The sequence below is a fragment of the Bidens hawaiensis genome, unplaced genomic scaffold (genome assembly GCF_021521415.1).
Source record: "Bidens hawaiensis isolate Kalapana, Puna unplaced genomic scaffold, B.hawaiensis_p1.1 tig00008726_1, whole genome shotgun sequence".
In the NCBI taxonomy this organism is placed as follows: domain Eukaryota; kingdom Viridiplantae; phylum Streptophyta; class Magnoliopsida; order Asterales; family Asteraceae; genus Bidens; species Bidens hawaiensis.
In genome coordinates this window covers 798,359-870,447 of record NW_027491630.1, presented here as the reverse complement: position 1 = coordinate 870,447, position 72,089 = coordinate 798,359, and positions in this window count along the sequence as shown.

Sequence of the window (72,089 nt, the reverse complement as noted above, 5' to 3'; positions counted from 1 at the left end):
GGGATCAAATGTCAGTCTTTGAGAACAACCAATGCGATTTATGAAAAGATCCGAACATGGAATCATAATGATTAAGGTGTTGTCACAAAGATTCATGTTCAGCGTTATTATGGCATAGAGAAACAGGTTGAAAGAAAGTATATGAGACTTAGCATGATTATCATTGAATCCGTGATACGAGTTAGGTTTAATTAGGCACAGAATTTTGATGGACATCACTTCTGGACCTGTGATATCTCCTATCTATTCTCAAGGCGTATTTGGATTTCCCCATATCACCCCAATTTGAATTCAACCCCCTAGCGCTTCATCAAAACTTTTACAAGAAATTCATCTTTACATGCCTTTCATTAAGTGTGTACAGGACTTATTTAAGTGACCCACCCTTGTATTATTAAGCTTTTGAATAGTAAAGGCAGCAACCTCATATTACACACATTTCTTTTGCAAATAAAGTACAGAAATAGACAGAATATTTTTAGTGATCAAGACACTAACGGGCTCTTGTATGACTGGGTAATCATTTTTCTGCCTATCATTCGGAGAGATATATGTGGAGACATGCACATTTCTTCAAAATGACTCTCCACAGTAAATCTAGCAGATTTAGTTTGTATCACTTCAACTTTTACGCATCATGGAAAGCTACCATGCCAATCAATGATTGTTCTAAAACCTTTTAAGCTTAATAACTTCACCCGTTAGGCACACAAAATCAATTTACCTATCATTTTCTAAAGGTTGAATCAATTTTCGATTTTAAAAACCAACTTTGAAGCTTCTTGAAAAGCTATAGACTGAATGATTATATCACTTCACAGAGAAAACAGAAAAACAGTTTAAATTCAATCGCCCTGGTCACTTCTTAGTTTGTAGGTAAATGGCCATCATGTATGTCCAGTTGGTTAACAGGACCAAACACATATAAATATGCATCCCTCAAACAAAGAGCTACCGACATAGTTTTCAGCGAAACAATTAAAATAAAACACATCACAATCACCCGAGACGCTTTCAGTTTTCAGGTGAATGGCTATCCTATTGAATCTACAAGTAGATCAGAGGACCAAACATATACAAGTATATGTCCTTCAAACTTGAGCAACTGACATATTTCTAAGTGAGAGTGAAAACAAGACACGGTTACCTGGGATTGATTATCCCATTTAACTCAATAAGGTTTTCAAATCGAGATTGGTCAATAGTTTTTGTAAAAAGATCGGCAAAATTTTCCAAAGAATCAAACTTTTCAAGCACGATTAATTTCTTCTCAGCACAATACCGTATAAAATGATAACGAATGTCAATATCTTTAGTTTTACTATGCTTTACGGGATAGGTAGTTACTTAGATACCAACAGTATTATCAATTCAAATAGGAGTACGAGTGAAATTCATACCATAATCTCGCATTTGTTGTTGTATCCACAAAACTTGAGAGCAGCAGTTTGATGCTGCCATATACTCTGCTTCATAAGTGGATATTTCTACTAAGGTCTGCTTTTTGTATTGCCACGACACCAATCACCATCCAAGAAACTGACAGCCATTGGTAGCAGACTTCCTATTCTGGTTATAGCCTCCATAGTTAGAATCGGTGTATGCCACTAGATCCACTTTACCTCCTTTTGGATACCAGAGACCCAAATTAGGTTTTCTTTTGAGATACCGAAGTATCCTCTTCACGCCTTTCATGTGTGACTCCTTTGGATTAGCCTAAAAACATGCACAAACATAAATTGCAAACATAATGTTAGGTCTAGAAGCAGTTAGATACATTAAAGAACCTATTATTGCACCATATTGAGCGGGATCCACATCTTCATCACTGTTAGAGTGAGCACCCAGTTTTTGGTTGACATAGATTGGTGTATCATACGAAGTACTTTCTTCCATCTTGAATCGTTTGAGCACGTTGTGAACATATTTAGTTTGATGAATAAACATTTTGTCCTTCTTCTAATCTACCTGTAAACCCAAAAAGAAAGTTAGTTCACCCATGGCGCTCATCTCAAACATTTTCTTCATGACCGCTTCAAATTCCTGACACGTAGAAATCTTTGATGCCTTATAGATAATATCATCCACATAGACCTGGACAAGAATAAAATCCGTCCCATTCCACTTCACAAACCGCATACTGTCAATCTTTCCTCTCATCAAGCCATTCTCCAGCAGGTAATCAGATAAGGTTGCATACCAAGCCCGTGGAGCTTGAGGTAGACCATATAATGCTTTCCTGAGTCTGTACACTTGATCTGGAAAATCTGGATCTGGGAAACCTGGTGGTTGTTCGACATATACCACTTCGTCAACCATACCATTTAGAAAAGCACTCTTAACATCCAGCTGAAACACCTACATTTCTTTGTGAGCGGCGAATGCCAAGAAAAGGCGAATTGCCTCCAACCTTGCCACAGGAGCAAACACCTCATTGTAGTCGATCCCTTCTTGCTGATTAAATCCCTTTACTACCAGTCTTGCCTTGTTCAGAACATTTACCCCTTTCTCATCTCTTTTGCACTTGAACACCCATTTAGTACCGATTGCATGCACATCTCGTAGCTTCTCAAGCAACTGTCATTCATCCATTTTGTTAAACTGAGCCAATTCTTTCTTCATGGCTTCTACCCAAAAGCTATCCTTCAACACCATTTGGTAGTTTTTCGGTTCTATTTTACTGATATATCAAGCATACAAAAATTCGCTCATAATACCAGTATCTTTGATGCTCACATAGACACACGTATTTTCTTCCAAACTACTTACGGTCTACACCCCATCAGAAGGGTTTCCAATTACATTTTCCAGAGGATGATTGTTGTGGATTCTTGTTGTTTGGACAGGAGCAACTACCAAGTTTTCACCCAGATTAGGAGTGAGATCATTTGAATTACGTTGGGTGTGAAACGGATTTATGAACTCTTCTTCAACTGAGACAGCGAGTCTTTCTTTAGCACGAGACAGGTTTGATCTTTTATCTTCGGTACTTGAGCTGTGTGTGACGGCCTCTTCTTCATCAAGTAACATCTGAGTGGCCATCCTTTCTTCCATATCTATAAATTCTTAAAAAACGGTAAATTAAAATACTTAAACAGTTTGTCATAATCAAAAACCTTATATGGTCCCATGCTAGGCTTTGGTGACTTGTAACTGGTAATGTCACCTCAACCTTGTTTCTCGATAAACTAAAGACTATTCTGTTGGGAGACCCAACCACGTAACCAACAAGAATACCTTAGTCATCTTTTCACCAAATTTTGAATTAGTTTTTAGTATTGAACATGGGGACCCAAAAGGTTCGAGAACTTTCAGATTAGGCTTTCGACCATGCATTTATTCATAACAAGTTTTGTTTAATCTTTTAACAATTAAAACACAATTAAGGATATAGCAGGCTGTAGCGACATCCTCAGCCTAGAACACCACGGGAAGCTTAGCATCTCCTAGCATGGTCCTGGCACCCTCAATTAACATCCTATTCTTCATTTCAACCACTCCGTTCTGTTGGGGTCTGTACGGTGCACTAAACTGATGCTCTATTCTTTTCTGCAGACAAAACATTTCCATTTGATAATTCTTGAAATCTGTGTCGTTAACTCTTCTGATGAATTTGACCTTTCCTCCAACAATATTCTCTACTTTAGTAATTAGATTAATCACCAAATGTACTCTTTAATCCTTCGCTTTAAGAAAATACACCCATGAGTATTTTGAGTTGTCGTCAGTTACTACTAAGCAGTAAGATGTCACACCCAAACTTTTGACATTTATTGGACCAAAGAGATCCATGTGAAGTATATCCAGGGGTGTGACTATCGAATTAATCAGCTTGGAGTGATGTGGCTTCTTGTGTTGTTTTCCTTTCTTGCAAGACAGACATTTATCTTCAAAGTTGAAATTCTTTTCTGGAACCCCCAGCACCAAACCGTTCTTGACAATGTAATTCATTTTATATAGATGAATATGTCCCATTCTCCGGTGCCATAATTTAGATTCAGATTCTGTTGCTTTAGACAAAAGACATGATTCTTCTGTTGCTATCTTGGTGGACCTCATGTCCATCACATATGTATTCTTCTCTCTTGGAGCTCTCATGACTATCCAACTTTCTAGGACCTTGAAGCCAGGATAAAGCACTAAGGCTTCGTCGCTTTTAAAGTGCACGGTGTACTCTTTGTCACAAATCTGAGAAACGCTCAAAAGTCTATGGTTCAATTCTTCCATAAAATTTACTTTTTCCAATCTGATTCTTTCGTTAGTAACCATAACAATGCCTGAAATTCTTCCTCCACTTTCTCCTGCAAAATTACTCTTCCTCCTTGTACATCCTTCCAATCAAGTAACAATTTCTTGTTACCTGCCATGTGTCGGGAACAACCACTCTTAACAACCCTCCTGTTGTTCATAGTCCTTTCATACTATTCCTGCACATCTAAAGAAAAGAATTAAAAGCGGGGGACCCAAGACCTCTTGGTCTTTGGTTGTCCAAACCTGTTAACTAACATCCAACTAAAATTCCTTTGAGGAAACTTTCCATTTGGGCCGACATGAATATTTCTAGAGAAACGGTTATGAGACCAACCAAACATCCTTGAGTTTCTAGCATTTAAAGATTCGTAAGACTCAAAGTTACGTGATCTATGGTTAACTAGGAAAAAACGAGGTTGGTTTCTTTGAAATCTAGGATTTATCCGAGGTTTGGTGTTAGTATAATTGACATTGGTTCGAACACCAGTTTTAGGTTTCGTTTTGTTCTCAGTGTTGTTTGGCCTCATACTCATAGATTTCTTTCTTTTCATGGGACAAATACTGACGACATTTCCTTTGTTATGACATCTAAAGAAACTCTTATTCAAATTACTTGTAGGCATCTGAACATCTTTTTCAGGAGACACCTCAGAAGATGGCGTTGGTTTACTATCATTGAGTTTCACATAGGGGTTACGAATGGGTTTAAAGATGATTTATTTTCACTAAAAGTGACGTTCTCCCCTCTTTTAGTAACACAACTTCATCATTCATTTTACCAGTGCTGACAGGTTTACTGGTCTGGGACTCTTGATCAAAGATTGTGGAATTTGTCTGAATAGGTTCGTTAAAATCCTTATCAACCTCTTCAAGATTGATAGGGTTAATGTCGGTATTACTTAACTGAGCCATAGCGGGTGATGTGACAAATTTTATAGTACCCGGAACAGTTTGATCAGTCTGAACATAGACAGGTGGCAAATTACAAGGATTATAGGTATAGTTATTATTAAAATGTGGAAGAACTTCAGAGAATCCAATTCCCTCTTTATTGTTTGGAGAACGTTGAACACTTAGGACATGATTTAGCATCATGGAGGAATTCCTAAACTGTTCAAGCTAGTTCTCTATTTACTTCCGCCACTTTTACTTGGCAATCAGCTATCTGTTTGTCATTTTCAGCTATAAGTTTGGTCTTCTGTTCCACTACCTCATAACTTAAATCAATGTAGGTTCCCAGCCGGATATACATAGGAGTATCTCGTAACACGAGGGTGTGGAATCCCCATGTATACGATACAAGTGTATAGACGATTAACACGTTGAATCTAAACAAACACACAAGTATATATGATAATACTTGTTATATTGCAATGCTTAATGACCAAGGTAACAAACACGTGACTCAGAGAATCACACAAACAGCCGTCAAGAGTTGTACAAAAAATATGAAGTTAAGAGTTTATATAACTCGACAACTTCGCCTAACATGCTAGGCGAAGTTGTCTTAACTTCGCTAACTTCAAGTTCGCTACAAAAAACGGCGAACATATAAAACAAGTTCAACACAAAATAACCAATCTAAATGATTACAGACACAAATAAACACGAGATACTGAACTACTGACATCATACACCAACAGACTCCCCCTTGGCAGTAGCTTCATATCTCTATCTTCTTTCTCGTGTCTTGTAATCCAAAAATCACGTACCCACCGTCTTCAAGCATGAATGCCCTGTATCACACAGACAGAGAACACCCTCTGGTACTTCTTTGCTTCTTCCTTCCACGCAGGAATATAGAAAATCTTCTTATCGTTAAGTACCTGCAAATCAGCTTGAGACAAATTAACCAAGTGCATGGGATCATACACTCTCAGAATCTCCTGTTCATCCTCATCTTCCATAACAGCTTCAGCAGTCTGGCAGTCGACATACCACCACTTGAGATCCTTCAACACATCTTTGGCCATCATCTTCATCGGAACCTCCTTCAAACACCGAATCGGCTTGTATTTCATCACCATCCAATGCTTACCATCAGCCCTCATGCCTCGTTCCTTGCCTTCGACCAACTTCCCATTCTGTGGCTTCAACAATTCAAATCTTTTCTCTTTCACGCTTTCTTTCCACACAATCTTTCCAACCCATCTCGCAAAGTTTTCATCACTTGGATTAATCAATCTTAAGTGTGCCAAATCTTTCACCTCACACTCAGGCAAGGTGTTGAGCGATCTCAAAGCCTTCTTAAAGTACTGAACCCCATCATATCGCTTTATCACAAACAATTTCAGCTGCTCATCATACAACCAACAGATAATACCTTTCTTTGATTCAGCATAGCCCTTGATATTATAACTTTTCTTGAACATTGTTGGTACCGCAAGCTTCTTTGTCTTGAAGAACCAGTGAGCACATCCTTCTTTCCATCTAGGTTGTTCATCCCACTCAGACTCATCCGACACACTTTCACCTTGACCCAGCTTTACCTCCTCAACACTTGGAATATCATGCTCTACACCATCATCAACTATCTCCCCTTCTTCCAACTCACTGTCAATCTCTATCTGTTCCCCAATCTTTTCAATCTCATCAGCCGTTAACACATCATCAACTAACTCATCATCGTCATTTCCCAACACATCCTCCTCGTCTACAACCACCACTGTGTCACCACCTGTACTGCTTGACGGACCAGCAGACTCCCCCCTGAGATGTGGAAGTTCAAAGATTTTGTTCAGTTCTTGGCAACTCACCACCTGCATCTTTTGATGCATTGGGATCATCGTCTCTGTATTGCCTTTTCTTTGTTCTCAATTCATCACCCTTGCAGCTCGTCTCCCCCTGAGATGCTAAGAACTGTTTAAGAGCATCAAAGAGTTTACCGTGTTCAATGAGAAGTGATGATTGTATCTGATTTTCTGCCACAAGTCGCTGAATAGCTTGCGTCTGAATGAGATTGATCCATGACTGTTCAGCAACTACCCGCTCAAGAGCCGCAATCCATTCAGAGTCGGACAGAGTAGCATCAAGGTCAAACCGCATATGAGAAATATTTTGAGCATACGGCGGTGGAATTCCCAAACTAGCTGGAATATCAGAGGTAGGCTGAAGAGTAGCCGTGGGTGGTATGGAGACAGGTAATCCAGCAGTTGCAACCAACGTCGACTCAAAAAATCTAGCGACAGCCTCTGATGGAGTAAAAGTAGGAGGCGGCAAAGAAACTATTTCCGGTGCTGTAAACTGAAACGTGTTTGGAGTAATACCAAATGATGACGACGTGGTCACCAAAGGAACACTTGAGCTTATCGGCAGTGTGACAGTTGAAGCAGCAGGTAACATAGTCATACCGGATAACGATGGAGGGGAAAACGAACAACCCTCGAACTTTCACCTACTCTAGAACTTTCACCAACCCTTTCCTTCTTTGATCTTCGTACCAGACGATATAGATCCTCCTCATAATCTGATTCACTATCATCTGAGTCTTTCTTTCGCTTGCCATGAATTCTTTCTTGTCTGGAAAGTATTTGCTATGCTTCAACTATATCGTCAGTGGAGGAATCAGAGTCAGTTCTCTCAGAATCCGCCACAGATGTAGCGACCATGGAAATATTCACACCAGACACCTCAGCTACTGAGGCTTGAACTTCAGCAGCTGGATCAAGCCTTTCCATATCAAAGAAACCTTGCCCTCTAAAGGCAGCTTGAAGATCAAACCTGTTCTTCTGGAGCTGCAACAGGATCAGCAGGCGGTGCTTGCTGCACCACAGGTGGTTGACCGACAGGAGTTGGTGGTTGAACCACAAGAGGTGGTTGAGGGACATCGACCTGTTGCGGTGCTGGATCAAGAAATTCATCACCTAGAGGAGCAACATATGCAGGATTCACTAAGTACGCAAATAATGTTGTGTGCATAGGACGTAACTCTTCCCTGCTACGTGCACTCTAAGAACGACACTGAGCAAAAATTCTTTTTGAAACACTCTCTACATAAGAAATCGGACGTCGTTGTGGCAAATTGGGAGCTGCATGATTGGGGATCATCTGTAAGAATCTCGGTTATGATGCGTACTATCAAAAACAGAAAGATATCATTAAACAATGTAAACTAGCTGGTTATGGAATCACGGTGGCTTTTTCAACTAGTTCGGGACCTCCCAAAAGAGTGGAACTTTGTGGGTACATTCATTAACCAAATTTATAATATGTCTTATACAACTCGTAGAATGCTTCAACTTGAAAAGCACTGACAAGTGACTCGACAACAACAAAACCAAACTATTTTGACGAAGAATTTGAGTTAGATGATTAGGAGTTTGAACACAAGTCAGATGGTTTTCAAATCATTAAACAATATGGACTAAACGATGATAAATTTTGGACTATTTTTTCTTTGAATTATTTGAAGTAATATGTAAATGTATGAATTTTAAATACTTGATTTGTGATTCTTAAGTTTACTTGTTTGAATTTTGAACTAGTTATAAGTATTATATTCATACCGATGTGTGTGTTTGTGTGGTATATTGGCTTTAAATAATCCCAATTATGCCTTACTGCCAATAATGGTACCAACTTCCCACTTGACTGGTGGCGTTCTCAACTAAAGGAGTATTTGTTTCAGATGGTCTGCGACTAATGAATGATTAACTCCATTAGTATGTTCCTTACGTGCAACGCCTAGTTGTCAATAAAGATCTTTGGTGGCATAAAAATGGGCCGCAACCCTTCTTTTCAAACTTGTTTTACATTAAAATATTTACATACATATTAAATTATCAGACTCACAACTTGTCAACCACCTAGAACCAAGACTCTGTCCACCATTATGAAACTATCACCCCTCCTTAATCAATTATCAACAATCGTCACAACTCCACCATCAATTATCGTTAACCATCTTCGGCACCCCCTCTCCAGCCACCACATGCGCTATCATCATAAACTTTTTGTTGATACATGGTTATTCATCTCAGTCTTCATTTCACAAGATTTGGTCATATGTAATATTATAGGAACTTTCTTTGTAATTATGTAATGTTCATTTGCTAGGGTCTGTCTAGTGAATGGAGTTTTGGTTTATTAGTCCATACGATAAGTTTTGTTTAGAGTATGGGGTAGATTATAAGAGGTCATTCGCTAAGGTTGTTTAGTGAATGGCATAGCAAAAGGGTCCCATTCGCTAAGCATGTTTTGAGAATGTGATGGGGTCTATATGTATCTTGTAATATATGTTCTAATTAACAATCCAATTATTATTGATCTTCAATGTAGTTTCTATGCCTAAATTCACTCTCGAAACACATAGTTACACACAATAAATCCTAATAGATCCTAATCAACTATAATCATAAGACTAGATCCATATATGTTATTATGATAATGAATCATACTCTCTCAAGTGGTATCATATCCGTAGTACTGTCTAATTAGTTGATTTATTGAATCAATTAGGAGAATTAAGGTGTTTCGTAATTTGGTGTTCGGACTTGTACAAACTAATATTTGGTCAATTGGTTCAAATTAATAGCTTAGTTGGATGAATTATTGATTCAGTATCATACGTATAGATGTTAATTGGACTCAGTCAAATTCAGTTGAGTATAATTGAACTGATTTGATAGTATCTGGATTGAATGAGACATGGATGGAAGTAATAGTGGTTTGAACGTTGTGTTTTGACTTTCTTTAAATCAAAATTGGATTGAATTTGATAGAGTTGGTATATTTTAGTAAGGCTTTGTGTTTGGATTGGTAACTAGTATAAATTGTAAGGATTGATTGTGGATTGGAAAAGTAATGTATGGTTTGAGTTATAGGTTTATGGATGAAGTTTTGATTTTATTCTCTAACTTCTTGATTCATTCACTGATTTCTTAAGTTTCATTCGCTAATTTCTTGATTCATTCGCCGGGAAATGTGAAAACTCATGATGGCCCATGGGCATTCAAATTTCGATTTCAAATTTCGCATCATGCGATTTTATTTCTTTACTTTTTCTTAAAGATTTATATTGATTAATTATGATGTTATTTTGGTTATTAATATGAATTTGATATTTACGTCCCATGTCACGTAAATTATTCACTTTTCGCAGCATGTCTTCTTTTTTTCCTCGACGTCGCCCTCGAAATTCAACCCGGAAAATGACAATTTAGATTATAACGCTATTGGCCGCCATGAGCCCGACCATGATAAACCAAAATTCATCAAAACCCACACTAACCATGACAGTAAGTTCAAAGCTATGCCTGAACCAATCAAAACCCAACACAACCCTTGGACACTAAAACTTACCCCAATAAAAAACATTGCACCGGAACATATCCTTTGTGTACCATGTGTAAATCCCACCACTCTATTATGGTAGTGTCAGCCAACACCTCCGTCCATGAACCTTTACATACTCAAAACCACCCATTTATTCCCACGACCTATTACCAAAACATTAATCCCAACCATATGCTCGTGCTTCAAGCGTGCCACCATTGTAGTGACCCAAACTTGGACGATGTAATTACTCATAAACACAGTTCTAAACATCATAGTGAATTAGAAATTTTCGCGGAATATAAAAAACATCAAACATTCATTATAAAATATTAAAATCTTGTCTTTAAGCTTTCAAAATATCTTAACATAAATCATCATTACTTTTCTTAACATAAATCATCATTATCATAGAGCAATGTTATAATAAGTACATTTGTTGGTGCATGTTTTGTAACAGATGATCTTTTGTGTTTGTTAGAATTGAGAGCAACGGTCAAAGGGGAGTCTGTTGGTGCATTTTGTGACCGTCGCTATGCAATTCTGATCAGCGGAAACGAAGTACGAAGTTAGAACAACTTCACCATAGGCGAAGTTATAACAACTTCGCCATAGGCGAAGTTGTAACAACTTCTGCCATAGGCGAAGTTAGAACAACTTCGCCATAGGAGAAGTTATAACAACTTCGCCTACTGGCCCAAGCCCAAGCCCGCGAAGTTGTTTCGATATATATATATGTGTCTTGTTTAGGTTTGATAATCCAGAAAATTAGAGTATTGTGTGTCCAGTTCAAGTAGCTAGAGAGAAACCGAGAGGGAGAGTCGTGTGGGACGGCCCGAGGTAGAGCTCACCTCGGGTCGGCCGTCATTTGTTTTCGTGTTTGGTATGTAATGTGTTTCGGTTATTATATAAATGATCTGCAGATGTGTTTATCCCATTCGTGTGTTTGTTCATGTATGTGTTTGTGTGTAATTGTGTTCTTCGTCTTCTACACCATTAAACGAGTCTAGGAGGATTCCGCACTCCTAGACATCGTGCGGATCTCGTATCGATCGGCGACGCCCCGCGGGAACCTACAACATTTTTCCTAAAAAGTGTAGGAAGTGTGTTTCTACCACTAAATCTAATAAAACACACCGCACAATAAACACACCGTACAATAAACACAATTTCCATATCCACCGTCAGACCAACATATCTAACACACCAGATAACTTCTTAAACTTCTTAGACACACTACACTACTTATTTTAACCCCACCCTATATATATATATATATATATGTGTGTGTGTGTTTGTGTGTATGCAAATATATATGGATATATATATGGGGGTGGGTTATAATAAAAATAAATAGTTATCTAGGAAGAGTAAGAATAAATTTAGGCCATTGGATCTATGATCTAGTGGTTGTTATTAGTAGTTTTCAAAATATCAAATAGTTTCTTAGGATCTAGGATTTAGGCTACATAGTTTCCTAACTTTAAATTTTATGTTCTTACTTTTCTTCCTACAAAACTATGTATTTTTATTTTAATCCTTTTCTATATATATATATATATGTATGTGTGTATATATATGGATTTTATGTATTTGTATTTGTATAATATTATAATAAATTAATTAACTCAGCTGTACCCCAGGGTCATTTTTCGCGCCATCGAAAAACCAGCTTTGACGAGCTCCAAATCCGAATAAAACAGTTTTTTTTAACTCAAATTAAAGCTTCCAATCTCGTTAGACCGTAACGGCAAGTCATAATAATCGATTAATGACCCGTAATAACATCTAACTAATACGATTTTACCACGGAACCGCCAGATTATAGTAAAAAACGCAATAACTATCATTTAACCTTAAACGCTTCAATTGATACTTTAGAAGGACCTAAACCATCATCTAAACTTGTCCCTATCATCAAATCAATCTAAAATAATACCTAAATCATGTATTTGTTCATCAGGATCCGATTCCAGCCAACCCTCCATTCACCATCATTTTGGAACATTACCAGGTAATTAATATATGTTTTTGAATCATTTTTAGCCCCTAATCAAAACCCATATCCTAATTTTATCGTACATGGAACTAATTTATAGAATTGAAACATAGGGTTTATAATGAAGAACATGATCATGTAGTATAATATATATTTTTAATTTCATCCATATAACAAGTAACATGCTAGAACAGTTGGTAAGTTTTCTTATGTCTGAGTGGGAAGACTCAGGTCCAAACCCCGGTCATGCCGATTTTTTGTTCTTTTACTTTAAAACCTTTTTAGTTCATTATATTAATCAAATAAATTATTAAATAAGATAATTTTAAATAAAAAAATTAACTTTTCTAAATTAAATAAAACCCATTATAAGTTAAATTTGTCTTTTTCATCAAAAACTAGTCCTACATATACATCAAATTTTGTGAAAACCCGATTAATATTATATGATTGTTTTATTTTGTTAATCACTATAATACACTAACTTTAACGTTTTTTATTTAAATTTGACCGATAAAAATCAGTGTTCCGTAAATATTATAATTCTCATTTTACTTGTAAAATAATAATATTAAAACAATAATAAAATCATTAAAATTTTATAAAGCTTAAAAATAATATTATAATAAAAAATACCATAAAATAATAAAATATGTATTAACATGTTGCATACAGTTTACAACTAAATTATTTGATTTTTATAATCTCGTTAGTTAGTTAGTCTTTAATTGTTGTATTTTTAATTATAGTTCGTGAGGTTCGATGGTTTCAATTTCTTTAGTGCGCTTTTGGTTATCATTTCAAGTTTAGCTTCAATTTCAAGGTGAGTTCTCACAACCCCTTTTATCGGTTTTACAGTTTAGGCTTAGCATATGTATCCTAACAAATCAATTATTTAGTTGCTCATTTACAAAACTACAATTTATATGATGGACTTGTGTGTTTACTTGATTACTTTCCCAAAACTTACTTGCACGTTGTGTAGGTTCCCAGCCGGATCTACACAGGAGTATCTCGTAACACGAGGGTGCGGAATCCCCATGTAATACGATACGAGCGTAAGATATGAAATACGTTAAAACCAAAACACAAACACTCGTTACAATACTAATAAGCACGTTGTATTGCAACACTTCAACACGTGATCTCTAATCACAAATACACGTTCTGGAAAAAAAACTCTCCAAAAACCAAGCCGAAGTGAGGATATATACTCCTCGACAACTTCGCCTAACATGTTAGGCGAAGTTGTCCTAACTTCGCTTGTCCACAAGTTCGCCTACATCCCAGGCGAACTTGTGTGACACAATATCTAACACCAAATCAAACAATCTAACTCGATTACAGACACATACAAAACACTAGATACTGAACTACTGACATCATGCACCAACAGACTCCCCCTTGGCAGTAGCTTCATATCTCAATCTTCATTCACGTGTCTTGTAATCCCAAAAATCTCGTGTCACCAGTCTTCTAGCATGAACGCCCTCTCTGACACAAACAGACACCACTCTCTGATATTTCTTGGCTTCATCTTTCCATGCAGGAATATAGAATATCTTTTTCTCGTTTAGCACCTGCAAGTCAGCTTGAGATAATTTTACCAAGTGCATGGGATCATACACTCTCAGAATTTCTTGTTCATCTTCATCTTCCATAACCGCTTCAGCTGTTTGGCTATCGACGTACCACCACTTTAGATTATTTAAAACATCCTTGGGCATTGTCTTCATCAGCACTTCTTTCAAACACCGAATCGGCTTATATTTCATTACCATCCAAGGTTTGCCATCAGCTCTCACTCCTCTTTTCTTATCTTCAACTAGCTTCCCTTTCTGCGGCTTTAACAACTCAAACTTTTTCTCTTTGATACTTTTTTTCCACACAATCTTCCCAATAATTCTGGCCATATTATCATCACTTCTATTAATCAACCCCAACTTAGCCAAATCCTTCACCTCACACTCAGGCAAGGTATTCAAAGATCTCAACATCCTCTTAAAGTACTGAATCCCATCAAAACGTTTAATCACAAATAACCACAACTGCTCATCATACAACCAGCATATAATACCCTTCTTTGATTCAGCATACCCTTTGATATTGTAACTCTTCTTGAACATGGTTGGAACCGCTGGCTTCTTTGTCTTCACAAACCACTGAGCGTAGCCTTCTTTCCATCTCGGCTGCTCTTCCCATTCAGACTCATCACTTTCCATATCTTGACCCACATTTGCCTTATCAACGTCTGGGATATCATGTTCTACGCTGTCATCTACAATCTCTCCCTCTTCAATCTCACTATCAGTCACAATATGTTCGCCTATCTTTTCAGTCTCCTCAATAGGTAACACATCGTCATCACCCACAACATCATCATCCACCATTTCCTCATCATCCACTACCACAACATCTTCACCCCCCTAATCCTCCTGCCACACCAGTTGACTCCCCTGAGATGTGGAAGTCCCAAGAGTTTGTTCAGTTCTTGGCAACTCACCACCTGCACCTTCCGATGCGTTGGGATCATCGTCTCTATCATGTCTCTTCTTTGTTCTCAACTCATCGCCCTTGCAGCTTGTCTCCCCCTGAGATGCTAAGAACTACTTTAAAGCATCAAAAAGTTTACCGTGCTCAACCAGGAGGGACGATTGGATCTGATTTTCTGCTACAAGGCGCTGGATAGCCTGAGACTGGATCAGATTGATTCTAGACTGTTCAGCCACTACCCATTCAAGTGCAGCTATCCGTTCAGAGTCAGAAAAGGTAGCATCAAAATCGAAACGCATATGAGAAACGTCTTGAGCATACGGTGGAGGTATTCCCAGACTAGCAGGAGTATCAGAAGCAGGCTGAAAAGTAACCGCGGGTGGTATTGTGACAGATAACCCCGCAGTAGCAACTAATGTCGACCCAACAAATCTTGCCACAACCTCCGATGGAGTAAGAGTAGGAGGTGGCAAAGAAACTATCTCAGGAGTCGAAAACTGAAACGTGGTAGGTGGAGTGCCAAATGATGATGATGTAGTTATCACGGGAGCACTTGAGATGATCGGTCCTGTCACAGTCATCGAAGCAGGAACCATAGTCATACCAGATAGCGCGGGTGGAGAGAAACGAACCACCCATGAGCTTTCACTAGCTCCCGAACCCTCACCAGTTCTGACCCTTTTCGATCGACGTAACAACTGGTCTAACTCCTCCTCAAAGTCAGATTCACTGTCATCCGAGTCTTTCTTTCTTTTTCCATGTATTCTTTCCTGTGTGACCAGAATCTGTCGTGCTTCAGCAACATCATCAGCGGGGGAGTCAGAGTCGGTTCTCTCAGAATCAGCTACAGACGTAGCTACCATCGATACATTTACATCAGACACCTCTGCTACTGAGACTTGAATCTCTGCAGCAGGATCAATTCGCTCCATATCAAAGAACCCTTGGCCACCAAAAGCAGCTTCAAAGATCTACCTGTTCCTCCGGTGCCACAACAGGATCAGCAGGCAATGCTTGCTGTACCACAGGTGGTGGTTGAGGAACATCAGCCTGTTGCGGTGCCGGGTCCCGAAATTCATCTCCACGAGGAGCAACATAAGTAGGGTTTATCAAGTAACCAAATAATGGAGTATGTCGTGGACGAAGCTCCGGTTTACTGCGAGCACTCGACGACCTGCATTGCGCAAAGATCCTCTTGCTTACACTCTCTACATATCGAATGGGACGGCGTTGAGGTAGCGTAGGGGCTACATGATTCAAGATCATCTGTAAGAATCTGGGATACATCAAAAATCTTTCACGAGCGACCGCGCGTCTCTGACGATCGATTTCATAAAACACCATCTGACTGAAGCTGTAGGGCTTGTTGTAAGTCAGTGCTGTCATTGCTGATTGCATCGTTGCACCCATACCGTTAGTACCAGCTTTACGACCCGATATACACACAATCATCACGTGCATTAGAAAACGCCATTGATCCAATGAAAATCCCTTTCGCCTCTGAGTGTCACCCAATGGACCCGAATAGCCCATTCGTAAAAATGCACCATCTCTGAATGGAGCCTGAAAGTCGGTTAGATAATTTGTAGATTCAGCCCCGAACTGCAAGGCAACCCTGATCTGATCTGTTGAGGACTGCACCACCTGATTGTTCACTGTGGCGCGCATAACCGGAGGCTCAACTCTACAGTCATATTCTACCGATCGCCAGAAATCTTCAATGTTCGGTAGAGAAATGGGTAGAGTTGTAGTAATAGCGTGGAAAATACGTGAGCGAACTAAGAAGGAGATGATCTCGCGATAATCATCGACACCACTAGCATCCGGATCCAACGTGATATACATGTTGTGACCTGGAAAGAACTGTCTGTTGTTGTCACCACCTTCGTCACCACCAGCACCACCAGCTCCTGCTACAGCAGCCATATCTGCACAACAAACGGTCTAAGTTAGAACATTGACAAAGCAGATCATAACTTCGCCTGTTACCATGAGCGAAGTTATGATAACTTCTTAAATGCAGGCGAAGTTAGACAAATGGCGAAGTTGAGTACAACTTCGCCTTAACCAACTTCGCCTGACAACAAATTAGAATGTTAAATAGTATTAAGCAGCAGGCGAAGTTAAACCTTAGGCGAAGTTGAGTATAACTTCGCCTAACCCTAACTTCGCCTGAGAATAACCAGACAACTTAATTAATTTAAAATTGATCAGGCGAAGTTATGCCTAAGGCGAAGTTGAGAACAACTTCGCCTAAAGATAACTTCGCCTGAATATGAAATGGCATATAAACAAAGGTCCGATGATGGTTTGATCGGAGTATTGGTGATTGATAACATAAAAGGATGTTACTATGGCGATCTAGACGATCAAATTAGTTACGAACATGATAGAAAGAGATCGGTTAGCGGGTGTTTAAGGGTTGCATGAACGAGGTCACAAATCGGACCAAAACGACATCTGATTAAGATCATTGACAAGAATTATAAGTCATATCGAGCCTACACACCTTTAACACGGATTGAAATCAACTAATAACAAGGTTCGATTCATGTTTTAAGTTCGCCGAGGGTTATAGGATGATAAGTTCGCTGGGTTTTGAAAAGTTGTAAAGTGGTTGACCATATATAGTGTTGAAAATACACAGACGAAGTTAAGGTTAACTACGCCTTACCCTTAACATCGCCCATTAACAACTTCGCCTCTGCACAACTTCGCGTAGTATTAAACTTACAAAACAGGCCCTTATACATTTGATCAAAACACAACTGTCTTTTAAATACCTCTGTTAAAGATTTAAACTTTATAATCAAAGAACCAAGTACCAAGCTTTGAGGCATAAAATGAAAGATGCAATGAAAATTTTAGAAATTAAGTAAACGGGATCAAATTTCAGTCTTGACGTGGACCAGCATGTTTTAGAAAAGATCCGAACAGGAATCATACTAATTAAATGGCTGTCACATAGATCCATGTTCAGCAGTATTATGACATAAAGAAACAGGTTGTAAGCAGGTATACAACTTAGTATGGTTTTCATCGTTTCTGTGATACGGATTAGGTTCAATTAAGCTCAAAATTTAGATGGACATCACATCAGAGATTGTGATGCCTCCTATCTATTCTCAAAGCGTATTTGGCTTTCCCCAAGTCACCTCGAGTTAACCTCGACCCGTAGTGTCTGATTAACCAGTAAATACATATCGATCTTTAGAGTCTTCTTCCCGTTCTCTTTCTTGCCTCTTGATTGATATTTGTAATAACATTAGCTTCAGAAGGCTTAACAACGTATATTTTTTTTACCAAATATTTTAATATAGCTTCAAATAATAGACGACTGCAAGTCCCGAATCTGGATCACTGCAGGTACTTGACACACCATCTTCTCGGTAATCAGAACACTCACGGGCTCGTGTATGCCTGGGTGATCACTTTTCTGCCTATCATTCGGAAAGATGTATATGTAGACATGCACAACACAGAATGATTCTCCACATTAAATCGAGAAGATTTAGTTTGTATCACTTCTACTTTTACGCACCATAAAAAGCTACCATAACATACAATGGCTGTTCTAGAGTCTTTTAGGCCTAATAACTTCACTAGTTAAGCACACAGAATTAATTTTGTCTATCACTTTCCAAGGTTGGATCAATTTTCTTTTAAACATTGTATTGAAACTTCTTACGAAGTTATAGACTTAAAAAATTATATCATCTCCCTTAAAAATTTTAAATTCTATCGCTCCAATCAAGTCAGAGTCTTCAGGTAAACGGCTATCTTGAAGATCCAATGGATCAGCTGGACCGACCACATACAAGTATGTGTCCTTCTAACTAAGTATGAACGACTATTTTTCAGCGAAAGAATAAAAAAACATCTTAAACTGCCCCGGTCACTTTCAGTCATCTGGTTAATGGCTATCCTCCTAATCTACTAGTAGAAGTAAGGACCAAACGTATCCGAAGGTATATCCTTCAAACTGAAGCAACCGACATAATTCTAAACGATAAAGATTTTTTTTTTTTGTTTTTTTTAAACGAAAAACCAGGTTACCCGGGATTGATCATCCCATTAAGTTCAACAAGATTTTGAAAACGGGATCGGTCAAACGCTTTAGTAAAAAGATGGGCGAAATTATCCAACGAATCAACCTTTTCAAGCACAATTAATTTCTTCTCAGCACAATCCCGTATAAAATGGTGACGAATGTCAATATGTTTCGTTTTGCTGTGTTTAACGGGATTGTTAGTTACTGAGATTGCAGCATTGTTATCAATGCAAATAGGAGTTTGAGTGAAATTCAGACCATAATCGCGCAATTGCTGTTGTATCCAAAGAACCTGGGAGCAGCAGTTTGATGCTGCCATGTACTCTGCTTCACATGTGGAAATGGCTACAGAGGTCTGCTTCTTGCACTGCCACGACACCAATCTTCTTCCCAGAAACTGACATCCACCGGTTGTTGACTTCCTGTTCTGATTGCAACCTCCATAGTCAAAATCTGTGTAAGCGACCAAATCCAGTTCTCCCCCTTTCGTGTACCACAATCCCAACTTAGGCTTGCCTTTGAGATAACGCAAGATCCTCTTCACTCCCTTCATGTGAGATTCCTTCGGGCTTGCCTGAAAACGAGCACAAAGACAAACTGCAAACATAATATCAGGTCTAGATGCAGTTAAATACATTAAGGAACCTATTATTGCCCGATATTGGGTGGGATCCACGTCTTCATCACTGCCAGAATCTGCACCCAGTTTGTGATTGGCGCAGACTGGAGTATCAAATGAAGTGCTGTCCTCCATCTTGAAGCGTTTGAGTACGTCATGGACATATTTTGTTTGATGAATGAACATCCCATCTATCTTCTGATCAACCTGCAGTCCCAAAAAGAAAGTTATTTCGCCCATGGCGCTCATTTCAAACCTCTTTTTCATGACTGCTTCAAATTCCTGACATATGGCGATTCTTGATGCTGCAAAAATGATGTCGTCCACATATACTTGAACTAGTTGAAGATCTCTACCTTTTCTCTTGACAAACAGTGTGCTATCGATCTTTCCTCTTTCGAACCCATTCTCAAGAAAATAATCGGACAGAGTTGCATAAGGCACGAGGTGCCTGATGTAGCCCATATAAGGCTTTACTCAGTTTGTACACATGATCAGGAAAATCGGGGTCAGGGAAACCTGGAGGTTGTTCAACGTACACCACCTCATCGACTTTTCCATTAAGAAAGGCACTCTTCACATCTAACTGGAATACTTTCATCTCTTTGTGTGCAGCAAATGCGAAAAATAGACGAATTGCTTCCAATCTTGCCACAGGAGCAAAGACTTCGTTGTAGTCGATTTTTTCTTGCTGATTAAACCCTTTTACTACTAACCTTGCCTTGTTCCGAATGATTATTCCCTTCTCATCTCTCTTACATTTAAAAACCCACTTTGTACCAATAGCATTTACATCATTTGGTTTGTCAACTAATTTCCAGACTTCCATCTTCTCGAACTGTGCTAACTCTTCTTTCATGGCTTTGACCCACGAGCTATCCTTTAGAGCCATTTGATAATTCTTTGGTTCAATCTGGCTGATGAAGCAGGTGTACAAGCATTCATTTATAATACCCGTTTCTTTAATGCTTGCGTAAACACATGTGTGTTCATCCAAACTTCTTATTTGAACACCGTCCGACAGGTTACCTATCACATTCTCCAATGGGTGATTTTTGTGAATTACGGTAATCTGAACCGGACAGACTTCCAGATTGTTTTCTAAATTCGAAGAGAGTTCTTCAATGGGTGATTGATGTTGAGAGTGAAATGGGTTGTAGAATTCTTCTTCAGTAGAGGCAACAGGAGTATTAACGGCACTTGACGTGGAAGGTTGACTTTCATCGCGTCGTGAACGTTGCACAATATTTTCCTCCTCATCATACAAAATCTGTGAAGCTATTTTCTCATCAACTTCTGCAAAATCCAAGTAAGGCATATTAAAAGATTTGAATAGTTTATCATAGTCTAAAGCTTCATCGGGTCCCGTGCTAGGCTTTGGTGACTTGTAACTCGTAATGTCAGTGTTACATATCACCTCAACCTTGCTGTTCGATAAATTAAAGACTCTTCTGTTGGGTGTCCCAACAACATATCCGACTAAAATACCTTCGTCGGATTTTTCACCAAATTTTGAATTTGTCTTTAATATCGTACATTGGGACCCGAAAGGTTCAAGACCATTCAGGTTTGGCTTTCTACCATGCATGAGTCATAACAAGTTTTATTTAATCTTTTAACAGTTAAAACACGATTAAGGATATAACAGGCAGTGGCAACAGCTTCAGCCCAGAACATCACGGGAAGTTTAGTATCTGCCAGCATGGTTCTGGCTCCTTCAATTAGCGTTCTATTCTTCCTCTCAGCTACCCCATTTTGTTGCGGAGTATATGGGGCGCTGTACTGATGGTCTATCCCTTTCTGTAAGCAGAACATCTCCATCTGGTGGTTCTTGAACTCTGTCCCATTATCACTCCTGATGTACTTAACCTTTCTCCCAACAATATTTTCAACCTTGGTAATCAAGTTAATTGCCAACTGAACCGTCTCATCTTTTGCCTTCAGAAAGTATACCCAAGAGTATCGAGAGTAATCATCGGTTACTACCAGGCAGTATGACGTTCCACCCAGACTTTTTACATTCACGGGACCAAAGAGATCCATGTGAAGTAGATCTAGGGTACTGACAATTGAGTTAACCTTCTTGGAGTGATGAGATTTTTTGTGTTGCTTTCCCTTCTTGCGCGATAAGCATTGATCTTCAAAGTTAAAATTCTTCAAGGGAACTCCAAGCACTAGCCCGTTTTTGACAATGCAATTCATTTTACGAAGATGTATATGTCCCATTCTTCTATGCCATAACTCGGAGTCGGACTCAGTTGCCTTTGACAGAAGACATGACTCTTCTGTTGTCATCTCAATGGACCTCATATCCATTACATACGTGTTCTTTTCTCTTGGAGCTTTCATCACCACCTATGCCTCGGTATCTTGAATCCCGGATAAAGAACGATTGCCTCATTTTTAGTAAAGTGTACCGTGTATTCTTTGTCACAAATCTGAGACACACTTAACAAGTTATGCTTCAACTCTTCAACGAAATTCACCTTCTCTAACTTCATTTTTCCATTTATCACAGTTCCCATACCAGTGATTCTACCTCCACTCTCTCCAGCGAAACTAACCCTTCCTCCTTGAACAAGTTTCCATTCATGTAACAAATTCTTGTTACCAGTCATGTGCCAGGAACAGCCACTGTCTACAACCCACAGATTGTTTATTGCCCTGTTCAACTGTTCCTGCACAGTTAAAGAAAAAGATTAAAATCTGGGGACCTAAGACCTACTGGTCTTGGGTCGATTAAATCTGTTAAACGGCATCCCGTACTTTGGTTGCCCAAAGTCAGTTTGAGGATGATTTCTGTAAGTTCTGAAAGGAAACCTTCTTGAGGATTGACTATGAGGCCATCTAAACCTTAGTGTATTAATAGAATTATAATTGTTAACTGGAAAAAACTGAGATCGATTTATTTGAAATCTTGGATTATTCCAATGTCTGAATTTTGGTGTGTTCACATTCTTACCAGTATCATAATTAATATTCGTTTTATTCTGAGTTTTCGAAGGTCTCATACCTCTAAATTTTCTCTGATTTAGAGGACAATCAGCAATAAGGTGTCCTACTTGATTGCATCTGAAACAACTTCTGTGTTCAACTTTTGTCTCAACAGTTGTTGCAGATGTCGAGGTTGCATTACTACCCGTTTGTCTAACATATGGTGGAACGAGCGGGTTTAGGGAAGAATTCTTTTCATTTGGATTATATTCCTCCCCACGTTTTAGTAACACTACCTCTTCATTTATCTCACCCGATTTGGATGTCTTGTCCGAATTTGATGAGACAGAGCTAGGAACAGAAATCTCAACATTCGAAATTGGCTTACTCGTTTCGCTTTTACTAACTTCAGGTTCTTTAATCGAAATTTTGACTGGAACTGTCTGACTAATCTCAACATCAGCAGATTTCTGATTACTAGGATTATAAGTATAGTTATTGTTATACGGTGGTGGAACTTCAGAAAATCCAATTCCCCCTTTGTTAACTGGGGAACGTTGAACACTTATGATGTGATCAAGCATTGCTGAGGAATTTCTAAATTGTTCAATTTTTCTGTTTAGGCTATCTGTTTATCTCTTTCAGCAATTAGTTTGGTTTTTTCTTCTAGCTCTTCATAACTAAGATCAATTACTTGAATTTTATCAGCTAGACTGGCTTTAAGACTTCTGATATATTTTTCACTAGCTTTTATTTTTACCGAGTAACTGTTTTCTCTAGTTTTAGTGTAGTGATGATCTTCATTTAACGTTTTAAATTGTGCGTCCAAACTAACAAACTGATCAGTTATTGTTTTCAATTGTTCAGACAGATTCTCACATTGCATACAATGAAGTTCAGAACTTACCTCAGAGAGCTGATCGTTCACTTCTGCCATATATGCTTGATTTTCTCCCGTCTCTCTCTCGCTCCCTCCAGTTTCGATGTTTACCAAATTAGCCTGTTCGAACACTTCCTCAACTTGCAGATTCCAGTTGTATCCACCATTCTGTCTAGATACCATAGCCCTATTCTCACTACCTCCCCCATTCTGTTGTGCAGGCCTGTTCTGACTACGTTCGACTCTCTCATTTGTACATTCCTTGGCAAAGTGACCATTTTGTTGACAGTTGTAACATCTAACCTTTGATTTGTCAAACCCTGGTATTTCTCCAACGAACTTTCTACGCGTTTTCTTCATGAATCTCTTAACCCTTCTTACTATCATAGCCATTTGCCACTGCAGATCCATCTCTTCTAGATCATCAGCATCGATCTGATCATAGTCTTCATCCAAAGTTGCAGGGTCGACTATTTTACCTTTGATGTAGTTCTCGTAAGATGCAATGAAGGATGCATAGAAAGAAAACTGTTGTTCAGCTGATTTAACACTCATGGGCATCTGTAAGTAGTTGTTGGTTGGAATATTTGACGAGAAATTTCCAGTTGTGGCTTGAGGTTTTGAAGAGTTACTTCCTCCAGCTACGAAACATACATCGCCATCCATGTTGAGAATCACATGACCATCTCGATTTAAGTTTGAGTTTGAGTCTCCCTTTGAGTAGTAGGCAGAGGATTTTGATTTTGAACTTGAGCTTGGAGTGACTTTCGCACCATACATTCCCGGATCCTGAACCTGATCAGTTGGTGTCTCCTTCCGAACCATGTTAAGTTCAAAATTTCGTAATTTATTGACTGATATTTCCAAATCAATGTTGGCAAACTATTTATCTTCTCTCATCAAAACGGTGTACATTTCCCATTTCGGTGGAAGAGCATCAAGAAGTTTCTCTACTATCTCTTCTTCTTTGTAGTCAATTGAGTAATTGCTAAGTTCGGTCATCAGGTGATAATATCTTGTGATGATATCATCAAGTGATTCATTTTTCAAATATTTGAACACCGAGAACTGGGTTTTTAGTAGCTTAGTCTTGGAAGCACGTATCCCAACATTACCTTCATATCGATTTTCTAGTGCTTCCCATAGCTCTCTAGCGGTTTTGTATTTCTTGAAGGTATGAAGAATCTCTTGTTGAAGAGCCATGGTTATTGCTGCATGAGCTTTACTCTCTGCCTCATACATTTTCTTTTCCTCTTCTTCCATTTTACTGTACTTCTTAATTTGATCATGACCTTCAAACAGGGATGTTGGTGGAATGAATCAGTCTTGTATGCACACCCACATCTTAGCATCTTGATATTTAACATACTGTTCAAACCGATCTTTCCAAGCAACGAAATCGGTACCCTTAAGCATTTTTGGAGCTTTAGTTGCTGAACCGGCTTCAACCTCCATTTTTACGAGTTCCGTAATGTTTATTGAAGTCATCGTTAAACGAAACACGACTCGAAATACGAAGAAAAAGTATTTAATTTAAAACAGTAATCAGATGGCGAAGTTGAGCTTAACTTCGCTTGAGCTTAACTTCGCTTGCTTCCTAACTTCGCTTGCTTCCTAACTTCGCCTGCTCTGTAACTTCGCTTGATCTATAACTTCGCTTGGTCTATAACTTCGCTTGGTCTATAACTTCGCTTGATCTATAACTTCGCTTGATCTATAGCTTCGCTTAACCTTATAACTTCGCTTAAACCCTACGAACAGTGACGGCAACTTCGCCTGAGGAACACAAGGTTTTTGCAGGTTTTAATTGGACGTATTGCGAGGTATGCGAAGGTGTAATGGGGTATATTTGATGGTGGGAGATGGGCAAGAAACAAAAACTAGGTATTTCAACATAAACTCGTTCCGCGAATAGTCGAACGGAACGATCTTTACACTCGTGTGATAATCCCGAACCACACAATCACTAGCAAATGCTCTGATACCAATTGTAGGTTCCCAGCCGGATCTACACATGAGTATCTCGTAACACGAGGGTGCGGAATCCCCACGTAATACGATACGAGCGTAAGATATGAAATACGTTAAAACCGAAACACAAACACACGTTACAATACTAATAAGCACGTTGTATTGCAACACTTCAACACGTGATCTCTAATCACAAATACACGTTCTGGAAAAAAAACTCTCCAAAAACCAAGCCGAAGTGAGGATATATACTCCTCGACAACTTCGCCTAACACAACTTCGCCTAACATGTTAGGCGAAGTTGTCCTAACTTTGCTTGTCCACAAGTTCGCCTAAATCCCAGGCGAACTTGTGTGACACAATATCTAACACCAAATCAAACAATCTAACTCGATTGCAGACACATACAAAACACTAGATACTGAACTACTGACATCATGCACCAACACATTGTATCCTCAATATGTATAATCATGCCCCCCCCCCACCTGCGCTCATGATCATTTTGTTATAAGTGGAAAAGAGACCCCCCGATCCGAGTATGTTGGTTGTTACCAACTGGAAAGGACCTTACTTGCTCGATTATCCAAGTATGTTGGTTGTCACCAACTAGAAAGGACCTTACTTGCACGATATTTACACTTGTTTAGTGTAATTGTATGGTTCTTACGTATGTATATCAAAATTTGTGTGAACTCACCAACTACAAATTAGTTGACCCTATTTTATATATATGCTACATGTACCGTTATTAGAGGATGATCCAGGAGAGGACCTTTGAACTTAGGGTATTTTAATAAATGGACAAGTTGTTAAATTGTTCTTGTTTTCTCTTATATTTCTTTATTTTCGAACTTGTGTATTTGATACTTCAATTAATTAATGATAATATTATCACTTAATAGTGTCACATGTATTTTGAGCAATCTGTGTGTCCCACTCAGGCGTTTCCACTTAAGTTGGGGTGTTACAAGTACCTCAAAAATTCTTGGAAAAACCAAATTAGAATGATACAAAGGCTATAGTGATTCAAGAGGGTGTGGATTGGCCAATGAAACTATTGTATTCTAGTCAATAGCAAGTAAACATGGCTATTATTAGTAAAGTTGATCAAGATGAGGCTGGTGATTTGAAGGAAAAGAGTGTGATGATTGAGGAGTCTGATACAAATTCGGAACATTCAAATGATGATCAGAAGGATATTTTTTCTTTTGACTTGAATGAACCAGAGTATAAAAATAAAATTGATGTGTTAACTGTTAGCAGCCATGAATTAAAAGTTGATTTATCTATCAAGTAAGAGTCAATAACTGCAATGTTTGAGGAAGTACTAAAAGGTAGATCTAAGATTCATGAGCTTTAGAATGAGATTTTCGAGCTAAAACATAAATTAATAATTTCAAACACTCATCATTTTTACTAGATCAAATAATATAAGTTAAGAGTAGTCATTCTTAATGTACTAAAAATGGTTTAGGCTTTGTTGAGATTCCTCCTCCATTTCATCATGATTATACTAAACAACCTAATACCGAGAATAAAAAAGAAGTGGATATTATATCTCCATTGACAGTAGATCCTCTGGTACAAGTTAGTAAAGTAAAATCTATGAAAGAGGAGAAAGCTAAAAAAGTGAAAAAAAAATTGAGAAATGCTTAGCTTCAAAACCCATTGAAAGAGTAATATGGTATTTACTCAAACTTATGATGGTTTCATCATTGAAGATGTGTGTGAACCAAGTGTGATTCACAAGAATGAAAACATTTTGCTTGAAAATCATATTCTTTGTAAGGCCCCGGTCCTGGTGCCCTACGGTGATGATGGATTTACTCATAAACATAGTTCTGAATATCAGAGTTAATTAAAACATTCGCGGAATAATAAAAATAGCCATATATTACATAGCATTCTAAATCTTGTCTAAACATCATTCAAATTTGTCCTTTAAAATAGAACATAATCATATAGGTCAACATAACATTCTTCTCAAGATGCCAGATGTCACACCCTCAAAATCCACTGACGGAGTTTTACCGTCAGAGGGTGTGAACTAACAAAATCGGAATCATTAGTTGTAATCAAACCATAAGTAAAGTTTTCAAACCACGAAAACATTTAAGTGTAAATAAGTGCGGAAGCGTAAAATCATAAACCAAGTGTTGCGTCACGCAGGACGACTTAAAACCCAATTAAATAACAGTTTAAAAACAAGTTTGCAAAAATGATAGAGTGCAAAGTAATGCATGATCCTATACCGCGCGCCCGCCTCGGCTACATGAGAATAACATACTAAAAGTGTCAATACGGGGTTGGTGAGTTCACATGTTTATATAAATAAAGCGTTTGCGTTTTGCGTTTTGCGTTTTCGTTACCAGATAATGTTAAATCAATTATATATCTATAGGTAGCTAGCCTATAAAACAAGTATTACTAAGTGTTTGACACCAAATCTGACTGTTTATCAATTGCCTTGCCAGCATGTCTATCCAGACCATGGAAAATGTGTTATCCAAGATTACACCCGCTCGACCTCCAGTTGAGTTTAGCGTTGGGTGGGGTTTGTCAAACCCAGTAGTACTACTCAACAGTGACTCGCTATTATCCAATACTAAACGGTTCGATGTTATGAAGGACTTTTGTGTTTTGTTTGCCACTTAGCCTTTTCAAGTGATATATAACTAAATAACAAAATCTAAAGCGTTTTGGAGTATGTATTCTCCCCCAAGTAAAAGCGTTTAAAAGAGTAAAAGGGGAACGTGAAACTCACTGTTTGCGAAGAATTCAAAAATAAGTCAACCAAGAGATGCGCGTCACAGAAAATCCTCAATAGCGTTCTAAAACAAGAATGAGATTTTCTAAGTGTTGGAACTATTATTGAGTCTCTAGACTCGGCACATAATACCTATGCATAAGATACGTTTCGTGTTTCGTTTGTGAATTGTGTGTGACTCAACAAACACAATGGTGATACGTTACATATGTGAACAATTACTTACGTGTCAAGTATTAATATTGTACATTACTAGCAATCATTCCCCACAAGGGCAATTTAGTCAAAAACATGGCAATTATCTACCAACAAGCACGTTTCATGTATTTTCATATAGTTCAGCAGCTAGTTCTATCAGGACAGATTTCTACTTGAAAGATTACTCTATTCAACAGATCATAACATATCAATTAATTCACCAAAAATCGTCACAAAAGCACACATGAGTTAGGTTTCCAGAACTGTTTTTATTGTATTTTTATTCCACATAGATTTCTCACAATGGTCAAAACATTACAGTAAACTCACAGCAGTCAGAATCATGCGCAAAAGAATGTTATTTGTTATTCCCGTTAAATGAAAAATCCAATTAATGCAAGAACAATTGGTTTAGGTTACAAACTCAATGTATTTTCTTCCAGAAGTGGAACCAACCCATTTGGTCTTGTAGTTTATGATATATCTTAGTCGCAAAACAACCTAACAGCAGGTCTCCCAAATCAGCCTTGCACAACAGTTTTGTAAAATAATAAAAACAAACTTTTATACGTCCAAAAATTACAAACTCGGACTTTTCAGAAATTAGACTCGACCTGGTATATCATAGAATCAACAATAGCATAAAACATAACAATAACATCAAGTTACAGTCGTCCAAACACAAATTCAATAATCTGTCCAGCACCAGTTTTCATCAAAACTCAATAAACAATTAACCTATGAACTAACAGTCATGCATGTAACCCTATATCATCAACAAACAACATATTTAACACTTAGGGTTTATGATTACAGGTTTAATCATACAATTAAATGATAGAATGGATTAGATATGGTGTTTATATTACTTAATTAGCTTATTAACTCTTCAATCAAGCTTGAAACCGACTTGTATACGTGTGTGTGTGTGTGTGTGCCTTATGGCTCGGTCGAAGAGAGTGGAGAGGGGAGGGGGGGCTGCCGCCAGGTGAGAGGGGATTAGGGTTTAGGTTATTAATATGTTGTTTATATATATAATTATGTTACACTTATCCCCCTTAAGCTTCTAATTAATCAATTTCTAGCATAACATAGACTTTTGCATCTTGAGTTAATGTTTTACATATGAATATCAAATAACACATAAACCTAACACATAATTCTCAAATACTTATTGTTTGGATGTTTGTCGTTTATTCACCAATGGTTTGCGTCAACTCGTTTGCGTTTCGGTGCAATCCCGAAAGACTACATGTGTAGTGATTGTCAAGCGTCATTTAAAACCCTAGTTTAAATGTAATGAGATGTGCGTTATAGATCAAATGATATTAAGTTTGAATTGACGGAGTTTGAATTAACGGAGTTAACCTGAAATTGACGAGTGTCACACCAGAATCTTCAGTCCAATGCCATGTGTCCTCTTTCAAGCGAGCTGCCTCAACCTATCTACCTGCGTGCATACTAAAATCCAGCTACGCTGAGCGATTTCTAGTTAATCAGACAACATACAATACCTTCACATACATACATACATACATACATACATACATACATACATACATACATACATACATACATACATACGTATCCGAAGATACATATTAAATACTTAGCCTGTTACCTTTCTTTCAATCCTACATACCTAGTTTCTTTCTTTCTTTCATACTCTCATACATTCATTCATACATTCCTCCATACATACATAACTATGTTTACCATCTCAGATATTAGAAAGGTCTGGTCCTTTCCTTCTGTATCTCATATATTATTAGGGTATGGTCCCTTTCTTCTCTATCTCCGATATTATTAGGGTCTAGTCCTTTCTATCTCAGATATTGTTAGCGTCTGGTCCTTCCTTTCCGTGCAACCATACATACGCTTCTTTACACATACATTCTATTAAATACTTTTACACATACTCGTAATCATTCATATATCATTCATGCATAGTATGTAGAACTCACCTTTCCTAAGATCGCTCACGTACCGACAAGCATTCATTCATAACTTCAATAATTATAATATAAGTTATATAAGGCATACACTTACCACCTACGGTAAGTGTAGTAACTAATCACATCGATTATGCTCACAACACCGAAAACATAACAAGGAAATGGGGCTAGAAACCCACCTGAACTCGGTTCCTCTCAGAGTTAATGGTAACTCCTTTCTTTAACTGGGCACGGCTAACTGTATAAGAATTACCGTGGCATTTAACTATCACTACCCATATCGTGTTTCTAGTTTAATTATAGCCCGCAATGAACGGGGGTCCTGGGGCAGCGCCCCTAGCAGCGGGGTTGTAGGGGAGGCAGCCCCTAGAGGGGCCCAAGGGGCAGAGCCCATGGCTGGGGTTAAGGTATCTTTCATCAATTGATAAAGTCCAAGGGCTTTAATGTTATTAAATCATTTTATTCTAAGTCTAGGACCTTTCTATCATTCTTTCAAAGTCAAATTTGTTATCCAGTTCTTTAATGAATGGGGGCACATTCGCTACTTCTTAACGAGTGTGCTTATTCATAGTGAATGGACTCAATTGTCACATCATAGCGAATGACCCTTCATAAAGAATTGGCCTTCATAACGAATGGACTCATTCTTTTAGTCCGGCAAACGAATGAACCCTATAATGAATGAGGTTCATTCGTCTCTCATTTAATGAATGCCTTTAACGAATGACCATAATGAATGAGGGCTCATTCGTTTGTTTTCCGTAATGAATTGCTTCTCGAATGAAGGTCATTCGTTACTCTTTCTTAACGAATTGGCATAGCAAATGAGCCTAACGAATGAGAGCTCATTCGTTAATTCTCCATAACGAATTGCTTAACAATTTTATCACACACGCCTAGGGTTAGGTCAGGGAATGTTAGAAACATTCTTTGACATTCCTTACCTCGTACGCCGCCTTTTCGGCGCCGCCATGCCGGAAAAACGTGTTTCTACACCGTTTTTCGTCTGATCGTTCCGGATCCGAGCTAAGGTGACACCTAAGCTCGTCTTTCAATCGGTTTATACCCGATTCCATATGGATCTACTGACTTTAACGGTTGAGGGTGTCGGTTAATCGCTTCATGACTAGATCTAACGGGTTTGGATCCATATACGGTCTAACTATCATTACCTCGGGTCGGGAACGGTTCTTCTCCTTGGTTTCGGTTAGAGAAAGGGAGAAATATGAGAGCTTAAGCCTATGGTCTTCTCCTTGTGTTTTGATGGTGTATGGAATGTGTAAAAAATGGATGTATTAATGACAAATTATGGTTTATATATTATGGGTCATAGGCTTAAGCCTATGGTCTTTCTTCCTTCCTTATTAGTCCAAGTCCATTACCCATATTTATTTAACCCAGCACAAGCCTAACTCATAATAACTAATATTATTATTTTATTATCCAAAACATGAAATAGCATGTTACAAGTCTTCCCTCCTTAAAGAGGTTTCGTCCCCGAAACCTAACTATTACTTAAACAATCCCGGGTAAAACTTGCGCATCTCTTCTTCAACTTCCCAAGTGGCATCTGATCCTTTGCGATGCTTCCACATCACTTTCGCCAAAGGGAGAACTTTATGACGAAGCTGCTTTTCCTTGCGATCAACGATCTCCGTTGGTTGTTCGATATAGTTTAACTATTCGTCAACCTCAATGTCTACTAATGACACATGCGACGTGTCATTAGCTAGGCGTTTCCTCAAGTGAGAAACATGAAAGGTAGAGTGAGTTCTTCTAATTCCACAGGTAACTCCAGCTTGTAGGACACATCGCCCACACGATCGATGATCTTAAAAAGTCCCATATATCTTGGATTTAACTTCCGTCTCTAACTAAAACGAATAATTACTTTCCAATGCAAGACCTTGAGCATCACATTGTCAGCAGCGTTAAACTCGATTGGTCGTCACCGTTTATCCGCATATGACTTTTGACGGTCCTGAGCAGCTTTCATTTTTTCCTTGATTTGATCGAACCTTGATGAAGTTTCTTGCACAACTTCTAGGCTTCCAATCTCCTTCTAACCAAGCTCTACCCAACATACAGGAGTTCTACAACGTCTACCATACAACATCTCAAACGGTGTCATACCAATACTCGAATGGTAGCTGTTGTTGTAAGAGAATTCTGCAAGGTGTAAATGATCATCCCAACTTCTTCCAAAATCCAAAACACATGCACGTAGCATATCTTCAAGGGTTTGAATAGTCCTTTTAGACTGCCCATCTGTTTGAGGATGATATGCCGTATCACCCAGATGGTATCATGATGTTTAGATGTACGCGGTAGCTTAGTTATGAAATTCATGGTGATATGTTCCCATTTCCATTCAGGTATCTCAAAAGGATGCATCTTCCCGTAAGGCTTCTGGTGTTCAGCTTTGACTTGCAAGAAAGTTAAGTTATTACTAACATAATCTACTACATCATTCTTCATACCTGGCCACCAGTAGTCTCTCTTAATATCTTGATGCATCTTGGTGGATCTCGGATGAATCGAGTATCTTGACCTATGAGCTTCATCTTCGATTCAACCTCTAAGATTTCCATGGCATGGAATCCACATCGGTTAAACCTAGTCTTCACACCATGAGTGTTTTCCATCAGCTCGCAATGCTGTCGGAAGGTTCTTTCCTTCTTCACTAGCCCTTCATTTACAAGCACTTCGGACTGTACTTTGATGATCTCTTCAAAGAGATCTGAGTTAATAATCAATTTATACGACTTCACTTTTGCAATGACTTCCTCATTCTTACGGCTTAGTGCGTCAGCAACCACATTAGCCTTACTAGGATAGTATTTGATATCACAATCGTAGTCCTTTATCAACTCTAACCATCCCCCTGTCTCATGTTTAGCTCTTTCTGCTCAAAGAAATATTTCAAACTCTTATGGTCGGTGTAAATAGTACACTTTGTACCATATAAGTAGTATCTCCGAATTTTGAGAGCATGCACTGCTGCTGCTAGCTCTAAGTCATATGTTGGATAGGTACTCTCATGAACCTTCAACTGCTTGGATGCATAAGCTATCACTTTTCCTCATTGCGTTAACACGTAACCTAACCCACGATGTGAGGCATCAGTACAAACTACCAAATCCTCATCACTGTCGGGTAGAGCAAGGATTGGAGCTTATGTGAGTCTTTTCATGAATTCCTCAAAACATTCCTACTGAAACTTACCCCAATTATATACTACAGACTTCCGGGTTATTCATCAGGTCCATAAATGTTGCGGGAGCATTTGTTAGACTGAATGACATCACGAGAAACTCGTAGTATCCATACTGCGTTCGGAATGATGTTTTAGGGATGTCTGCCTCTTCCACCTTCAGCTGATAATAGCCCAATCTAATGTCTATTCGTGAGAACCAACTCGAACCTCGTAGTTGGTCAAACAAATGATCAATCTGTGGCAATGGATATCTATTCTTCACCATAACCTTGTTCAACTTTCGGTAGCCTATACACATTCTCATACTTCCATCCTTCTTAACAAACAGCACCGGTGCGCCCCACGGGGAAACACTTGGCCTAATAAAATCCTTTTAGAGGAGTTCTTGTAGTTGGGACATCAATTCTTTCATCTCGGACAACGCTAGGCAGTAAGGTGCTTTCGCGACGGGTTGTGCTCCTAGTATTAAGTCTATCTGGAAATCTATCCCACGCTCCTGTGGAAACCCCAGAAGGTCCTCAAGGAACACTTATGGATAGTCCCGCATAATAGTAATATCTTTCATTTCTTTCATCTCGGCCGTAGCTTTGACAACATACACCATGTAAGCACCGCACCCTCGCCTTAACAATCATTCGACTTTTATCATAGAAATGACATTAAGTCTTGAACTTTCTTCATCACCATAAACCGTCACCGTACCACTATCCAAGTACCACCATCAATCTACTCTTACACACTATCTGAGCCACAAACTCAGATAGCCAATCCATTGCCAAAACCACATCGAACCCTCCTAAGGTCATAACATACAGGATAACAAGGAACTCATGTCCCTCTAATTCTATCTTACAGTCCTTAACCATTCTCATTATTCTAACAGAGTTTTCACTCGTGGTTTCTACTTAAATGTTTCAGGCACACGTAAACACTTCATTTTTGCTAACTTACTAAATTGTGTAGATACAAAGCTTCTATTTGCACCTGAATCGAACAATACGGAAGGAGAAATACCATTCACTAGAAACGTGCCTATCACAACATCAGGAATCTATCTTGCTTGTTCATGAGTTAACATGAAAGCCCGAGTCCTTAGCCTTGCTTGATCAGCATCTTCCTTTCCGCTTCCTCCAGCTTCGCCGTCAGTGCACTCCCTTGCCATATGAACAGTCTTACCGCACTTGTAACACGCAGGCTTTGCAGTGCAATCTGGAGCATAATGCCCCCACCTTCTCGCACTTGTAACAGGCATTCGACCCAAGCCTGCACTCTCCACCGTGAGCTTTACCACACTTGTGACAAACAACCTTACCCTTACCCTATTTGCATTCACCACCATGCATCTTACCACACGTCTTACCTGACATTTTTCCCACACTCTCTGCTTCTTATCCCTAGGGTTCCACAACTGAGTGCCAGGTCATTTAATAGGAACAACCCATTTCTTCTCCCTCTTCTCTTTTACCACCACTTCATCCACAGCCAGATCATCGTAAACCATCTCTACGAGTTCAACAGCAGAGTCGAAGGTAGCAGGTTTACTGGTCTTGACCTAGGTGCGGACGTTCTGTGGCAGTCATGTAGTACTTGATTCTATTGGCTTCGGTATCCATCATGTCAGACATAAATCTAGACATGCTGTTAAATTCGGTAGTATACTCGCGGTATGTCATGTTTCCTGCATTCAAGTTTAGAAACTTCATCTCAGCCTTTTTAACCTCAACATCTGCACAGAATCTTCTTATCACTAACCCCTTCAGGTCATCCCACCTCAAAGCCTTAGTCTCTACCTGAGTCTTTCTTTGCTCCACCGACTCCCACCAGTATATAGCTTAATCTCCGAATGATTGGATGGCATAACCCACTACTTGGTCAGGACGACACTAGCTAATTCTTATAATATTGTCCATGGTGGTTATCCAATGGAGAGTAGCGATTGCATCCCCAAAACCTGTCAACTTTGGTGGGTCACAACCTTTGAACGACTTGTAGTTACACCCACCTCGTCCACTCTTTCTCTTGTCAAATTTCCCAGATCAAACTTCAATCGAATCACCTTCCCCGTCATCATCTTTCTTACCGTAATCCCTTGTCCTCTCAGCGGTCCTCACATAGCTTCCAGCAGACCTTTCAGGTTGTAGGTTATTCACTGTAGCAGCTACCGCTTGATTAATGGCGGAGTGAACCACATGATCAAGTTGAAACCCCTCATTGTTGCTAGGATTCTGTCTAGCGGCAATTCCTTCCTCTCTGTTGTTAGTAACTGGATCTACAGAAGGTTTTCAGACAACACGTGGCCTACCACGACGTCCAGTACGACCTCCTTGACCAACGACCTTTCTAACTCTAGTCATTCTTATTTTATAAGGAAACACAAGCGTCATCACTCAAGGAACTATTTAGTACAAGGATAGTAAGGCTAACAGGTAATGACAGTGGCCAACTGTGATTAGCTTATCACGTTACTCTCTGTGTCCTATGCACTTCTCGTTATGAGACTATTTGTCTTGGATGGATTAATGACAACTATGGTTTATATTTTATTGGTCATGGGCTTATGCCCATGTCTTTCTTCCTTCCTTATTAGTCCATGTCCATAACCCACATTTATAATTACTAATATTATTATCTTATTAACCAAAACTGGAAATGGGATGTTACATTCTTTGACATCATCTTCTGTTGAACCTAAATTTACTTCGAAGAAGGTGGTCTCATATGCCGTGTTAGGAGCGTTTGTGAATCCAATTGATTGTGTAAGAAACTGGAAGTTTTACAAACTAAAGGGAGTCACTCAGCTTATTGTTGATGAAGTAGATCCTTTACCTTTGGTAAAACCAGAATGTGTTCATAAGGTTTTTGATTGTGCGAAACATTTGTCTAATGAGACTAGATTTTCGATTGGGGAGATCTAGAAAAAATAAGCCAAAACTCCGAAAGAAATCTCAACCATTTTTTTTCACCAAAATCATTTTGTTAAGTCATATGGGTTAGACATTTTCAAGAGTCTTTCTGAGTGTTCTAAATTAGATTTTTACAAACAAAAACAAGAAGAATATTTGGTTAAGTCTCAATTGAAGGTTGTTAGTTCTCAACCTGATGGTTCACATGATAGACCTAGTTCGCCACAAAAATTTGTGGAAAGGAAAACGTGTTTCTCGTGTGGTAAAAGGGATCACATTGCAAGTCTTTGTGAATCTAAGGCGATCAAGATTGAGAAACCTTTAAGCAAGGACAAAGTGCATGTGACTAAAGTATTTTTAGAAGGCGAGCAACACAAGAAAAAGTAGATGAGAAACAAAAGGTTGTTGACATTGTTAACCCTAAGATAACTGTTAGGGTTAATAAATAGTTGAATGATATCTATGTTCTTGACTATAAGATTAAAGGAAACTTTAACTTTTAGACAATTTCAAAAGTTACATCAACATGCTTTGAAAAAGAGAGTAAAAGATGATAAGGTTACTGTTGGAGATTTAACCACATGGAAACCCAAAGCGTATGAGTATCAAAAGGAAACTAAAGTTGAACCCAAGACTGAGGCTTGGGTTACCTCTTAAACTCATTCTTTACTTTTATGTGAAAAGTTCATCCACGACTATCCTGGGGTGGTTAGTTGATTGTAGATAGTGGGTGTTCTCGACATTTAACTGGCAATTTTATTCTCCTTACTAATGTAAAACAAATTCAAGGAGGTTATGTTGCATTTGCGGGTAACAATGGCGGAAATATAACCAAAGAGGGTCAAGTGTCCAATGGAAAGATCACACTCAAGAAACTTAACTTTTGTGATAAAATTGATAATAATCTGTTTAACGATTCAGAGATTTGTGACAAAACGTATACAAATTTATTCACAGGTAAAGAATGTGTGATCTTGAAACTGATTTTTATTATTCCTGAGGACATTGTTGTCATAAGATCGCCCCGATCGAATGATATCTATGTTCATGACATGGATTCCACAGCATCATCTTCATCAACAACTACTTGTTTCATATTAAAAGCTACATAGAAAGAAACTATCATATGGCACAGAAGATTGGGAACATTAACATAAGTAAGATGAAACATTTAATGGAAAATGAATTGGTTAATGGTACATCATTGAAACATTTTCATACGACCGATCACCATGTCTCGTTCAAGAAAGGCAAACAAAAGAAGAGATCTCATCCATTGAAGTAGGTCAACTCAATCAATACTCCACTAGAGCTTCTACACATGGATTTATTTGCTCCTATTAATCATGTGAGTATTGGAGAAGATTTGTATTTTTTGGTGGTCACTGAAGACTACTCGCGATTTTCATGGTTTTTATTCATGCACATGAAGGATTAGACATCCTTCTCGTACAACAACTGATCACTAAGATCGGCTCACTTTACAAACTGAAAGTGACACGAATTCGAAGTGATAATGGCATGGAATTCAATAATAGTATCGGGGAGTTCTTTTTCATTAAAAGATGAATTCATCATGAGTATAGTGCTCCTTACGTGCCACAACATAACGGTGTTGCTGAAAGGAAGAATCAAACCATCATTGAAGCAGCTAGAACCATGCTAGCAGATTCTAGACACCCTTTGCAATTTTGGAATAAATTTGTGACTACTACTTGCTACACGCTTAACCGGGTTCTCAAGGCTAAGAATTTCAAGAAGACAAGTTAAGAAATTCTCACCAATCGAAACCAAATATTCAATATCTAGAGTCGTTTGGATGTCCTTGCACAATGATTAAAAGAGATGGGGAAAAAATCGATGAGAAATCTACTGATGGGTACTTTCTTGGGCATGCTTCACCCAAGAAAGGGTTTTTAGTATCTCCTCCAGTTGTCTTGAAGAGTGGTACCACGTTGTTTGTCAAAGGTACACCACACCTTATTGGTAAGTGACTTGACTAGATGTTTGATTATGATGGTCTATTAGATTCTTTCATTCCATTAGTTGAGGTACAAAATGAAGACTTGGTTCGTTCTTATCTAGAAAATAAATTGTTGTATTCTGCAAGTTCTTCTACTTGTCAATCTACTTCTATACTTAAGTAGAAGTAGAGAAGACGATATTATTTTTGGCTCGACAAACTAAGACTTATGTAAGGAATTAGAGAAGACGATGCAAACAAAGTAAGTCGGCTTGTTTTCTCGCAGTGTAAGAGACAGACAACTGTCTATACTTCAACCGCTGAGGCATAATACGTGGTAGCCTCAAGTTGCTGTTCACAACGACTACGGTTTGAAGTTTCATACTACTCCAACTTTAATTGATAACTCTGCTGCTATAAGTATCACCAAAAATCCTGTGCAGCATTCGAAAACAAAACATATTGAGATTCTATATCACTTCATTCGAGACTGTTTTGAAAAGAAATTAACTAATATTGAAAAGGTGCACACGGATTTTCAACACGCTGATCTGCTTACCAAGGCATTTAACAAAACTCGCTTTAACTTTTTGCTTGGTCTAAACGGTCATAAAACACATGCTGAGGCCCTTAAACAAGGAAAATTATCCTTATTTTGTTTTTGTTTATTTTCTTTCATTTATTTCATGATTTGGGTTTTGGGGGTGAAAACTGAAAACTACAAAAATATTGTGAATTTTGTTTGTATAGAGAAAAACCAAAAACATTTAAAAATAATGAAAAATACAAAAATACTGTGAATTTTGTTTGAAAAATGAAAATGACAAAAAGATTGTGTTTTCTGTATGTGTAAAAAAATTCGAAAAGACAAAAAGATTGTGTTTGTATGTGTGTAAAGAGAAAATCCAAAAAGATTTTTGCGTACTTTCGCTGAAACTTATGTTAATTACTCATAATTGAAGGAGATATACTTGTATATGTTTAGTCCTGATATTTACTTGTAAATTTTCGGGATAGCCATTTACCTTATAATGGAAAGTAGTTGGGGCGATTGTTAGGAGTTTTTATTCTATCGCTGAAAATTATGTCGGTTAATTAAGTTTGTGGAACATGCTTGAATGTTTTGATCCTGTTATCTACTTATAGATTGATATGATAGTCATTAATCTATAGACTGAAAGTAACTTGGGCGATTGAATTTATTTATTTTTACATATTATTTAATTATTTTAAGTTAAGTGTTTTGAGAGTAAAACATGTTAAGGTATTCCATTTTACCACGTCGGGTAATGATCTTAAGGTATAAGGTCATCGAGATACGGGATTTCGTTTATTTATTGATTTATATTCTTTTATTTAATTTATTTATTTGATTTTAAATTAAATAAAAAATTGACAAAGATATTAACATTAATTCGTTATATATGGATAACGAATGGGGTCATTTCCATAACGAATTACTTCAATTCGTTACCACTCTAATTCGCTTCCGCCACTCTGTAACGAATGACCCAATTCACCATCCATTATTTAACAAATTAAGCACGAATTACTTCTAGTTAGTTATTACTTCGTATTAAGTATTAACAAATCACTCATTCTTTTGCCACGTGCTATGAATGAGATAGAGAATTGGCTAATTCGTTAATTCAAAATTAACAAATTAGTTGATTCGTTGTCTTGGGAAATGTGCCGATTCGTTGTATAAGGAACATTGAAGAACGAATCATCCTCATTCGTTCACTCACTTTTCATCTTCCTTAAACAAACCCTTGCAAAATTTTCCTAGAAAACTCGACCCTCATAATACCTGTTTTTGATCATCATCCTAGATTTGTAAGGTAATGAGGATCACAATGCAATGATTGTCGTCGATTTTTATGGTCATTTCATGGGTTTATTAATCAATTTTAAATGTCGGTTTAACTTATAAAACTAAAAATTTTTAAAATCCAAGTTATACACAGATTCTATCAATTATGATAGAATAGGTTAGCTATCGATGTGATTCCGAGATGATTTATACAAATTATTGATCTTTACATCGTATAACATGGGGTAAATGATCTAGACTGCATGTTTGACTGTTCAAGTTCATTTCAATTTTGACCGTGACTTCTGATTAGTCAAGATTGCAATTTATTGGTGATGATTCGTTATTTAGTAAGGAATTGAAACTCATTCGTGTTCAATTCGTCACTGATGACATAACGAATTACTTCGCATTCGTTTTGTAATTCGTCATTTCTTCAAAGGTAATAGGTTATGTCTAGTTCGTGTCACTCATTGATAATGGATTAAGAAGTTTTTTATAACGAAGTATCTAATTCGTTATAATGAATTAGTAAGATTAACGAATCATGCTTAGAATTATTTTGAAATTTCAAAAGTAATTTATATTATTTGTTTTTCATTTTTACTAAATATCGGGTTTATATATTTTCAGTTATGGCTGACGAGATTGTTCAGGATCCTCCTGTAGCTGATCAACAACCAATACAGCAACAACAAGTACCTGAACCTCCACTATTACCTTTTGATAAAAAGCATAACGTCCGTGATTTCGTGGGGGGAAACTTTGCTGATGCATATATATTTGGTGATTTGCTAACCTTCATACGACGTTCTAGTATACATTATGTTGTGACTTCTAAGCCGAGTATTCACTTTAGTGTTATTCGTCCTTTCTGGAACTCGGCACGTTACATTGAGTCCGAGAACCACATAGTAACTGAAGTCAAAGGGCAATCTATCATTATTACTCCTGGGGTGATCAGACAGGTGGTGAGATTTGTTGATACTATGGGCAACCCATGTGAATTCTATAAGGAGTTGATCCGGGGGTTATTCGCTCGTGTGTTCTATACGGGTGATCTTGACAAGTACTTATTACATGTTCTAGATCATTGCCTTGGTAGACGGAAGGGTGGAATTGACGAGTGGCGTATCATGCTCCAATCGACATTCGTGGCATTGATCTTAAACAAACCGTTCAATTTCTCGGAGTTAATCTTCTATCATCTCAAAGAAAATTTCCTCATCAGTAATCGACGTGGTAAATTTCTAATGTATCCATGATTTATTCAGTTGATCATTCAAGACCTGATTCCTAATTTGGCGATTGATCAAACTTTGGTGAATGATGTGCTGAAGATGGAACACATGAAAACCGATATTGTCAAACGGATGAAGTCGTAAAGGCAAGATCCTCATCCAAGGACCAAACGCTTGATTGGTAACTTATCTGATCCAGCATACGAATGTCCTTCTGATGATCGTTGGATCCATGATGACTCGGATTCCGAACGTGAAGAGGGACCGGATGGGAACGAAGGTGATAATGATGACAGTGACGATGGTGATGAAGGTGGAGATGGAAATCAACGATGTTTTGAAGTTGAGGCAGCGATTTCCCAAGCTGCTCTACAGAAGCGGAAATGGAAAAAGGTGGCTAGTGATGCACTTTATAAACGTCATTATTAACGTTAGTGCACGTTTTGGTGTCCATAGCAATCGAATAAGTTATAGATAGTCTAATATGTATATTTATTGTAAATGGCCATTAGCTATGGTTTATATAGCAAATGAGTCCATTCATTAGTTAAATAGGCTATTCGTTAAGTTATTACCATTCGTTATGAAGACATAACGAATGGTGTCTCATTCGTTACTAAAATATAACGAATGAGGCTAACTTAACGAATGGAGCTGATGACCTATAAATAGGCAGCTCATGTTCATAATTTAGTAAGAGAGAGAGATCCTAGCCTAATTTATCCTCTCCATAAGTTATTATATTCTATGTATAATGTATTCATCCTTATTTATCAATAAAGTATTATTTAACGTATCGATCTCGTGTTTCTCCTGTTGATGTATCTGGTTAGTGGCTAGATCTTGGATCGTATGACGTTTCAATAAAAGCATTAGTTTCCCATCCCCACACTTAAATATCTCATTGTCCTCAATGAGACGGGAAAACGAAAAAAATAAAGCAACATTCAAATATAAGTAAAGTGGTACAGACTCTCCTGGTAAATATGATGATATTGCATTGTTAGTCGTGTCCCATGCCCTCTAATTCGAACGAAAGCCTCACACTCTTGTGCTCCCTCTCAAGCTGTCGCTTACGAACGAAAGAGGCAATCAATAAGCAAATAGCCTCCCCACACTTGAAACAAACCATGTATCATCAATCATCCAATAACATCCAAAGTAACCTGAAAGCAAACAAATAAACAACCAGCACAAGAAAACAAGAAACCCCAAAAATAAAAATAAAATAAAAATAAAAACATACTACCTTGTTGCCTCCCGGGAAGCACTAAGTTTACAGAAGAGTCTTCGGCCGGACTCGCTCCCGAGATCTTAATCAGGAGACTTTTCTTTTATCCAACCCCGGCCCAACCCGTTTAGTTCCATCTGCCTAAAATATTTAATCAAATAACACACATTGAAACTAAAAAGCATTTTAAAATATTCAAACGGGTTGGACTACCAACACTTAAACTTACCTAGACCAAACCTAATACGTGACATATAATGAGGAAAATGGTTATTTTTACATTTTAGTGTTGTTCTATAATTCTTAATGAACCATTTTTGAACCCTCAAAACATGTTGATCCAAACATTTCCGCGCCCTATTCTGTAGCTTTGTCATATTCGTTGGTGATTCACTAACATTTATATGATGTGACGACACAACTACCATCATATCATGATCCTTCTCCGTTGCCATTTGTTTTTCCTTTTCTTCTTCTGGGATGTTTTGATCTCCATTGTTCGCTTCCCCATGATTAATGTTTCTAATTAGATAATATCGCCAACAAGGTCAAATTCTTCATGTTCTTCAAAAACTGGTAAACCCACTAACTCATCACCAAACTCATCCACTCAAGATGGTGCATGCTCCTCCTCCTCGTCATCTTCGATATGGTCAAGTGGCTCCACAACGGCATCTTCGCTCAGATCCGTGTAATCAGGTAGCTCCAACTCCATCTTTTCCATCACCCTCATCATCAGTATTCCAGAACTCATCATCCGTTTCATAGACGACTTTGCGCTCCTTTTAAGAAAAACTCTCAATTTGATATCTAGCACTTATCTCGTCTAACCTAGCTTCGAATTCCTCTATGATTTCCAATGTTTGAAGAAATTTAGGATTGCATGCTAGAGAGAAGAAACAAGAACTTGAATTTTATTTTGTCCTTACTTGTTCAATTTACGGAATCATGTACTTTGTTTGTTTGTAATTTGTTAAATTATTTGAAATTAAATAATAGATACTGGCATTATAAATACTAAATGATAGTACCTTGAGAGCTGTGAGCAATCAGCTCACGCCCCGACATTTCAGTCCTAGGTTGGGGTGTGACAAAGAATGCTTTGCTTAGTTCTTATTCTACTTTTCTACTTCTTTTGAAAGAGAATTCGCTCTTTAAATCTGAGGATTTAACAGAAATGGAATCTATGCAAAAGATAGCGGAAAGGGAATATGACATGAGGTATCAGAAATCAACAAAAGATAACCAAGATCCAACATTGTATGGAGGATCTTTACCATTAAGCAGAGCAACAACTCTAAACATTTGTCCTGGGTCAACCAACAATTCTGGAGGGTCAAGTATTCCATTTTCTTTTAATGGTAATGCTTCAGCTCAACCACCAAAGGTGAATTGGAGGAAGTTGAACAAAATTTTACTTTTCTATGTGCCTTTATGAGTTCATATGAGAACTTAGTGACTGGTAAAACTTCCATGAGTGTGCTTACCAAAGAAGACTATGATCATATTGATCCATATGATCAAGAGCTTATGGATTTGAAATGGAATATGGCTATGATTGTTCATAAGGTAAAGAAGTTTATGTAGAAAACGGGAAAAGATTTACCTACTCTGAACAAGAGGGTTGGTTTTGATAAGATTAAGGTGAGATTCTATAACTGTCAGGACTTTGATCACTTTGCCGAAGAGTGCGACAAGACAAAGAAATAATACAATTAACCCCATAATCAAGATAGAAGCTCATGAAAGAAATTTAATGATTCAAAAGAAAAAGCTTCTAGGGGTGATTCTTCTAAGCATGATGGTTCACAAGCATTGCTTGCGGATGATGGAAACAATTGGAATCAACGGCTATTGGGTAATGGTAATCAAGCTAATCTTATCGTATTTGAACCTGCTGAGAATTTTCAAGATGCTTGAGGTGAAGGATTGGTTACCGAGGGAGAATCAGAGACGGAATCGGATTCTGATATCTCATGCAGCATGTAACCAACTTCCTTCGCATGTATGGCCAAAATCGATGAGGTTAGTCCTAATCTTGTCTCTACAGTGTCTGAAATTTTATCAGTTGAATCGGTTAAATTAACTAAAATTGTATCATGTGATGTTTGTGAGGGATTTAAGTCAAAATATGACTTAATTCGTCCTCAAAACGAATCACTACTGAATGAACTTGCTACATTGAAACATAACTATAGACAATCATCATATTTACAAAAGAAATCAAAGGACAACATTGAAGGATTGTCTAATACTAACCATGATATGAAAGCAGAACTTTCAGGAAACCTGACCATTGTTGAAAACAATTTCAAGAGATTCTCAAATCGAGAACTAAGATAAATTGAACTTGAGAATGATATCCTTGAGTTAAATAACAAGTTGGGTAAATTTAGAAACTCATCTTTCCTTTTAAATAAAATAATTGATTTTCGGGAAAACAAAAGAAATCAAAGACTGGGTTAGAATTTGTAGAGATGCCTCCAACGTTTTTCAATAACTATTCAAACAAACAATTTCTGGAAAAGACGAAAACGTGGTTAAGACTTCTAAAACTAAATTAATCGGTAATGTGAAAAAACCGACACAAATTTCTCAAGAAAAACCAACTTATTCTTCTTCAGCTCAAGTATCTCATACACAAAGCCACAAAGTGTTTGCCAAGACTAATGAAGAAGTTGTGATCGAGGATGTATTTGAACCACAAATTATACACAAAGAAAAGAATATTCTACATTCGAATCACATTTTATGTGAGCCTCATGAATTTAAGGAAGCTGTGTATGGTTCAAATGCTTCTAAGAAAGACAATTCAAAAGTCAAACCCAAGAAATTAGAAAAACCATTAATTTCGGATGAGGATTTAATGTTGTTCATTAATCGCTCTTGTGGTATATTAAACACATGTCGTGTGTTTAACCTAAATGGGGTAAATATAGTTTTCGTAGAGAAAGACATTCCCCTACACTTGATCAAGCCTGAATTGATTGAGAATGTTTTTCAAAATGAGACTTCGAGTTTACATGATCTTGAGCAAGCTTTTGCAAGATCTAGATCGTTAAACAAGCCTTTAATTAAACCTAGTTTGAAACATCATTTAAACATTGTGAAACTTGTAAATTTTTCTAGTTCTACTGGAACTGACACTTTACAAAGTTTTTCTAATTGCTCAAACTTGAACTTTTATAAAAACAAAACGGCGGTGTCATTTGACGATGTAGATGATGTGAAAGTCTCAAGTGATTCTTATCAACTACCTGTTGCACAATTGTCAATTAAACCACAACGTGTGTTCATTTATATGAGAACATGTATCTTATGTGGCGAACGTGGGCACGTTGTACGAAATTATGGAACACAGAAATTGAAGAATGCTAACCATGTCACCAAGGAAAAACACAAAAAGGTTCCTATGGTTAAGGAGATTCTCAAAAGACCAATGTCTCATGTTGACCATACCCATATCATGTTTCATAATATGAATCCATGAAAGGTGGTTCATGTAAATGAAAATTCTATTAAATTAAACCATAAAATGTTTGTTCCTACACAACCGCTTTGCAAGAACATTGATACAAAGGTGAAAAAGTTCACAAATGCATGGATCACTAGTGACCTATTCACAAATGCATGGATCACAATTGGGTTCAATTGATATTAATTTGAAAGTTGAAAAGAAAGAGGTGCCCAAGACTGAGGTCTAGGCTGCCTTTTTGGTCTAATCATGTTTCTTGAATGTGCACAGTTTATCTAAGAATATTTTGGGTGAAAACTGGTTTATGGATAGTGGATGATCTCGTCACATCATCGGCAATATTCACATATTAACCAATGTGAATAATATTCAAAGGGGTTATGTAGCGTTTGCGGGTAATTCAGGAGGCTTGATAACAAAAGAAGGGGATGTGTCAAACGGTAGTATTACGTTTGATAAGGTTAATTATTATAACAAGGTGGATCACAATTGGTTGAGTATTCCATAAATTTTTTACAAACATTATATCACCATTTTTACCAACATGGAGTGCATAATACTCAAACCAGGATATGTAATTTTAGAAGACATGTTTGTTATTCGATCTCCTAGGTCGAATGATATTTATGTACTGAACATGAGTACAAAAGTATAGACTTCTACATAAGTTGAAACGTGTTTTCTCTTTAAGATAACTGAGAAAGACTCGATTTTGTGGCATAGGTGTATGGGTCACATTCATGTCAAATGATGAACCATCTGATGGCAAATGATTTAGTGGACGGGGTTTCAATAAAACATTTCAAGTTGATCGGTCACTGTGTTGCATGCAAGAATGGCAAACAGAAGAAGAAGTCGTACCAGACAAACTTATTTAATTCCAATGAAACTTCACTTTGCATGCAAGAATGGCAAGCATAAGAAGAAGTTGCACCCGGCGAAGTTATTTAATTCCAATGAAACTCCACTGGAACGATTTCATATGAATTTATTTGGTCCGGTGAATCGTGCGAGTATTACTGGAGACTGGTACTTTTAGTTGTAACTAATGACAATTCGAGGTACTCGTGGATGTTATTTATGAGTTGTAAAGATCACACTTTGGTTCTTGTACAAAACTTAATCACAAAGATCAAATCACTTTACAAACATAAAGTGAGACTCCTTCGGAGTAATAATGGTACGGAGTTCAAAAAAACTATATTGGACTTCTTCTGTATTTAAAGAGGAATCCATCGGGAATATAGTGCTCCATAAGTAACACAGCAAAACGGTGTTGCTGAACGAAAGAAGCGAACATTGATTGAAGCTTGTAGATTCAATGCTTCCTGTTCAATTTTGGAATAAGGCTGTGAACACTGCTTGCTACACGCTTAATTATGTTCTACCGGTTAAGAATATAGAAAAGAAGAGTTACAATCTTCTAAACAACCATAAGCCTAATTTAAAGTTCCATAAAAGTTTCGGTTGTCCCTGCACATGTTAAAACATGATGCGGGAAATTTCGAGGAGAAAGCCATTGAAGGTTACTTCTTAGGTTGTGCATCGCTGAAGAAACGTATTTTCAATTTCTCTTCGGGCTGTGTTGAAGAATGGTACCATGTAGACTGTCAAAGCTACACAATACCTCCTACTGGCAAGGGTCTTAATTGGATGTTCGATTATGAGAGTTTATTTAATTCTTTTACTCCCATAGTTGTTCTCTCGGATGAGGACTTGGTGCGACCTTTCTTTGAATATCAAATGTTTTCTACATCGAGGCATTCTAATTATATTGATGCAGTTAATGATGATCATCCTAGCACATCTGATGCAGTTTCTCTATCGTCAGATGATGGTGATTTCTTATATTCTTCTTCTGCTCCATTTTCGGATAATCCCAAGGTTGGGAAACATCTCATAATGTTGATGAGATTGTAACTTGAGATAATTTGACTAATTTAAGTGATCATGTTGTTGTACCTGAATATCTGACACTTCGGATTCTTCTTGGGTTGAGGCGATGCAAGAGGTAACAATTTATTCGACTGGGTTTATAGGATCTCATCGATAAACCTAATCGGGTTAAGAAGACTATCCCGACTAAATGGGTTTTTAAATGTACGAAGCATGACTGTGGGGTAATAGTAAGCGTGTTTTGTCGTGCAAGGGTTTCATCAGCAAGAAGTCGTAGATTACACCGAAGTGTATGCTCTTGTTGTTAGACTAGAAGCCATAAGTATATATTTAGCCTATGAAGCCTTCAAGAACATTAAAGTATATAAAATGGACCGTAAGTGTGTTTATTAACGAGGAACTTCATGAAGATGTGTTCGTGAAATTACCTCCTATTTTTGAAGATCATGATTATCCAAACCGTGCATACCGATTAAACAAGGCTCTTTATGGTCTACACCAAGCCCCAAGAGCATGGTACGGCACGCTTGCTGATCATCTTATGAATAATGGCTTCAAACGAGGGATTGTGGATTGTTCCTTTCTCTACAAGACTATCGGACAAGATTTGCTACTCGTCCAGATTTATGTCGATGACATTATATTTGGGTCCACAAATGACAAACTTTGTAAGGACTTCGAAAAGTCGATGCAATTTAAGTTCGAGATGTGCTCGATTGGGGCGATGAATTCTTTTCTAGGGTTGCAGCTTCAACAGTCTGACTCTGGAATTTTCTTTCATCCGACGGAGTATTGAACGACGTCTTTAGCTGATTCAAGATAAATTCCGGAAAAGTCCCTTCTACTCCACTTCCCCTGGGTGGGCCACCATTTGTTATTGGACGAATTGAAAGAAACTGTTGATCAGACCCTTTACCGAGCTATAATAGGTTCTTTAATGTACTTAACTACTTAGCGTCCTGATATTATGTTTGTTGTTTGTTGTTTGCTTGTGTGTCAGGTATCAAGCAAGTCCCCGAGTGACTCATCTAGAGGCGGTAAAACGTATCCTTCACTATCCAAGGGGTAATCCTGACATCAGGTTATGGTATCCAAATGATGATAGTTTTGATCTTACTGCCTTTTTCTGATTCGGATTATGGAGGATGCAAGATCAACTTCAATTCTACAACAGCGGGTTGTCAATTTCAAGGAAGTCGGCTTGTTTACTAGCAGTGCAAAAAGCAGACAACGGTGTCCACTTCAACCGCAGAAGCCGAATACATGGCAGCCTCGAGTTGTTGTTCATAGGTTTTTTAGATCCAGCAACACTTGCGGCATTACGGTTTGAAGTTTCTTACTACTCTCATTTACTGATGTTATTTGTATCACGAAGAACCCCCCACCACTCTAAAACAAAATATATTGATATTCGATATCATTTTACTCTCGACTGCTACGAAAATATTGATATAGAGAAGGCACACACGGATTATTAGAAGGCAGACCCTTTTACCAAAGCATTTGATAAATCGAGATTTCAATTTTACTTGTTTAAAACAGTTTAAAATCTCTTGTTGATATCCTTAAGCTCGGATAATCACTTTTGGTTTGTATAGTGTTTTTTTGTTTACTTTAATATATTGGTTTTTGGGGAAGAAAAGGGGAAAATACAAAACTATTGTTCTTTTTCTTTGTATAGATAATATCAAAAAATATTCAAGTATTTCAAAAGTACAAAAACATTAAAAAGTTATGCTCCTCAAAAATGAGTTTTGAAGCAAAAAGTGAACATGATTGTACATTGGTCATTTCATTATGAAATTTCAGTATAATAATAGGCTTAAAAGACTGAGTGCTTAACTGTATTGGTGCATTGGTAGGTCTTAAACAAACAATTAGGGTAAAGTATGTGATATAAACATAAATATTGCCAAATTGAAAGAGGTGATTGTCTCTTCTAAAGTCTTGGTAATGAAGGCTAAAATGTAATAGCCAATTGTACTCAAGACTTATGTCAGATTGATCACCAAAAACAAAAATTTTAAATAATAACATTTAAATAATGGTTAACACTTCAATGGTGTATGGTCTTATGGCCTCAAATCTTGTATTGACGGGATACATTAAGTTTCTGACTGTGAGTCTTTATGCGGCTTATCATCTGGGCATTCATAATCTGAATATTAAATTGCTTCAAGAGTGAACCCTAGGTCAATTAACTTGATCACTGTTGTACTTCGTACAAGCTCATTACTGACTCGATTAAACTCCGTTGTTAGTCATACATTGTTCCTAACTTGTGTGCGTCTTAATACCAATAAGAAACGCACCTCAAGGGATACAATGTCTGTAAGCCTTACAGATGAACTCGTGCAGACTCATTTACAGTAAAGGAAACTTGGTGTATTGCTTGATAACGGGGTATACCTTGTAGTGGGGATTATTTTCTTAGATTGATAAAATGTTATAAAATCATATATTTTGATCAGAATGCTTAATGGTTTAAGTCAAGTTGGGGTGACATGGTAAAATTCAAATTAATCCTGAACCGAGATTAGAGGTTGACAGTTTCTGATATTCTAAGAATCTTAAACATATAACAAAAAAAAATACTTGAAAAATTGTTAGCAGAATTAAGTGAACATCAATATCAATGACGTGACTTAACACCAGTCATTATTATTGCCAAACATTAAACCTGTTATGGAGGATTTTTTGATCAATATAATTCTCTGCTCAACTCACAAAAATATATACTTCTTTCGTAGTTTTAGTTTTTTATTTGTTTTAGTTTGGTTTTATTTTGAAAATATTAAAAATTCAAAAATATTGTGTTTCTTCTTTATTTTTGATTTCTGAGCTAAAGGGTGTCTTTGAAAATGAAAATACAAAAAGATTTGCCCACGTGTTTAAGTTAATTTTGTTTTAAGTTATGTGTTTTTCATGTAAAACATGTTAAGGTATTTGTTTTTACCTTTTGGATAAAACGTTTTAAGGTAAACATTTATCAAAACGCGGGTTTTTGATATATATTTAATACTTGTAATGTTAAAATGCACTTTCATTTTTACATTCTTATTTAATACCTTCCATTTGTAACATTGTTGTAATGAATGGAACACATTCGTTAACTTAATTGATAACAAATGATATCATTCGGTATGGTTGAGATAACGAATGAATAACGAACATATTGATGTTCGTTATGTTGATAAATTATGGGTTAATTCGTTAATTTTAGTTAACGAATGAATACACAAATGGATGGTCATTCATTAGTTTTGAACTAACGATTGGGCCTATTCGTGTACATGGGGTTGCATGCTAAACTATAGCATATATAAACTCAAATGTAGACGAATGGTCTTCATTCATCTTCCTCGATACTCACCAATAATTAACAAACCTCTGGCCAAATTTTCTGTAAATTTTAACCATCTCTAAACTGAGTTTTATCGATCAATTCATATTCCTAAGGTAAAGACGATCAAAATGATATAATTTTCGTCAAATTTGATTAACATTTAAGGGGTTAATTAGGGTTTTTAAACGAACCGACTATGTGTTAATCAAATGGACCAATTAAACATCTATGTTTGTCCTTTCATTTGATTAGAATAGTTTGGCGATGTTCTTATGAGCCTAATGATTTCAGTTGTACACTCATTTTTATTGTTTACAATCTTGATAATTTGAATGGCATGTTGACTGTTCATATGCGTTCAATTTGGACCTTGACTTTTGAGAGTAAAAATTTTGATATTTTACCGGGTATATTCGATATGAATAACGAACGGGGTTCAATTCGTGTCTGCAGTGGCTGAATGGACACATTCGTGAAGTTCTGATAACGAATAGGTATATTTGTGCTAAATTATAACGAATGATTCTTCATTCGTCTATTTTATGTAACGAAAGGGCTTATTCGTTAATCAGCCCTTCGTTAATAAGTCATTCGTTATTCAATAACAAATCATCTAATTTGTTATAACTAATTGACTCATTCGTCATAAAGAATGGATAACGAATAAGCCTTATAATTTTGAACAAAATGCATATTTCACAAAGTATTGGTGAAACATATATTTATGATGTTCGGTTTTACTAATGCTCGGGTTTGTGTCACACATATGGCAGACAAACTTATTGTTGATGCACCTGCACAGGAAAACCCAGTTTTACAAGACGATCCACAAGTTCAAGATACACTACAACTCACGTAAGATAAAAAGTATAACATATGTGGATTCCGACAAGATGATTTTGTGGGAATAGATATGTTTGGGGGATGTAATCGCTTTCTTACATCGCTATGTATCCACTATGCTTTCTCTTCTGATGTTCCGGTTCGTTTTAGCATTATTTGTCCGTTTTGGGATAGTGCTAAATACATTGATTCTGAGAGGCATACTTTGGCTGAAGTACCGAACAAGAAGATCTTAATAGAAGTTGATGTGATACGACGAGTCCTTCAGTTTGCTGATACTATTGATCATCCGTATGAGTTTGATAAGACGCTGATCTGGGGTTTATTTAAACAGTTACACTACAAAGGCGATCTTGAACGATCTTAGTATAAAAAGCATTCTTGTGAGAACAATACAACTATTTTCTTCATGTTATTATCCATTTCCTTAGTGGACGAAAAGGAGGCTTCGACGAGTGCAGGATTATGTTGCAGTCTGCCTTTTTCGCTCTTATTTTGAACAAGCCGTTTAACTTCTCGGAATTAATTTTCTATCATCTGAAGGAGAATTGCTTGGTTCGTCATCGCAAGAAAAAGTTCTTGATGTATCCTCATTTCTTGGAGCTGATTATTATTATTTATCTGATTCCTGATTTGGTCCTTGATCCGACGTTGGTGAATGGTGTGATGGTTTTGGATCACATATCGTAAGAAACGATGAAACGAATGAAGACGTATTGGAAATAAACTCTTAAGGAAAGGCCATGGTTCAAGAGATTGATAGGTCATTTGGCAAGACCTGATTATGTATGTTCATCTAATGATCGTTCGATTTACGATGATTCTGATTCGGAACGTGATGATCGACTAGGTGGGAACAATGATGGATCTAATGGTGGAAATGGTAGAGATGGTGGTGGTGGTGGTTGTAGGGTGGTTGTAGCATCGAGTTCTGATGGTGCGCAACGAAAATGTAAGGGTAAACCTCCAATGAAAGAAAAACCTAAGAAGATGAGGATTCATGTAACAACTCTGGTTATTCCTTTAATTCATTTAGGCCTAATACCCGACCTGTTTTTGTTCTCGGTAAATTAATGTGACACTCATCAATTTCAGGTTAAATATGTTAATCCGAACTCCGTTAATTCAAACTTAAGATCACACAAACTGTAGCGCATATCTCATTACATTTAAATTAGGGTTTAAATGACGCTTGACAATCACTACACAAGTAGTCTTTCGGAATTTCACCGAAACACACACGAGTCGACTCAAACCGTTGGTGAACAAACGATAAATATTATAAACAAGTACTCGGTATAATTACGTGTTACGTTTATATGTTTAAATTTTTGCTTGTATGTATAACATCATTTTATGGATGTAATTGACTAGTTATGCTAGAATTAAACTAAACTAGAAGTTTCGGGTGCAATGTGTAACTTGTAATATAATTAATTAATATATAAACAAAATAGTCACCAAACCCTAACCCTCCCTCTCCTCTCCCTCTCCCCTGCGATGGCAGCCCCTCCCTCCCCTTGGATCGGCCGAAACTCGCACAGACACACACATACAATACTTCTACAAACTTGTTTGAGGGTTAAGGCATTAACTAGGTAACTAAGCACTTCTTTAATCCATTCTATTGGCTTGGTTGCATGATTAAACATGATAATCATAAATCCTAAATGTCAAATATGTTGTTTATTGATATGCTAGGGTTGTATGCATGATTGTTAGTTCATATGTTAATTGTATGTTGAGTTTTGATGAAAACTGATGCTGGACAGAGTCTTGAATTCGTGTTTAAACGGCCGTAACTCAATGTTAATGTTGAATTTGGACGTGATTATTGATTCTATGATGTAGTAGATCGAGTCTAGTTTCTAAAAAGTCTTAGTTTGTAATTTTTGGACGTGTAAAAGTAGGTTTTTATTATTTTACAAATCTGTTGTGCAAGTCTGATTCGGGAAGCCTGCTGGTAGGCTATTTTGCGATTAAGATATCACATAAACGACAAGACCAATGGGGTTGATTCCACTTTGGAAGTTAATATTTTGAGTTAGAAATCTAACCCAATTGGTCTTGCATTAATTGGATTTGGCATGTAACGGTAATAACGAATAACATTCTGATGCGCATGATAATGACTGCTGTGTGTCTACTGTGATGTTTTAATCATTGTGAGAACACCGTATATGACAAAAATATAATAAAAATATTTTTAGAAATCTAACTCAAGTGTTCTTCTTTGATTATTTTTGGTGATTTATTGGACGTGTATTGTTTTATTAAATAGAGTAAAAATCTGACTGGATAAAATAGCTGTTGAATTACTTAAGTTAACATGAAAAGTGCATAGTTGATCGATCTTTGCTATGTGTATGACTTAATTGCCCTTGTGGGAGTTAGTTTACTAGTAAAGTACAATAGCAACACTTGACACGATATTTGTTCACACATGTAGCTTATCACCAACGTGTTTCTCGAGTCCCACTTATTTCACAAACGAAACACGAAACATATCTCATGCATAAGTTTTATGTGCTGAGTCTAGGGACTCACTCGTAGTATAAATACTTAGAAAATCTCATTTTTTTAGAGCACTAGTGAGGATTTTCTGTAACGCACACCTCTCTCGGTTTCTTTTTGTTATCTTTGCAAACAGTGAGTTTCACGGCCCCTTTTACTCTTTTTAAACGCTTTTATTAGGGGGAGATAACATACTCCACGCTTTAGATTTTGTTATTCTTTATATATCACTTGTAAGGCTAAGTGGCAAACTAACCAACTAAAGTCCTTCATAAAATCGAACCGGTTAATATTTGGATAATAGCGAGTCACATTTGAGTAGTACTACTGGGTTTGACAAACCCCACCCAACTCTAAAGTCGACTGTAGGTCGAGTGGGTGTAATCTTGGCTAACACATTACCATGGTCGTGGTTGACATGATGGCAAGGCAAATGATAAACAGTCAGCTTCGGTGTCGAACACTTAGTAACGCATGCTTGATAGTTAGCTACCTATTGATATATAATTCAGTTAACACAAATTGGTAACGCACACGGAAACACAAATGCTTTAATTTATTTGTATAAACTTGTGAACTCACCAACCTTTATGTTGACACTTTTAGTATGTTATTCTTAGGTAGCCGAGGCAGGCGCGCGGTATAGGACATGCATTCGCTAAACACCATTGCTTTAAAAACTTCTTTAATTTTTATCTTGTTAACTTGGGTTTTTAAGTCGTCCTGTGTGGCGCAACTTTTTGGTTTATAATTTACGCTTCCGCATTTCATTTAAGACTTGATGCCTTGCTGGTTTTGAAAACTCTAAATATGATGATTAATTATAACAAATGATTCCGATCCTGTTAGTTCACACCCTCTGACGGTAAAACTCCGTTAGTGGATTTTGAGGGTGTGACAGATTGGTCCCGAGGAAGAACCCGAACATAGAAGAACCGGAGGAGGATCCTGAGAGGTCCTGCGGTTTGTACCTTCAAGAATTACCTGGACTGCAAGCCCAATTCGTTTGACGGCACCGAGGGAGCCATAGGTTTCCTGCGCTGGGCCGAGAAGGCAGAATCAACTTTTGAGATGTATAACTGTCCACCTGCCAGCGGGGTCAAGTTTGCTGCTGGAACACTGCAAGATTCCGCCCTCACCTGGTGGAACTCTAATGTGCAGATTCTTGGGTTGGAATTGGCAAATGCTATGAACTGGGAGGAATTCACGAACATGATGCGAGAAGAGTATTGTCCTAGAGAGGAAATCTCGAAGCTGGAATCGGAATTTTGGGCGTTAAAGATGGTGGGTTCTGAGATTGAAGCCTACACCACCCGTTCCCACGAACTGGCGGTGATGTGTCCGCGAATGGTAGATCCACCAAGTAATAGAATCGAGATGTATATTGATGGTTCGGTACCCCAGATTCAGGGTATGGTGGCGCCTTCTAAACCTACCACTATTCAGCAAACGATCCTAATAGCCCACAAGCTGACGGATCAAGCAGTGGCACAAGGTGCGTTACTACCTAGAGGTTCCACATTTCCAAAACCCATGACAACTCAAGAAATGACAACAACAACAACTTTGGGAATGGAAAGAGGAAGTTTGACAACACCAGGTCCTCATCATCGAACGCTCCACAGCAACAACACCACCGTAGACCTGAAATCACTCGAAACTTCAATAATCAGGGTTCCAAGAACAACAACGGTGGCGGACATGGCTCGAGTGGATATGCTAGAAAGTACCCAAAATGCATCAAGTGCAACTATCACCATGCTGGCCCATGCAACTGTATCAAGTGTCTGCGATGCGTCAAGTTGGGTCATCAGGCCAACGACTGTAGGGGAGACCTAGCAGGTAAAGGTGCTCCTAAACAGCCTGAAACAACGAAAGGGTGCTTTGAGTGTGGTCAGGAGAGTCAATTCTGGAAGGATTGTCCAAAACTGAAGCAGAATGAGAGCAGTGGAGGCAATAACAATAACGGAAACGGTAGTAAAGGTAGAGCTTTTATCATTGGATCGGGAGAGGCCGCGCAATTCGAATGTGGTTACCGATAAGTTCCCTATGAACGACTGTTTTGCTTCTATTTTGTTTTACAATAGAGCTGATAGGAGTTTTGTATCGAAAGTCTTTAGTAAACTCTTAGACATAACTCCAACCCCGTTAGATGCTAAGTTTCCGATTGAATTAGCTGACGGTAAGTCTATAGAAACAACTCATGTACTAGCAGAATGTAAGTTGAAACTGTCGGGTCATACTTTCGATATCGACCTCATACCCTTTACGCTTGGTAGCTTCAATGTTGTTGTCGGCATGGACTGATAGAGCTGAGATTATATGCCATGACAAGATTGTTCATATCACTACTCCTTCCGGATAGATCATCTCGATACAGGGCGAGAAGAGCGGCATGACCACTAGCATCATCACCCTCATGAAGGCACAGAAATATTTACGAAAGGGTCATTCGGCGATCTTAGCTCAGGTGATTGAGAATCCCACAGAAGAGAAGCGGATCGAAGATATACCTATTGTGCTAGATTTTCCGGAAGTCTTCCCGAAAGATTTACCAAGACTCCCACCCAAACGACAAGTCGAGTTCCAAATCGATTTAGCCCCCGGTGCTGTACCATAGCAAGAGCCCCGTATCGGCTCGCACCGGCGGAGCTTCAGGAGTTGTCCACTCAACTACAAGACTTGTTGGATAAAGGTTTCATCCGACCCAGCTCATCACCATGAAGGGCCCCTGTCCTATTTGTTCGAAAGAAAGACGAAACTTTCCGCATGTGCATCGACTACCGGGAGCTGAACAAGGTGATGGTCAAGAACCGTTATCCCTTACCCCGAATTGATGATCTCTTTAACCAGCTTCAAGGATCGAGTTACTACTCTAAGATCGATCTAAGATCTGGTTACCATCAATTAATAGTGCGCGAAGAAGACATTTCAAAGACGGTATTCAGGACTCAGTATGATCATTATGATTTTTCGGTTATGCCTTTTGGCTTGACCAACGCACCAGCCCTATTCTTGGACCTCACGAACAGAGTATGCAAGGCGTACCTCGACAAGTTTGTTGTCGTTTTCATAGATGATATCCTCGTCTACTCCAAGAACAAGACCGACCATGAAGAACACATGAGGTTAATCCTTGAATTGCTAAAGGAACAATTGTACGCAAAACTTTCGAAATGCGAATATTGGCTTCGCGAGGTTCACTTCTTAGGACATGTGATCAATGAGAGTGGTATCCATGTCGATACAGGCAAGGTAGAGGCCATCAAAAACTGGGAAGCACCTAAGACTCCAACTGAGGTGCGACAATTCCTAGGACTGGCTGGCTACTACCGAGGTTTCATCGAGGGATTTTCAAAGATTGCTCAACCCCTCACCGCACTGACACACAAGGGTACTATGTACAATTAGGGTGACGCGCAGGAGTCCGCCTTCCAACTGTTGAAAATCAAACTCTGTAGCGCACCTATCCTAGCCCTTCCCGATGGAATGAAAAAATTTGAGGTGCATTGTGACGCATCGATACAGGGTCTCTGTTGCGTGTTAATGCACCTCGAGAAGGTTATAGCCTATGCTTCTCGACAACTACAGATCCACAAAAAGAACTATACGACCCATGACCTGGAACTCGGAGCTTTGGTGTTTGCTCTTAAGATATGAAGACATTACTTGTACGGTACCAGATTCACCAATTACACCGACCACAACAGTCTTCAACATATCTACAATCAAAAGGAGTTGAACATGCGACAACGTCATTGGATTGAGCTACTTAAGGATTATGACTTTGCCATCAAGTACCACCCTGGCAAGGCAAATGTAGCGGCCGATGCTCTCAGCAGAAAATAAACCGATAAGCCTAGACGAGTGCGAGCATTACAACTCACGATTCCTGCCAACTTACCTTATCAGATTTGTGATGCTCAACTCAAAGATTTGAAAGACGATAACCTCCCATCAGAACTCATGCGGGGCATGGACAAGCATCTTGAAACCAAATAGGACGGGGTCCGATATTTCGAAAACCGGATTTGGGTCCCTCGATACGGAGACTTGAGAAATCTGGTGATGGACGAAGCACACAAATCCCGATAATCCATTCACCCTAGCTCAAATAAAATGTACCATGGCCTAAAGGCACTTTACTGGTGGCCAAACATGAAAGCCGACATTGCCACCTACGTGAGCAAATGTTTGACTTGTTCTAGAGTCATAGTGGAGTATCAGAAACCATCCGGACTGTTACAGCAACCGGAACTCCCAACGTGGAAATAAGAACACATTTCCATGGACTTCATCACGGGATTACCCAAAACGCCGACGGGATGCGATACCATCTGGGGGATCGTTGATCGGCTGACTAAGTCTGCGCATTTCCTAGCTATCAAGGAATCGGACAAAATGGAAAGGCTGACTCGCATCTACATGAAAGAAGTAGTGTCCAGACATGGAGTGCCTGTCTCAATCATATCTGACCGAGATTCTCATTTCACTTCGCACTTTTGGAAGTCACTACCGAGCGCACTAATCCCCCGCCTAGATATGAGCACAGAATACCATCCTCAAATGGATGGCAAAGTGAACGCACCATTCAGACCTTGGAAGATATGTTGCGTGCATGCGTGTTGGATTTCGAAAAAAGTTGGGAACCCCACTTTCCCTTGGTAGAGTTTTCGTATAATAACAGCTACCAAGCAAGCATTAAAGCAGCGCCGTTTGAAGCGTTGTACGGACGAAAGTGTTGATCACCTCTTTGCTGGGAAGAAGTGGGTGATAGCCAAATCACAGGCCCAAAACTAGTGCTCGAAACCTTAGAAAAGATTGTCCAAATCCAAAGTCGCATGGAAGCAGCACGAGATCGTCAAAAGAGTTACGCCGACAAGCGCCGAAAACCTCTAGAATTCCAAGTGGATGACAAGGTTTTGCTGAAAGTTTCACCTTGGAAAGGTGTAGTTCGCTTTGGAAAGAGAAACAAACTCAACCTATGATACGTTGGCTCATACTGGATAACTGATCGTATTGGTCAGGTAGCGTACCGATTGGACTTACTAATGGAACTCAGTGGCGTACATAACGTTTTCCATGTATCCAGCTTGAAGAATTGTCTTTCTGACGAAACACAAACAATTCCTTTGGGCAAATTGCAAGTTTACGAACAGTTACGCTTCATCGAAGAACCAGTCGAAGTCTTTGTAGGTTCCCGGACGGATCTTACACGGGATATCGCTATCTATGCAGGTGCGGAATCCCTGCGTAGGTAGTTACGAGCGTAGAATACGTAAGACAATCACACGCGATACAAACGAACACGTTATGTTTTATACCCTGAAACACGTCTATTACAGACTCGATCTCTCGTCTATTGACTTACTGAAATACACGTTATAAACCAAAACTCTAACTTCCAACTCGTAACCCGTAGGTTACTTAAATACACGACAACTTCGCCTCAGGCGAAGTTGTCAGTAACTTCGCTCGTTGAACAAGTTCGCCTAGGCGAACTTGTCAACAACTTCGCTTGTTCAACAAGTTCGCCTAAGCGAACTTGTTGATAACATCGCTTACATACATAAACATTAACTTAAACATAATTACATTACAGACTCGATTACAAACGCTAGACTATGAACTACTGACATTTATGTACCAACAGACTCCCCCTTGGCAGTAGCTTCATATCTTGATCTTCAAAGCTTGAGTCTTGTAATCTTTCGTCTTCTCTCTTCACCTCTTCAAGCATGCACTCCCTGTCTAACACATACAGAAACCAACTGCTGGTACTTCTTAGCTTCCTCTTTCCAAGCAGGAATGTAGAAAATCTTCTTAGCGTGTAGTACCTGCAAGTCAGCTTGAGACAGATTGACCAAGTGCATAGGATCATACACTCTCATGATCTCTTGCTCATCTTCATCCTCCATGACCGCTTCAGCAGTTTCACAATCTACGTACCACCACTTCAAGTCTTTCAAGACGTTCTTGGGCATCACCTTCATCGGCACTTCTTTTAAATGACGGACTGGTTTATACTTCGTAACCATCCATGGTTTGCCGTCTGCCCGCATCCCTCTATCTTTGTCTTCTATTAATTTCCCTTTCTGAGGCTTCAGAAGTTCAAACCTTTTATCTTTAGTGGCCTCCTTCCAAACAATTTTCCCAATTACTCTCGCCATGTTATCATCGCTTCTGTTTATCAACCCCAGTCTTGCTAAGTCTTTCACCTCACACTCCGGTAAGGTATTCGGGGATCTTAACATCTTCTTGAAGTACTGAATGCCGTCGTACCGTTTGATCACAAATAACATCAACTCTTCATCGTACAACCAGCATATGATTCCCTTCTTTGATTCTGCAAATCCCTTTATATTATATGACTTCCTGAACATCGTTGGTACTGCTGGCTTCTTCGTCTTTACAAACCACTGAGCGCAGCCTTCCTTCCAGTTTGGCTGATCTTCCCACTCAGTGTTGTCAACTGCAGCATCTTCACATATAGTCGACTGTTCAACCACAGGGATCTCATGCTCTACATTTTCTTCCACAATATCTCCTTCTTCTATCACCTTCTCAACCACAATTTCTGCACCAATCTTTTCGATCTCATCGATTGGCAGAACATCATCTTCATTCATCAACTCATCATCTTCTAACATATCGTCTATCTCTTTCAGCGCATCAATCATATCATCAACATCTTCAACATCATCATCACCAACCGCAACCACATCAACACCAGCTGCAGACTCCCCCTCAGCTGTGGAAGCCCCAAGAGCTATAGAAGTTCTTGGCAACTCTCCACCTGCACCTTCCGGTGCATTGGGATCATCGTCTTGATCGTTTCGGCGCTTGGTCCTCAACTCATCTCCTCTACAGCTCATCTCCCCCTGAGATGCCAAGAACACCTTCAAGGCATCTATAATTTTCCCGTGCTCAGCCAGGAGGGATGCCTGCAGTTGATTTGCTTCCACTAGGCTTTGAATAGTCTTGGACTGCTCAGCTACAATTCGCTCTAGTGAAGCTATTCGTTCCGAGTCTAAACTGGGCGTGTCCGCAGGTGGTACCGTACCCGATAACCCTGCAATTGTGGTGACCGTCGACTCGACAAATCGTGCTACTACCACCGATGGAGTATGCGTTTGAGGTGGTAGAGACACAATTGCTGGAGTTGACGTCTGGACGGCCGTGATCGGTGGAATGCCAGCCGACGATGTAGCTACTACGGGAACAACCGTAGCGCTTGTACTCGATACCTGCACAGAGGTAGGAACAAAGGACATACCAGATAGGGCAGGTGGAGCAAAACGTACCAGCCGTGAAGTTTCTCCAGCTCCTACACCCATACCTGTCGTTTCCCTTCGTGAACGCTTTCTCACCAACTGCACAGCTTCTTCTTCATCATCTTCCTCGTCGTCGTCATCAACAATTCGCTTTTGTTTACCAACCGTTCTCTCATGCGTAACCATCATCCTTCTAGCCTCTTCCATCACATCATCAAAATCTGCCTGTGGACCCGAGACTTGAATATTATCTTGAGGATCAACTCGGTCCATATCAAACATTCCGTGGCCTCCCAACATAGCATCAAGGTCAATCTCTGCAGCTGACACAGCAGCAGATACAGCAGGCGCAGCTGATACAGCCGGGGGTGCTGCCGCCTGTTGTGGTCTTGGGTCTCTGAACTCGTCCCCTGCCGCAGGCACATACTCCGGGTTGATAAGGTACCCAAAGAGTGGAGTATGCCTGGGACGCAGCTCAGGCTTGCTTCGTGCGCTGGAAGTGCGACACTGTGCAAAGATACGTTTTGTCACACTTTCAACGTATCGAATAGGGCGTCGTTGAGGCAGCGTCGGAGCCACATGATTGAAAATCATCTGTAGGAATCGAGGATACATAGTAAACCGCTCACGCGCCACAGCCCTTCGTTGTCTATCGATCTCGTAAAAGATCATCTGGCTGAAAGAATATCTTTTATTATATGTCAATGCAGTCAAAGCAGACTGCATTGTCGCACCCATTCCATCAGTGCCTGCCTTCCGTCCTGACATACATACGATCATGACGTGCATAAGGAAGCGCCACTGATCTAAAAGAAATCCCTTCCTCCGTTGAGTGTCCCCTAAGAGACCAGAATACCCCATCCTGAGAAACGCCCCATCACGGAATGGCGCAACAAACTCCGTTGGGTCATCCCTCGTCTCTTCACCAAACTGCAACGCCACCCGTATTTGTTCAGAAGAAAACTGAACAGCTTGACCATTTACGGTGGCTCGCATAACCGGGGGCTCAACCCGGCAATCGTACTCTACCGTTTCCCAAAAGTCTTCAATATTTGGTAGGGAAATAGGCAGGGTAGTTGTTATCGCATGATATATCCTTGAGCGCAGGAGAAAAGTAATTATCTCCCTGTAGTCCTCCACGCCCTTTGCATCTGGGTCAAGTGTAATGAACTGGTTATGAGCCGGGAAGAACTATCTGTGATCATCACCGTCATCACCTGCACCTCCTGCACCTCCAACAGCAGCCATATATGCACTAAGCGAACCAAGTTAGATAAACGTTTAAGTTGTACACAAGTTCGTTTGATTACCAGCAGCGAAGTTGTAAACAAACCTGTATAGGCGAAGTCAAAGTTGAGGCGAAGTTGGGAACAACTTCGCTTCATCTTTAAGTTCGTCTAATTAGTTTTAAGTAAAATGGTCTGGGCGAAGTTAATGATAACTTCGCCTCTTCACAACATCGCCTCAGGCGAAGATAAGGGTTAGGCGAAATTAAGCCTTAGGCGAAGTTGCGGATAACTTCGCCTCAGGCGAAATTAATCGACAGGCGAAGTTGCGGATAACTTCGCCGAAACCCTAACTTCGCCTGAACTGAATCGGCGACTGTTAGGATTCTTACAGCCGGAATCCGATGAATCGTGCAAAGTTTGACGATCTAGGAGACTCTAACACATTTTATTACTGATGTTTAGATGAAAATATCGTCCATGAACACGTAACACAAGCTTGTAAAACTCGGTTTTGAAAGGTCACCGAACCGAGGTCACGAAACCGTTCAAAACGACCTATGAAAAGCACCACTGTCTTTGGATATACGGTTAATCGATAACACACACCTTGAATCAAAGAATGAAACTGAGAAAAAAGGATCGAAACGGAAACAAATCAAGTTCGCCGGAAACCTATATATCTTCGCCGGAAATTTCGTATAAGTTCGCCGGATTTCTGATGAACAGTTTCAACCCTTAAAATCCTTTATATAGAGGCTCTGATATACAGGCGAAGTTACGGATAACTTCGCCTAGGCGAAGTTATTCACAACTTCGCCCATTCAACAACATCGCCTAAAATTTCCAAATTTAACCCTTAAGATTTTAAAAGTTGTCCTTTAATAAATAAACGACATGATCAATTCTAAGTAACCAGTTAAGAAATCAAAAAGCTATCTAAGTACAAAAATGTAAAAAATATAAAGTATAAGGGATCAAATTTCAGTCTCGGTAGGGACTGCTATGTTTTAGAAAAGATCCGAACAGGAATCATACTAACTACGTGACTGTCACTTAGATCCGTGTTTAGCTGTATTATGACATATAGAGACAGGTTGTAAGCAGGTATAAACTTAAAGTGGTTTTCATCGTTTCTATGATACGAGTTAGGTTCAATTAATCCTTAAAATTTAAGTGGGCAACAACTCAGAAATATTGATGCCTCCTATCTATCCTCAAAGCGTATTTGGCTTTCCCCAAGTCACCCCGAATTGACTTCGACCCATAGTGTCTGATTAACTTGTATGTACTCTTCTTCTGGTTCCCGTTCTTCTTCTTACTCTAAGATAGAGAAGTCTTGTTTTTATGATCACTAATATGTTACATTAACTTCAAATTTTTTTTTTTTTTTTTTTTTTTCAAACGATCATACTTATAGACTTCGGAGTAATAAACAACTGCAAGTCCCGAATCTGGATCACTGCAGTATCTTGAAACGCTTTCTTCACGGGAATCAGAACACACATGGGCTCGTGTATGACTGGGTAATCGCTTTTCTGCCTATCATTCGAAAAGATATATATGAAGACACGCAAAACTCTTAAGGAGTTTCCACGTAAAATCAAGTAAAATTAGCTTGTATCACATCTACTTTTACGCACCATAGAAAGTTACCATGACATACAATGATTGTCCTAAAGCCTTTTAAGCCTAATAACTTCACTAGTTAAGCACACAAAGTTAGTATATATATCATTTTCCATGGTTGGATCAATTTTCCGTATAACATAGCAAAGGTACTTCATACGAAGTAACAGACTTGAAAAGTAATTTCATTTCCCTCAAAAAAATTTGACTTCAATCGCCCCGATCACGTCAAAGTCTTCAGGTAAACGGCAATCCTGAAGATCCAATGGATCAACTGGACCGACCACATACAAGTATGTGTCCTTCTAACTAAGTATGACCGACTAATTTTCAGCGACAGAAAGAAAACACATCATAACCGCCCCGGTCACTTTCAGTCGTCTGGTTAATGGCGACCCTTATTCTCTACAAGTAGAAATGAGGACCAAAACATATCCGAGGATATGTCCATCAAACTGAGGTAACCGACTAATTTTAAGCAATAGTGAGGTTTTTTTTTTTTTTTTTTTTTTTTTTAACACAATAAAAACATGGTTACTCGGGATTGATCATCCCGTTCAGCACAATTAGGTTTTGAAATCTGGATTTATCAAACGCTTTTGTAAATAAATCAGCGAAATTTTCTAGCGTATCGACCTTTTCGACCTTAATCAGTTTCTTCTCAGCACAATCCCGTATGAAATGATGACGAGTGTCAATATGTTTAGTTTTACTATGTTTCACGGGATTGTTAATTACTGAGATGGCAGCAGTGTTATCAATTAAAATAGGAGTGAGTAAGAAATTCAGACCATAGTCGCGCAATTGTTGCTGAATCCACAAAACCTGAGAGCAGCAGTTGGATGCTGCCATATATTCAGCTTCGCACGTTGAGATTGCGACTGATGTCTGTTTCTTGCACTGCCAAGAAACTAATCTTCCACCGAGAAACTGACATCCTCCTGTTGTCGACTTCCGACTCTGATTGCACCCTCCATAATCAGAATCTGTATAAGCAACCAGTTCCACGTCTCCTCCCTTCGGGTACCACAACCCTAGCTTCGGCTTGCCTTTGAGATACCGCAGAATCCTCTTCACACCCTTCATGTGAGATTCCTTTGGGTTTGCCTGAAAACGAGCACAAAGACAAACAGCAAACATTATATCAGGCCTAGAAGCAGTTAAATACATCAAAGAACCTATTATAGCCCGATACTGAGTTGGGTCCACATCTGCGTCACCGTCTATTTCAGTTCCCAACTTGTGGTTGACGCAAATTGGAGTGTCAAATGGAGAAGAGTCCTCCATCTTGAATCGCTTGAGGACATCATGAACATATTTTGTTTGATGAATGAACATCCCATCCTTCTTTTGATCAACCTGCAATCCTAAAAAGAACGTTAGTTCACCCATAGCACTCATCTCAAATCTTTTCTTCATGACGGTCTCAAATTCCTGACACATGGAGACTCTTGATGCAGCAAATATGATGTCATCCACGTAGACTTGAACTAGCAGGAAGTCACTTCCATCTCTCTTCACAAACAGTGTGCTGTCAATCAAACCCCTTTCAAAACCATTCTCTAGCAAGTAGTCCGATAACGCTGAATACCAGGCACGAGGTGCCTGATGTAATCCATACAGCGCCTTGCTCAACTTGTATACATGATCAGGAAAGTCTGGGTCAGGAAAACCCGGAGGTTGCTCAACATACACAACCTCATCAACTTTCCCATTGAGGAACGCACTCTTCACGTCCAACTGAAACACTTTCATCTTCTTGAAAGCAGCAAACGCCAAAAACAATCTTATCGCTTCCAACCAGGCCACCGGAGCAAACACTTCATTATAATCTATCCCCTCTTGCTGATTAAATCCTTTAACGACCAGCCTCGACTTGTTTCTTATAATAATCCCTTTTTCATCTCTCTTGCACTTAAACACCCATTTTGTGCCTATCGCATGCACATTCCTTGGTTTTTCAACCAAAGTCCAAACTTCCATTTTCTTAAATTGAGCCAACTCTTCTTGCATGGCCTCGACCCACGAGCTGTCCTTAAGAGCCATTTGATAATTTTTCGGTTCAATCTGGCTAATAAAGCATGAGTACAAACATTCGTTCATTATACCCGTTTCCTTAATGCTTGTATAAACACAGGTGTGCTCATTCAAGCTACTTCTGGTTTGTACACCGGAGGACACATCACCTATAACATTTTCCAAAGGGTGATCTATGTGAATTCTCGTGGTCGGCACAGCACCGACATGCAAATTATCTTCTAAATTAGTAGAGAGCTCATCAATGGTTGTTTCTGGCTGAGAGTGAAATGGATTGATAAACTCTTTTCCAGGAGAGACATCAGGGGAACCGATAGAATTTGATGAGGAAGGTTGACAATCATCAAATAGCTGTCTATGTTCCAAATTTTCCTCCTCATCTAGAATCATCTTCGTAGCAACACGTTCTTCTTCTTCTGTACGAACCAAATCAGTTATGTTAAAAGACTTGAAGAGCCTATCATAGTCGAAAATCCCAGGAGGTCCGATGCTCGGTCTTGGCGATCTGTAACTCGTAATGTCGGTGTTACATACCACCTCAACCTTGCCGTTCGTTGTATTAAAGACACGCCTGTTGGGAGTCCCAACTTCATAGCCGACCAAGATTCCTTCAGCGGCTGCTTCACCAAACTTTGTATGTGCCTTTAAAATTAAACACGGGGACCCGAAAGCTTCAAGTCCACACAAATTGGGCTTTCTCCCATGCATAAGCTCGTAGCATGTTTTATTAAGTCTTTTTACCGTTAAAACTCTATTCAGTACATAGCAGGCTGTAGAAACAGCTTCAGCCCAGAACACCACCGGAAGCTTCGAATCAGCCAGCATAGTCCTGGCTCCTTCAATTAGAGTTCTATTCTTCCTTTCAGCCACTCCATTCTGTTGCGGAGTATACGGAGCGCTGAATTGGTATTCAATCCCTCTTGACAGACAGAAGATCTCCATTTCAAAATTTTTAAACTCGGAACCATTGTCACTTCTGATGAACTTCACTCGTTTATCCATAATGTTCTCAACTTTGGTAATTAGATTCTTCACCATTTGAGCCGTTTCGTCCTTTGATTTCAGGAAGTATACCCACGAGTATCGTGAGTAGTCATCAGTGATCACCAAGCAATAAGTTGTACCACCTAGACTTCTTACATTCACAGGACCGAAGAGATCCATGTGAAGCAGCTCTAGTGTACTGGCAATTGAGTTTACTTTCTTGGTGAGATGGGACTTCTTGTGCTGCTTTCCCTTTTTGCACGCAAGACATTTGTCTTCAAAATTGAAACTTTTTAAGGGAACACCCAACAGAAGCCCATGTCGGACAATATGGTTCATCTTCCGAAGATGAATGTGCCCCATTCTCCTGTGCCACAGTTCAGATTCCGATTCGCTTGCTTTCGTCAAAAGGCACGATTCTTCCGTTGACATTTCAGTTGAACTTAAATCCATCATATACGTATTACGATCACGTATTTGAAAACGGGAGCCTTCATTACTATCCACTCCTCTGGTATTTGAAAACCAGGCTTCAACACAATCGCATCAGTCTTCGTGAAGTGAACGGTATAATCTTTATCACAAATCTGCGACACACTCAGCAGATTGTGCTTCAGTTCTTCAACAAAGTTCACATTTTCTAACGTCATCTTCCCGTTAGTTACCGTACCCCTTCCTGTTATTTTGCCTCCACTCTCACCGGCAAAACTGACTCTTGCCCCTTGAACAGGTTTTAAATCATGTAACAAATCCTTGTTACCAGTCATATGCCGGGAACAGCCGCTGTCCACAACCCAAAGATTCTTGGACGCCCTGTTCAACTGTTCCTGCACAAACAAAAGAGATTATTAAAATTTGGGGACCCAAGACCTCTTGGTCTTGGGTCGATTATTAACAGAACTCACACACCTTGGCTGACCAAAGTTAGCATTAGAAAAATTTCCACAAGTCCTAACAGGATACCTCCTTGGAGACTGATAGTGAGGCCAACCAAACCGACGCACATTAAGAGAATCAAAAGAATTATAGCATTTGGTTTGGTTATTAGTAGTGTAAAACCGAGATGTGTTTCTTTGAAAACCTGTAATACCTCTCAAATTTGAATGGTTTTCATTTTTAACATTTGAACGATTACCAAAAACCTTAGTCTCAGTTTTCGAGGGCCTCACCTTTCTGAAACGCTGCTTCAGAGGGCAATCAGCAACAAGGTGCCCTGTTTGATTACATCTAAAACAACACCTATATTCAGCTTTCTTTTCAGCAGATGTTTTAGATGTGGAGGTAGTATTACCAACTGTACATCTCACATAAGGTGGGACATATGGGTTGAGTGGAGTACTCCTTTTAGTTGATTTAACTTTTTCTCCACTAGTGGGTAATACTTCCTTTTCTTTTGTCTTACCCGACTCGGATGACTTATCCGAATCAGATGAGACTGGACTTGAAATAGAAATTTTAACTTTTGAGACAGGCGAACTTGTTTCGCCTTTACTAACATCTGGTACTTTACCAGTTTCCTTAGCAGGACCTGTCTGATCAGCTACAAAATTAACAGATTCATGAACACTAGGATTGAAAGTATAATTATGGTTATAAGGTGGTGGAACCTCATGGTAACCAATTCCTCCCCTCTTAGGTGAGGAACCTTGATCACTATCGAGGTGATCAAGAATAGCAGAGGAATTCCGGAATTGCTCCAGTTTCCTATTTAGTTCCACCACTTTTACCTGGTGATCAGCAATCTGTTTTTCTTTCTCAGCGATTAACTTGGTTTTCTCTTCTAAAACCTCGTAGCTTAGATCGATCACATCAATTTTTTCAGCTAATTTTGTTTTTAAACTTTTAACGTCTTTTTCACAAGCTTTAATTTTTATTTTATAATTATTTTCTCTTGTCTTTGTGAAGTGATGATCTTCTTTCAAGGTTTTAAATTCGGCATCCAACTTAACATATTGATCAGTAATTGTAGCAAGCTGTTCAGACAAGTTCTCACATTTAGTACAGATAGGTTTAGTACATACCTCGGAGTTCTGGTCATTAGCCATAAAAGCTTTTTCATTCTCAGCAGCTTTCATACATTCTTCAGCTGCAACCTTCGCCATGTGTGCCTGCTCAAAGAGTTCTCCAGAGAACATGTTCCAGTTGTATTCACCAGCATCAGACATCATGGCATTATCCCCATTGTTATTTCCACTTTGCTGTGTAGTCCTCCCCTGACTACGTTCTACACGTGCATTAGTGCACTCCTTTGCAAAGTGTCCATTTCGTTGACAATTGTAACACCTCACCCTTGACTTATCAAATCCTGGCTTTCCACCTACGAACTTTCTGCCATTCTTCTTCATGAAACGCTTCAATCTTCTGACTATCATCGCCATCTGCCACTGCAGATCCATCTCCTCCAGATCATCAGGATCAATCTGGTCATAGTCTTCTTCCAAAGCAGCAGGGTCCACAATCTTCCCTTGTATGTAGTTCTCGTAAGAAGCAATAAAAGATGCATAGAGTGCAAACTGCTCTTCAGCAGATTTGACACTCATTGGCATCTTAGTGTAGTTATTGCTTGAAGCACTGGGAGAGAAACTACTCTTGGATGCTTGAGGTTTCGAAGCACTTGATCCTCCAGCAACATAGCAAACATCACCGTTAATGTTTACTGACACATTTCCTTCATGAGAAGAGCTAGAACCTGACTCTCCTTTGGAGTAGTAAGCAGCAGATTCAGACTTCGAACTTGAGCCTGAGTTAACTTTGGCACCATACATACCAGGGTCTTGAACCTGATCCGTTGATGTCTCTTTACGAACCATATTAAGCTCAAAAGTTCTGAGCTTGTTTACTGCTGTCTCCAAGTCATAATTAGGAAAGTCTTTGTCTTCCCTCATTAGAACAGTGTACATTTCCCACTTTGGTGGGAGAGCATCGAGAAGCTTCTCAACTATTTCCTCCTCTCTGTAAGCAATAGAATAGTTGTTCAGCTCTGTCATTAGATGATAATATCGGGTGATAATATCATCGAGCGATTCGTTCTTCAAATATTTGAAGACAGAGAACTGGGTCTTTAATGGCTTAATCTTTGAGGCACGAATACCCACGTTCCCTTCGAATCTATTCTCAAGAGTATCCCAAAGCTCTCGTGCAGAAGTGTACTTCCGGAATGTATGGAGAATCTCTTGAGGAAGAGCCATAGTAATTGCAGCATGGGCCTTGCTCTCGGCCTCGTACATCTTCTTCTCTTCTTCTTCCATCTTGCTGTACTTCTTTATCACATCCCGACCTTCGTATTCCATTGTCGGTGGAATATATCCATCCTGGTATTTAATATACTGAATGAACCTATCCTTCCAAGCCACAAAGTCGGTTCCTTTTATCAACCTTGGGGCCTTAGTAGCCGACCCCGCTTCAACTTCCATTTTGACTAACTCTGAGATGTTAATTGACGACATCTTCTCGAAAACACGAAAAACCTGAAAAAAACAAAAATTTTTCCAAACAGTACTATAGGCGAAGTTAAGGATAACTTCGCTTAAGTGTTAACTTCGCTGGAAAATCCGTAAATTCGCGTGACTTGGCGAAGTTGAGAATAACTTCGCTTAAGGTAAGCGAACTTAGGAGGTAAGCGAAGTTGAGGATAACTTCGCTTAGGCGAACTTATGAGGTAGGCGAAGTTGTGGATAACTTCGCTCAACCTTATATCTTCGCCGAAACCCTACTTCCAGTGACGGCAACTTCGCCTGAAGAACAACAACTTCGCCCGAAGAACACTGAAAATATTCAGATATGTTTTCGACGATTTTGCAGTTTCCGATCGGTGTAACGGCTTGAATATGACTGTATAAGGTGAGTATAACACAATATCAACGAAAACGCGTCCCGCGAATAGGTCAAACGAGACGTTTTCTACACCCGCGTGAAATCCCGAACCACACAATCGAGCCAAAAGCTCTGATACCAATTGTAGGTTCCCGGACGGATCTTACACGGGATATCGCTATCTATGCAGGTGCGGAATCCCTGCGTAGGTAGTTACGAGCGTAGAATACGTAAGACAATCACACGCGATACAAACGAACACGTTATGTATTATAACCTGAAACACGTCT